Raw genomic sequence first — 72,089 nt, 5'->3', positions numbered from 1 at the left:
CACCAGCAGTTATTGACAAATAGACACACACACCAACACACCTCGTCTTACCAGACGTAGCTGCTCTATCCTGCCGATGCACGGAAAACCCAGCCAGCTCTATATTATCCATGTCGTTGTTCAGCCACGACTCGGTGAAACATAAGATATTACAGTTTCTAATGTCCCGTTTGTAGGATAGTCTCAACCGTAGAGCATGGAGTTTGTTGTCCAGTGATTGCACGTTGACCACTAAAACCGATGGTAATGTTGATTTACTCACTCGCCTATGAATCCTAACAAGACACTCCAACCTTCTCCCTCGGTATCTCTGTCTTTTCTTCACGCTAATGACGGACATTTGGGCCTGTTCTCCAGAAACCAGTATATCCTACGCGTCGGACTCATTAAAGAAAACTTATTCCCCCAGTTTGAGTTGAGTAATCGCTGTTCTGATGTCCAGAAGCTATTTTCAGTCATAAGAGACGGCAGCAGCAACTTTAGGTACAAAATAAGTTTCAAACAATGCAAAAAAAATAACAAAATAGCACAGTTGATTAGGAACCTGTAAAACGGCAGACATCCCCTCCGGCGCCATTATGAGTTAAGTACTTCTCTGATGAGGAGACAATACTTCTCAAGTACTGGGGGAAATGCTTTCTCGCCACACATTTTTTGGTGGCTGTTTAACATTCTAATGTTCAAAATTCTTATACACATTTCATCCGCCATGTGTTTTAATCTGTGGGGTGTCTGTGAATGGATTGGTGTTTTTAATTCACAGGATATCTTTTCATCTTTTGTTTAGTTTTTTTGTAATTCACAGTATCGCTTCCCTCTCTGTGTTTCTATCCAGTTTCCAGCACGTGACCCTCCCCCAAACACACCATGGATTACAATTTCCCCCTGCAGAACGACTCCCATTCATAAATCGACGTCTCTCACCTGCTGTATACATCAGCACTGGGATTTCTGACAACAGAGCTCTGCACTCTGACAAAAAAACGAAGCAAAAAAATGTCCGCCACGGCTGGTGTTTTCGCATACATTGTTATTTTTTCAAAGTGCTCCATTGAAAACCATTAATGTGTGAATGTTATCCTTTCATTCAAATGTGCTCGGTCAGCTGAAAATGACTGTATATGGCTGGCAGCTAAGAACCAGAACACCTGTGTTGTAAGGGCCTCTTGAACCATTCCAGTAGATATACAAATGACTATATGTCTGCAGAAAGTTTCTGTCTGGATTGTAACAAATCAATGACTCTAACGACTATTGCCTCTTAGGCCATCACCCATCAAAATAGTTAAATGGTGTTTTGATTGTGATGCACTTCTCCTTTCCTCCTTTTGGCTCAGCGGTACCTGTTACTCTCAGAGTAACATGTCACTTTGCTGAGGATAAAAAGACTGTGGTTCTCTTACTCTCCAGCTGATTGTGTGTATATTTGTTATTTGTGAAACAGGGGTGTAGCAAAGCAAAGCCCACTTACTTCCTACCATCCTGTATGGTCCAGTCCAGAGCAACACGTTCACGTGATTGGGTGATGAGACACACACACAGCCAGGTGAGTCATCATGGGAACGGTGGGATTAAGACGTGGGCCGATCAAAACAAACACAGGCTGGGCATGGAGCGTCGCCAGGGGAACTGAAACAGACCACATGTACCTAACACTTACAGTGCCTATAGAAAGTCCACACCTCTTGAACCCTTTTCACATTTTAATGGTCTAATACTAGAAGTTGAGTAATTGTTGAAACAATAAAGCAGAATCACATGAAAACCTTGGATTTGTCTGGCAAAGTGCCTGTGCGCTCCAAAAATAACAAGCTGGGTTTTCTACATGAGATGGAAAAAGAAATCTATTCAAATTAGATAATTCTACACTAGCGAGCAAAGGCTGAAGCCGCTGGTTGCAGGCTGCTTAGAGCCATACAGAGCTAGAGTGTTTTTAGTCAATGACAGTGTGTGAGAAAAAACATGGGGTAGTTTAGTGGTTGGGCTAGACTGTATTCACTCCCATGTACACACTAACACTTATCAATTGTTAAGACGTTGAATATCTTCCAGGTTGTTGTCAGTGTTACACTACCTCTACGTAAATTATTTCCCTAAGCCAAGGACACTAAATCCATTAAACTTTAGTGCAAACCACAGGCTCCCTCTACTGTCAGAATCATAGAATATGGAAAACCCACAGAATGAGCAGGATTTCTTCACATGACAAGAGTCAGTGCCAAACCAAAAACATCCTCTGGTTGTTGGATCACTAAGTGAGAGAAAAGTGAAATACATAATATACAGTGAGTTTGTCATTTTGACTGCTTGGTAGGTTTACAAGTTAATAATTGCGGGGGTTCTAAGCTGACGTATGGAATTGTTTTAAGATGGACATACCATGAATGATTTAGCTATTTGATCTAGAATTTTAGGACCCCTTTAGGTATAAAAGAAAAATACAATACAAATGTTTGATACAATATTGAGTTTGGCCTTTTGAATAACACACTCATAAATGGCAAAAAAAGACAGTAAAACAAAAATCATAAGGAATAAGGTTTTGAAGTGTCTGCCCTATTTCTAGAAGATACAAGAAAGCTCAGGAAATATATATATATATATATATATATATATATATATATATATATATATATATATATATATTTGTTACACATATTTAACCCCTTTTTTAGGTAGCACAAAACTGGTTACCTTCAGACGAGTCCCGTGACACTTGTGGGGGTCGCATTAATTTGTAGCCCAAACTGTTCGGACGCTACAAACACAAGTTGGCATATCAACGGTACCAACTTCAGATGAGTCCTGTGGGGCTTGTGGGGGTCGTAGAGCAAAACTAAGACCACCATCCTGTTCATGAGACTCTAATCTTTTTTTTGTAACACAGGCTTCTCTCTTTTCACTTTGTCATTACAGGCCAGTAATATGGAGTGAATGTAATGTTACCGGCAATGACAGGGGAGTTTGTTAGGATCTAAAGAAATATGAAAGGAGCAAAGACCCAGTAAAAAGTTAGAGGAAAACTCACCTCAGTCTTCAGAAACCTAACACTGGGATAGGGTTTTATACATTTGTTTATGCCAAAGACACACCAGAATGGCTTTTCAAGAGGTGTTGAATGTTCCTGGGGGGTCTAGTCTCAGTCCTGACTTAAATCTTGTTTGAATACTGCTGTCCATCAATGATTGCCAACCAAATGTTGACAAAAAAATGGATATATGTTGTGCAAAGTTGGTAGAATCTTATTCCAAATTATTCACAGCTGTAACGGCTGCCAAAGGTGCTTCCACCAAGTATTAACTCAGGGGGTGGAGGGTGGAGATGTTATTTCGCTACACCCGCAATAACATCTGCTAAATATGTGTATGTGACCAATTTCAATTATGATATTTCAGAATATTTCATTCTTGATTTGTAAAATGTTCTATAACTTTATTTTACTTTGAAAATGGAGAGTAGGTTGTGTAGGTAATAAATATAATTTAATACCTTTTTAGATTTTAAAGCAGCAAAATGTGAAAAAATAAAAGCTTATGGGGGTGTCGACTTTCTATAGGCCCTGTAAGTGTGAAGTACATGTGGTCTGTTTTAGTTCCCCTGGCGACGCTCCAGGCGGATTTACCAGCAAGTGTACTCGAAGCATGTGGGGACCAACTGGCAAGTGTCTTCACTGACATTTTCAACCTCTCCCTGACCGAGTCTGTAATACCACCATAGTCCCTGTGCCCAAGGAAGAGAAGGTAACCCGCCTTAATGATTACCTTTCCCACCTGGACAAAAGGAACACCTATGTGAGAATGTTGTTCATTGTCTACAGCTCAGCGTTCAACACCATAGTGCCCACAAAGCTCATCACTAAACTAAGTACCCTGGGACTAAACACCTCCCTCTGCAACTGGATCCTGGACTTCCTGACGGGCCACCCCCAGGTGGTAAAGGTAGGCAACAACACATCTACCATGCTGATCCTCAACACTGGGGCCTCTCAAGGGTGCGTGCTTAGTTACCTCCTGTACTCCCTGTTCACCCACGACTGTGTGGCCAAACACGATTCCAACACCATCATTAAGTTTGCTGACGACACAACAGTGGTAGGCCTGATTACAGACAACAATGAGACAGCCTATAGGGAGGAGGTTGGAGACCTGGCAGTGTGGGGCCAGAACAACAACCTCTCCCTCAATGTCAGCAAGACAAAGGAGCTGATCGTGGACTACAGGAAAAGGCGGGCCGAACAGGCCCCCATTAACATCGACGTGGCTGTAGTAGAGCGGGTCGAGAGTTTCAAGTTTCTTGATGTCCACATCAAAAAACGATCATGGTCCAAACACACTAAGACAGTCGTGAAGAGGACATGACAACACCTTTTCCCTCTCAGGAGACCGAAAAAATTTGGCATGGGTCCCCAGATCCTCAAAAAGTTATACAGCTGCACCATCGAGAGCATCCTGACCGGTTGCATCACCGCCTGGTATGGCAACTGTTCGGTATCTGACCATAACGTGTTACAGAAGGTAGTGCGTACGGCCCAGTACATCACTGGGGCCAAGCTTCCAGCCATCCATATACTAGACGGTGTCAGAGGAAAGCCCCAAAAATGGTCAAAGACTCCAGTCACCCAAGTCGTAGTCTGTTCTCTCTGCTACAGCACGGCAAGTGGTACCGGAGCACCAAGTCTAGGACCAAAAGGCTCCTTAACAGCTTCGGGGCGGCAGGTAGCCTAGTGGTTAAGAGCGTTTGGCCAGTAACCGAAAGGTTGCTGGATAGAATCCCCAAACCGACAAGGTAAAAATCTGTCATTCTGCCTCTGAGCAAGGCAGTTAATCCACTGTTCCCCGGGCGCCGAAGACATGGATGTCGATTATGGCAGTTTTTTTTTTACTTTAGTTTATTTGGTAAATATTTTCTTAACTCTTTAACTCTTTCTTGAACTGCATTGTTGGTTAAGGGCTTCTATTTCACTGTAAGGTCTACTACACCTGTTGTATTCGGTGCATGTGAGCTTTGCTTTGCTACACCAGTTTCACATGCAGAACATATGTCCACCTCAGGCAACAGAGGCGAGGTTACACAGTAGACCCAAATCAAGGAGCCTAATATGACAAGAAACTGAACTGCTTACATCTGTCATCCAATCACAGTGGAAGGAAAAACATTTGTTTGTAACCGAAACGGTAAGGATGATGCAAACAGACACATTGACGGTACCGGCTTCAGATGACTCCCGTGGGGCAAAACGGAGACAACCATCGCGTTTGTGATAATCTCATCCTCCCATAAGGTGGTCATATTAGTTTGTATGTCAAACAATGCGGACGCGGCTCGAGACATTTTCGCGAGAAGACCGATTTTCAGTATGTTTCATGGTCTGACAAACACTGCTGTAGCTCGGCTCCCTTCCACCGCAGATGCGGAGGGCAGTCATAGGCAGAGATATCTCTAGCTTAAACTGATGGATTGTGATGGTGTTTCTTTGTATTATGTTACTTAAATTGACGCACCGGTGCAACAATAAACTCTTAAGAGGTTTGTACAGGTGACGTTCAAATGACAGTCATGACAGATCCTGGAAACCATATTCCTTTCCTTTCATCATTCTAGTCTCTCATTATTCATAGGTAGACGTTTGACGTGGCAAGGAGGTGGCTTTCATTTCACTGAAACAGAAACTGAAACTTAGACACGGGACATATAAAGACCTGTGTTCTAGGAAGCCATCCCATTAAGGTTATTCCCTACTCTGGTTATTAAACGGCTCTGAACTTGTCAATCAAGTCAAACACAAGCAGTCAAAAATGTATGCTAATTATAGTCCAGGCGAAGAAGTTAAATGTAGGATGATGGCCAGGATGATGAACTCGAACGATTCAGGATTGGAACGAGGATATGGAAACGACTACCAGATCACAAAGCGTACATACTTCCAACAGCCAGATTCCTATACTCACTCAGTGAGCACAGAGAGAACCCCACATGTGAGAAACAGGTGAGTCCACAAGGACAATTATTGGGTTGTCATTCTGTTGTTGACCAAGATTATACTTTTGAATGTATAACTGAAGGGGAATACTGATCTGACTTTTATAATATTATTAAAAAATACTAAAACATAATTCCATTATCATGCTCCAACAGGAAGTGGAATGGGGGTTACAAGACGTTCCAGAAAAGACCATATTCTCGTAAGACAACATTTAAAATCTATTACCAAATCAATGAGAAAACATGTGCACTAACCAACCCCATGTACACTGTTTATTTGTTTTGTAAAGGATGCAACAGCAAATTCACTACAATCTAAAACATTTATCTGAAAACCGACCATGATATAGATTATGCAGTGCCTTCAGAAAGTGTTCACACCCATTGACTTTCTCAAACTTTTGTTGTGTTACAGCCTGGATTTAAAATGGATTCCATTCAGATTTCTTTTGTCACTGACAAACAGTACCTCATAATGTCAAATTGGTAGTGTGTTTTTAGAAAATGTTACACATGAATTAAAAATGAAAAGCTGAAATGTCTTTAGTCAATAGGTATTGTAAAAACTATTGGTTGCTAAATCCGGAGAAATGACGGACGGTAAAAATCTGACTAAAAGGACCACATAAAAACGGTTGGCTGGTGGTATGCTCTCACCAGTCTGAGTGGTCGGCTGTGAATACCCTCACCCGCTATATACAGTGCCTTGCGAAAGTATTCGGCCCCCTTGAACTTTGCGACCTTTTGCCACATTTAAGGCTTCAAACATAAAGATATAAAACTGTATTTTTTTGTTAAGAATCAACAACAAGTGGGACACAATCATGAAGTGAAACAACATTTATTGGATATTTCAAACTTTTTTAACAAATCAAAAACTGAAAAATTGGGCGTGCAAAATTATTCAGCCCCTTTACTTTCAGTGCAGCAAACTCTCTCCAGAAGTTCAGTGAGGATCTCTGAATGATCCAATGTTGTCCTAAATGACTAATGATGATAAATACAATCCACCTGTGTGTAATCAAGTCTCCGTATAAATGCACCTGCACTGTGATAGTCTCAGAGGTCCGTTAAAAGCGCAGAGAACATCATGAAGAACAAGGAACACACCAGGCAGGTCCGAGATACTGTTGTGAAGAAGTTTAAAGCCGGATTTGGATACAAAAAGATTTCCCAAGCTTTAAACATCCCAAGGAGCACTGTGCAAGCGATAATATTGAAATGGAAGGAGTATCAGACCACTGCAAATCTACCAAGACCTGGCCGTCCCTCTAAACTTTCAGCTCATACAAGGAGAAGACTGATCAGAGATGCAGCCAAGAGGCCCATGATCACTCTGGATGAACTGCAGAGATCTACAGCTGAGGTGGGAGACTCTGTCCATAGGACAACAATCAGTCGTATATTGCACAAATCTGGCCTTTATGGAAGAGTGGCAAGAAGAAAGCCATTTCTTAAAGATATCCATAAAAAGTGTCGTTTAAAGTTTGCCACAAGCCACCTGGGAGACACACCAAACATGTGGAAGAAGGTGCTCTGGTCAGATGAAACCAAAATTGAACTTTTTGGCAACAATGCAAAACGTTATGTTTGGCGTAAAAGCAACACAGCTGAACACACCATCCCCACTGTCAAACATGGTGGTGGCAGCATCATGGTTTGGGCCTGCTTTTCTTCAGCAGGGACAGGGAAGATGGTTAAAATTGATGGGAAGATGGATGGAGCCAAATACAGGACCATTCTGGAAGAAAACCTGATGGAGTCTGCAAAAGACCTGAGACTGGGACGGAGATTTGTCTTCCAACAAGACAATGATCCAAAACATAAAGCAAAATCTACAATGGAATGGTTCAAAAATAAACATATCCAGGTGTTAGAATGGCCAAGTCAAAGTCCAGACCTGAATCCAATCGAGAATCTGTGGAAAGAACTGAAAACTGCTGTTCACAAATGCTCTCCATCCAACCTCACTGAGCTCGAGCTGTTTTGCAAGGAGGAATGGGAAAAAATGTCAGTCTCTCGATGTGCAAAACTGATAGAGACATACCCCAAGCGACTTACAGCTGTAATCGCAGAAAAAGGTGGCGCTACAAAGTATTAACTTAAGGGGGCTGAATAATTTTGCACGCCCAATTTTTCAGTTTTTGATTTGTTAAAAAAGTTTGAAATATCCAATAAATGTCGTTCCACTTCATGATTGTGTCCCACTTGTTGTTGATTCTTCACAAAAAAATACAGTTTTATATCTTTATGTTTGAAACCTGAAATGTGGCAAAAGGTCGCAAAGTTCAAGGGGGCCGAATACTTTCGCAAGGCACTGTACTTATAACTGATTGGTTCTGATTGGTTCAGTCCTCACACACACACACACACACACACACACACACACACACACACACACACACACACACACACACACACACACACACACACACACACACACACACACACACACACACACACACACACACACACACACACACACACACACGTAGACACAGCTGTTTCCATTTGAAGATGTTTATAGGATTTTGGTCATCCGAACGACTTGGAATCTTATTGTTGTGGTTCTATAAAACAAAGATATGCACACACGTAAACAGTATTAGTTAAAAGTTATGACTATGCAATTTACATATCTGTACATGAATAAACGGCAAATGGCATAACACTTGTCTATAAAGGGCTATAAACACAGCATCCCTATAAACATCAATTTAAAACATTCACCTCTTGGAGAGAGAAACAAATTACGTGGATTGACAAAGGGTCAAGATTTATGACACCCTCTCTCTCCAGCCTTGTGTGAGAATTTTATCAGATCTGCCCTGGCGCAACAGGGTCATAAATTACTCTGCGCATGAGCAAGCTCCAAGAAGTGTCTGGGATGACTCTAGAAGCTCGCCCATGGCAGCACAATAAAACACCTTAATAAAGGCCACTATGGAAAACGCTGTGGTAGCGTGTGGATGCAAAAGACAATGTTAACTAATACAACAATTAAACCACTTCTGGAAATGTATTGCAACCAATAAAATAATAACACTTATGACAGTACAGAATTACATACAGTTGAAGTCGGAAGTTTACATACACCTTAGCCAAATACATTTAAACTCAGTTTTCACAATTCCTGACATTTAATCCTAGTAATAATTCCCTGTCTTAGGTCAGTTAGGATCATCACTTTATTTTAAGAATGTGAAATGTCAGAATAATAGTAGAGAGAATAATTTATTTAAACTTTTATTTATTTTATCACATTCCCAGTGGGTCAGAAGTTTACATACACTCAATTAGTATTTGGTAGCATTGCCTTTAAATTGTTTAACTTGGGTCAAAGTTTGTAGGCCTCCTTGCTTGCACACGCTTTTTCAAATCTGTCCACACATTTTCTATAGGATTGAGGTCAGGGCTTTGTGATGGCCAAGCTCGAATACCTTGACTTTGTTGTCCTTAAGCCATTTTGCCACAACTTTGGAAGATGCTTGGGGTCATTGTCCATTTGGAAGACCCATTTTGCAACCAAGCTTTTACTTCCTGACTGATGTCTTGAGATGTTGCTTCAATATATCCACATAATGTCCTCCCTCATGATGCCATCTATTTTGTGAAGTGCATCAGTCATTTTATCATCAGTTTCTCTCAGCCAATCATCAGTCGTTTGTGTAAGTGCTCTGCTTGTTGATTGTCCTTCCCCATAACCGTGCTAAAAGTCTGTGGTCAATTTGTTTACTGTGAAATAGCATTGTATCTGGTCAAACCAGATCCAGCAGGTTTGCAAGCAGAGTAAAACAAAATGAACAAAACTGATGTATCTTTCAGGACCTATTCAGGCCGTCGGTAGATCCACCCAATACAAACATTAAATTAAATTATTGTGTCCTCACTCCTGCCTGCTATTTGAACTATTTGCCGAAAACAATTAACCGATTCTCGGAAGACATTCGCTCTGCTAAACGTCAGCAGGAGGAGAACAATTAACGTTTTGTCCTGAATACAAAGTATTTTGTTTGGGGCAAATGCAATACAACACATTACTGAGTACCAATCCTCATATTTTCAACCGTAATGGTGGCTACATCATGTTATGGGTATGCTTGTAATCGTTAAGGACTGGTGAGTTTTTCAGGATAAAAAAAGAAACGTAATGGAGCTATGCACAGGCAAAAACCTATTGGAAAACCTGGTTCAGTCTGCTTTCCACAAGACACTGCGAGATTAATTCACCTTTCAGCAGGATAATAACCTAACATGAATGGCCAAATAAACACAAGTTCCTTACCAAGAAGACAGCAAATGTTCCTGAAGGGCCGAGTAACAGTTTTGACTGAAATTTGTTTAAGAATCTATGGCAAGACCTGGAAATGGGCCTCCCGAGCGGCGCAGCGGTCTAAGGCACTGCATCGCAATGTTGCAGCGTTACTACGGGGTTTGATCCCATGCTGTGTCATTACTGTTCGTGACTGCATAAGCGGCACACAATTGGCCCAATGTCTTCCGGGTTAGGGGAGGGTTTGGCCAGGCTTTACTTGGCTCATCGCGCTCTAGCAACTCCTTGTGGCAGACCGGGTGCCTGCAGGCTGACTTCGGTCAAGTTGAACGTTGTTTCCTACGACACATTGGTGCAGCTGGTTTTTGAGTTAAGAGAGCGGTTGTTAAGAAGCGGGGTTTGGCGGGTCATGTTTCGGGGGACGCATGACTCAAACTTTGCCTCTCCTGAGCCTGTTGGGGAGTTGCTGCGATGAGACAAGATCGTAATCACGAAATTGTGGGGTAAAAATTACAACAACAAAAAAAGACCTGAACAAGTTTGTCTAGCAATGATCAACAACCAACTTGACAGAGCTTGAAGAATTTTGAAAAGAATAATGCACAATCCAGGTGTGGAAAGCTCTTACAGACTTACCCAGAAAGACTCACAGATACAATCGCTGACAAAGGTGATTCTACCATGTATTGACTCAGAGGTTGAATATGTATCTAATCAAGATATGTTAGTGGTTTATTTTTCATGATTTATTTGACAAATGTTAGACTTTCTCTTCCACTTTGACATTACAGAGTTTTTTTTATTTAACCTTCATTTAACTAGGTAAGTCAGTTAGAACAAATTCTTAATTACAATGACAACCTAGGAACAGTGGGTTAACTGCCTTGTTCAGGGGCAGAACCAGATTTTTACCTTGTCAGCTCAGGGATTCAATCTAGCAACTTTTCGGTTACTGGCCCAACGCTCTAACCACTAAGGTACCTGACGCCCCAGGTAGCTTAGAATTGTTTTAGCTTAAATCTTATAATTATTTTTTATTTTTTTATAATTAAATCCATTTTAATCCCAATTTGTAACATCAAGAGGTGTAAATACTTTCTGAAGGCAATGTATTTCAAGAACTGCATCATAAGCAAGTTTGATATGGTAAAGTATACCTAAAAATGAAGGAAGTAATGGTACAAGAGTGGGGAACTATGGGAGTTATGCTAACCTGAGATTTTAATGTACCTGAAAAACACCTTTAATGCAGGGAGGAATGGTTCCAGGAGTGCTTCATTAGAAGACACCATACAAAGAGGAAAAGAAAGGAATGCATCTGCTCTGCATGACACAAGTTGCAGAACTACACAAGGTGAGAGAGTAAAGATTTGTCGCAAAATATACAGTACAGTTCAAACGTTTGGACACACCTACTCATTCAAGGGTTTTTATTTTTTTTTCTATTTTCTACATTGTAGAATTATAGTGAAGACATCAAAACTATGAAATAACACGTATGGAATCGTGTAGTAACCAAAAAAGTGTTAAACAAATCAAAATTGATTTAATATTTGAGATTCTTCAGAGTAGCCACCATTTGCCTTGATGACAGCTTTGCACACTCTTGGCATTCTCTCAACCAGCTTCATGAGTTAGTCACCTGGAATGCATTTCAATTAACAGTTGTGCCTTGTTAAAAGTTAATTTGTGGAACTAATTTCTTTCTTAATGCATTTGAGACAATCAATTGTGTTGGGACAAGGAAGGGGTGGTATACAGAATATAGCCCTATTTGGTAAAAGACCAAGTCCATATTATGGCAAGAACAGCTCAAATAACCAAAGAGAAACCACAGTCCATCATTATTTTAAGACATTAAGGTAAGTCAATGCAGAAAATCTCAAGAACATCAAGTGCAGTTGCAAAAACCATCAAGCGCTATGATGAAACTGGCTCTCATGAGGACCACCACAGGAAAGGAAGACCCAGAGTTACCTCTGCTGCAGAAGATAAGTTCATTAGAGTTAACTCAGATTGCAGCCCAAATAAATGTTTCAGAGTTCAAGTAACAGACACATCTCAACATCAACTGTTCAGAGGAGACAGCATGAATCGGGCCTTCATGGTCAAATTGCTGCAAAGAAACCACTACTAAAGGATGCCAATAAGAAGAAGAGACTTGCTTGTACCAAGAAACACAGGCAATGGACATTAGACCAGTGAAAATCTGTCCTTTAGTCTGATGAGTCCAAATTTGAGATTTTTGGTTCCAACCGTCGTGTCTTTGTGAGACATAGTAGGTGAACGGATGATCTCCGCATGTGTGGTTCCCACAGTGAAGCATGGAGGAGGAGGTGTGATGGTGTGGGGATGCTTTGCTGGTGATACTGTCAAGGATATATTGAAAATTCAAGGCACACTTAACCAGCATGGCTACCACAGCATTTTGCAGCGATACACCATCCCATCTGGTTTGCCCTTAGTGGGACTATCATTTGTTTTTCAACATGACAATGGCCCAACACACCTCCAGGTTGTTTAAGGGCTATTTGACCAAGATGGAGAGTGATGGAGTGCTGCATCAGATGACCTGGCCTCTACAATCACCCGAACTCAACCCAATTGAGATGGTTTGGGATGAGTTGGACCACAGAGGGAAGGAAAAACATCCAACAAGTGCTCAGCATATGTGGGAACTCCTTCAAGACTGTTGGAAAAGCATTCCGGGTGAAGCTGGTTGAGAGAATGCCAAGAGTGCAAAGCTGTCATCAAGGCAAAGGGTGGTTACTTTGAAGAATCTCAAATATAAAATATATTTTGATTTGTTTAACACTTTTTTGGTTGCTACATGATTCCATATTTGTTATTTCATAGTTTTGATGTCTTAACTATTATTTTTCAATGTAGAAAACAAGGGGGGAAAAAAAACTTGAATGAGTAGGTGTGTCCAAACTTTTGACTGGTACTGTACATTGTTGAAACACTTTATAATGTAGCTTCCACAATATCATACAAAATAATTATATTCATTTGACATAGGTGACACTTCAACAGCACACAAAATCCCAAGCTGTTTGTTAAAGATGATTGTGATTGACCTACAACCATTGTCCATTGTTGAAGACAAAGGTATCTGCGCTGTTATGAGGGCTATTGAGCCCACACAGGACATTTCACGAGTGACATCCAAAGACCTACGCTTACAACTTCTTCAAATGTATAAAGAGACTAAAGAGATGGTGAAAAAAGAGTTGGCTTCATCAGATGACATTTCGTTGACATCAGAATTGTGGGTTTCAAGAGCTGAAGTATCTTTTGTGACGGTGACCTGTCACTATCTAGGCAAAGACTGGCATCTGAAGTCCCATGTGTTAGAAACAGCCAATTTACCTGATGAACATACTCCAAAAAACATAGTGGACCAGATGCTGAAGACCGCAAAAGCATGGGGCATTAAAGACAAAATCCATACCGTTGTCATGGAAGGAGGAACAACCATGAAGGACGAAGTCTCAAAAGCTGGATGGACACACATCTCTTGTCTTGCTTATACTTTGGACTTGGTGTTCAAGGACGTCCTAGAAAAATATTCTGGACTTAAAACTCTGCTGAAAAAGTCCCAGAATGTTGTGAGGTTCTTCCACTGTGACATCAAGGCAGAACAAAAACTCAAGGAGTACCAACTGAAGCTAAAGTTGCCTGAAAGTGTACTGATCCAGTCTGTTGGTAACGGTTGGCTCTCTTCACTCAGCATGCTGGAGCGATTTGTAGAACAGCACCAGGCCATTACAGCTGTGCTCCTTCAGAGGCTTGAGTACAACCTATGGCTTGCAGACGAAGACATAAAGACAATCAACGATGTCATAGCCGCACTTCAGCCTTTCAAAAAGGCAACAAAAGAAATGCCAAGAGCGGGATATGAATCCATATTATTTATCATTCCACTTATGAACAGATGTCAGAGAGACATCGAAAAGTTGGCACAAAACGGTAACGAGGTAGCATTCGGTCTGGCCAAAATGTGTGAATGGCATTTTTGCAATGTCAAGCTCAACCGCTGGCTTACAGTTAGCACAGTCCTGGACCCAAGATTCAAGAAGCTCCTACTCTCTGATGATAACAAAGTCCAGTTATCCAGAAGACAAATCCTCAAAGCAATGGATGACATCAGCACAAGTGCAGTGTCTGCTCCAGTTGGTTCTGGCAAACAATCCCACTTTGATTGTGACTTTATGAGGTATGTCAAAGAGAGACCCATCACAATGTTTCAGAGCCCCCTGAAATGGTGGAGGGTCAACAAAGACTTAGTGGATCTAAAAAGGATTGCACATAAATACCTTGGCGTTGTTTGCACAGCAATACCTCTGGAGAGAGTTTTCGCCAAAGAAGAGAGCCATGTCTTCTGTAACAGGCGAAGCTGCTTAGAGACGGAAAATGTCAATATGGTGCTATTTCTAAACAGCAACTGTTCTACAACAATGTAGCAACCCACTGGGGGGAAAAACTAGTTGAATCAACGTTGTCTCCATGTCATTTCAACCCCAAAAATCTATGTGATGACGTTGAATCAAAGTGGAAAACTGATTGGATTTGCAAAAAGTAATAGACGTAACATTTTTTTTTTTCACCCAATTTTTAACCTTAGTCCAATAGCATGGTGAATGTGTTTGTTGATTTCACTTTAGTTGACAACTCAACCAAATGTAAATCAAAACAAGACTTTGAATTGACGTCTGTGCCCACTTGGAACACACCAATGACAAAAGTACTCTTTCAATTATAAAGCAACCTGAGATTATATATATATAAAATACTGTAACAATATGTGATGATCATGTGTTTATATAAACTACAAAGTAAACATAACTGTCAATTACCTAACACAGAATTATATTTAAAACATTACAACATAAACATTAGAACCTGATCAACCTTTAATCGAGAGAAAAAAACAATAACACTGAAAACACAGATTACGCGTTGCACCTGGTGGAAAAGATAACACTTTATGCCCCCTGGTGGAAAAGATAACACTTTATGCCACCTGGTGGAAAAGATAAGACTTTATGCCACCTGGTGGAAAAGATAACACTTTATGCCCCGTGGTGGAAAAGATAACACTTTATGCCCCCTGGTGGAAAAGATAACACTTTATGCCCCCTGGTGGAAAAGATAACACTTTATGCCCCCTGGTGGAAAAGATAACACTTTAGATAACACTTTATGCCCCCTGGTGGAAAAGATAAGACTTTATGCCCCCTGGTAGAAAAGATAACACTTTATGCCTCCTGGTGGAAAAGATAACACTTTATGCCCCCTGGTGGAAAAGATAACACTTTATGCCCCCTGGTGGAAAAGATAAGACTTTATGCCACCTGGTGGAAAAGATAACACTTTAGATAACACTTTATGCCCCCTGGTAGAAAAGATAACACTTTATGCCCCCTGGTGGAAAAGATAACACTTTATGCCCCCTGGTGGAAAAGATAACACTTTATGCCCCCTGGTGGAAAAGATAACACTTTATGCCCCCTGGTGGAAAAGATAACACTTTATGCCCCCTGGTGGAAAAGATAACACTTTATGCCACCTGGTGGAAAAGATAACACTTTCTGCCCCCTGGTGGAAAAGATAACACTTTTTCGTGTGCAACAGGCAAGATACATTCTCTTTCAGTATGATACTGGATGAGAACAAAATGACACACAAGATAACTTCACCAGATTTTTGGGAGGATAAGATGAGAGTCACAAGAGGTAGATGTTTAACGCAGCTCTTTTCAGTTTTACCTTGGGCTTCCTGCATTGAAAATCTGATTGTTACCTTTGGGTTGAGTAAATCTTGACTCAAAATAATGATATCACATAGTCATATTGTCTAGTCATATTGTTTGTACCAAGAATAAATATGAAGTGATGTTTGTTTACATTTATCAAATATTCTGTCTGCTAAGCTATATAAAAACGTGTACATTTTTACATTTTCATCAATAAATGTACGTTACATTTATCTCAATGCATTCCTCTATCTTTATTCCAGTATAGGACAGTTGAAAGGACTGTTTTAACGTATTTAACTAAATACCAACTATAGGCTGAATATCCACAATATGCAAGTCTTGTCAACCAGTAGAAGAAATACATTTTGAACATGACAAGAATCAAGACCAACACATATCTAATGGTGTCTAGATGAGCAAGTCTTACCTTGTAGCAGGTTACCATAGGGGGTCTGATTTGTGGTGGCTGAAGTAGGTTGGGCTAGAGTGGTGTTGCCTGGAGTAGGTTTCATGCTGGTGTCTAATCTGATGGTTGATGTTCTCTATGCTTTTGAGGGAAGTAAAGACAAACATCATAAAGAAATAGAGTTTGATAGATTTGTTTATAGATAGAGTAATTTGTTACATCTACTACAGTAAGCTAGTGTATGTCAGGCTTGACCTCAGTGGCACCAACCTTTGAGTGATCAGTGTTGTAGATCCTGGGTATCATCTGCCATTTTGGGCTGAAGATTGAAAAGAGAAAAACAGAGCAATCAAACAAGTAAGTAAACAGGAATAAAAGCAGTTTTGGGTTGTTAGGTTCTAAATAAACGGACGACTAGGAAAAGCTCAAACCAAGTTTATTCACCCAGTGAGTCAAACAGCTGCAAAGACAAAGACATGTTTCCACAAGAACATATATTTCTACCCTCTACTGAGCAGAGTCAAATCCTTGCACATCTAGACAGCCAATACATCTCTGTTGCTAGGCAGGAACTTAAGTGATGTGTGTAATAAACTGTTCCTTCTACCATCATGTGACCTGACCTCACCTCAGCCCACATTCCTCACTAATCCACAGCTAATCACCCTTCTCAGTGACCGCAGCATTGTAATTGCCTTTTCCCTTACTTAGTAACTATCCAGGCCCATGGCTCTATTCCAACCTCCATTGACCCCACCATATACATATCACTATTTCAAATTATAGCCCAACAGGGTCTTAAAGTTGACTAGTTAAAAATGCACATCATCTCATGAGAAGAAGTGGCATCTTACTGGCTGAAACTGCAGTCTGCTCCATATTGATAGAGGCCAATCAGGTGCTTGGGACACATCATCAACCCTGGGATATGGGGACGTCTACACTTAGGGCCTATATAGAGCATGAGCACGTCTCAGAGGAAGCATTTCACAAAACTAAAGCCATTGGACATGTACAGTAACTCTGTGCCAGCATCTACTTCACTACTGTGTTATGAAGAACAATTCAATGTTTCCCTTGTGCAACCATCCTATTCAACTTTAGTCCAGTCCCACTGAAAGGTACATCCTCCAGCAGGCAAAGTGATGCTTCCATTCTCACCACTGATGCAAAATCCACTCTTGTAGAATGGGCAGACTTGAAGTCTTCTGGGGGGTGATACAATGAACAGCGTACTCCAGGGGGTGCTCCCAGTCATTGTAGTCCACTGATTGATTGGACAAAGACAAAACAGGTGACTACTTTCACTAGTCAACGTCCATACTCTAATTGGCCTACACTGTAATGGAAAACTATAATTTATTTTGGTAATTTGGGGTATTATGTAAACACATTACCTAGCAGCCAACCTAAAAGCACCGATCCCTGGTAATTACTGTAAAATACTGTGAAATACAAACCCCATCTCCCCTCAATGAATTTCATTCATCTATTCATTCAATGCAAATACAGCAGCCGAAACTATTTTTTTTACAGTACAATACAGTTCATTTTACAGTATTGTATTATGTCATTACACAGTTACTTGCTTTGAGATTGTATTAGGATTACAGTAGCTGTACGGAAATATCAGATACAGTCAATTACTTGCCAATGAGCTGCCTGTAAATTACTGACAATTTCAGGGCAAACCCTTTACAGTGTATGATTCTATTCAATGTGACCCCTATCACGCCTCATAGTTATACCATACCGTGATATCTCATTCCAGAGGAGGGTAGAAACCTAGTGGAAAAAGGATCATAGTTGCACTTGTTGGACACCCTTGAATCTCTCCTGTGCCCATGGAGGAACCTGCATGTGTAGCCATTCCTGCACTGTCTGCGTATCCAGAACCTGCACACATGGTTGGGTAGGTTCCTTTCTAAATGTAATCCGTTACAGTTACAAGTTACCTGTCACAAATTGTAATCAGTAATGTAACTTTTGGATTACCCAAACTCAGTAACGGAATCTGATTACATTCCATTACTTTTAGATGGTGCAATATTCATATGTGTAAACATACTGAATTTTAATTGGATGCATTTTACCGCCATATCATACTGTGCTATGATTGGTTAAGACCACCCAAATGGTTAGGTCACAGGCAGTTTGATCCTGGTTGGCGATACGTGAACATGCCAGTTATAGCTAGCTAATAAAGAGCTACGTTAAGAAATATCCTGTAGTACTGCATTTTATTATTTTGTACAAAGTGTGCAAAACAAGACAGATGACTTCTCCCTTAAGAGGCATTAGAAGAAGACAAAAAACGTATGTTACCAATTGAAAGACATTTGCAGGATAAATCATTGTTAAAGTTTACATAGCTGGCCATATATGGATGTTAAAATGTACTTTATGGGTTGGTTATGTAGGCTTCTTCTAAACCATCGCTTTCTACTACATATAATTTGATTAAATGATATGTTTACATTAAAAGCCAAAGTCTATCAGAATTCCAGTCATTCCAATAAATGTTATACCCCTTGATCTTCAGGAATAGGACATGGAATATGGATTAGCCAAATTGTTTTACCTGGGCATAACCCCCAAAATAAGGACTTATTAGCCAGCCCTACTCTGTTGTTTATGATTTTGTTGTCAGAGGACTGAATGGCATGCTTTGCCAAGAGTGTGCAAAGCTTTCATTAAGGCAAAAGGTTGCTACTTTGAAGAATATCAAATATATTCAGCTAGCTGCATTAGGTATTGTATTTCTGATGGGAATGGCCCTAGCCCTCACCTTCTGAACCAACAGGTCCCAGACGTACTCAATGGGATTGAGATCCAGGCTCTTCGCTGGTCATGGCAGAACACTGACATTCCTGTCTTGCAGGAAATCAAGCACAGAACGAGCAGTATGGCTGGTGGCATTGTTATGCTGATGGGTCATGTCAGGATGAGCCTGCAGGAAGGGTACCACATGAGGGAGGAGGATGTCTTCCCTGTAACACACAGCGTTGAGATTGCCTGCAATGACAACAAGCTCAGTCCGATGATGCTGTGACACATCGCCCCAGACCGCCCCAGACCATGACAGACCCTCCACCACCAAATCGATTTAAAAGTAATCGTCGAAGTAGTCATCTAGTTTTTCAAAAGTATCGGTAATCTGATTACAGTATTTTTGCTGGTAATGTAACGGATTACAGTTACCGTTTTTTTGTAATCCTTTATAATATGTTACTCCCCAACCCTGCCTGTCCCTCCTATCTCTGTCACCGTGGCAGCTTGGAGAAGAGGAATATGAAATAAGGGAAATTAGGCATTTTACTAAATCAATTAATACAGTCATCATTTATATATGATTTAATAGGCTACCCTAATGCTTTTAGGCTTCAAGTGGTTCATCATTCCGAGTATTTCAAGTGTAGCTTTTTTCGATATCAGTTACGTAACGTTTGCCTAGGCTAGCCTACTCAACAAGCAGACATCACAAAGTGAGCCAGTTGAAACATCATTTAACTCTTCATTGTCTTTCAAGTTGTGCAGCCTAAGCCTGTTTCATTTCAATAACATCATTTATGGCGTTCTTACTTATCATTTCGAAGATTCAACACAACGACCAGTTTTAGCTTCTTCGTTCGAATACAACCTAGTGAAAGGTACATCGAATCGATGCACCGAATGTCTGACTGCCGTGAGTGTTGTATCAGTGTACTCAATGTCACACTCTACTTGTCGCTAGGGAGCAGTAGATACTAATACCAGCAGCGCCGACTCGGAAACTCATGCACGGATAACAGGGTTGGCGTCAGAACGATTTAGTTGGATGGCCCTTTGGGGTCACGTTTTTTTCACGGGACCTCCTATGTGTGCACGCGCTTGGGTGTTACGGTAAATATCGTAGGCAGCTTTTGGAGTTTCAAGTTTGGGGAAGTTTACAATTTATCCTACGATCTGGGTGAAAGTTATGGTTGTTGTTATAAGTGCATTTTCGTGGAACATTTTCATTTCAATAATAACATTTTCATATCTCAAAATCACTGTCACGTGGTTAATCATACAAATCTGAAGTAAAATGTGAAAAAATCAGCTACGGATAGAACACCAGCCTCTGTCATATGGACACTGATACACCGTGGTCCATTTAAGTGATAATGCCCGAGAAGCCGGTGTTTGGAAGATATTTTGGCAGGGTGTTGTTAGGCCTGAAACCAGCTTAGAGGGCATTATCACTTTTAGACAACGGGTTACAAACATATTCAAATAATGATTGATATGTTTTCATTAAAAACGTTATTTGGATTAATTTATTCATACCATTTATCCTTCCACAATATATAGTCCCGACACACATCTAGGGTTGCTAGAGACGCGACCCAGTCGTTCAGTCCTTTTGTTCTGTATCTAATGACGCGACCCAGTCGTTCAGTCTTTTTGTTCTGTATCTAATGACGCGACCCAGTCGTTCAGTCTTTTTGTTCTGTATCTATGGACGCGACCCAGTCATTCAGTCTTTTTGTTCTGTATCTATGGATGCGACCCAGTCGTTCAGTCTTTGTTCTGTATCTATGGATGCGACCCAGTCGTTCAGTCTTTGTTCTGTATCTAATGATGCGACCCAGTCGTTCAGTCTTTTTGTTCTGTATCTAATGACGCGACCCAGTCGTTCAGTCTTTTTGTTCTGTATCTATGGACGCGACCCAGTCGTTCAGTCTTTGTTCTGTATCTATGGATGCGACCCAGTCGTTCAGTCTTTGTTCTGTATCTATGGATGCGACCCAGTCGTTCAGTCTTTGTTCTGTATCTATGGATGCGACCCAGTCGTTCAGACTTTGTTCTGTATCTATGGACGCGACCCAGTCGTTCAGTCTTTGTTCTGTATCTATGGATGCAACCCAGTCGTTTGTTCTAAATGTACCGTTACCATACTGGCAACGTTCTTATCCCTTGCTTGCTAGCTCGCCAACTACAGCTAACTTACAGTCATGTCAAAAAGTGCAGCCAGAATAACAGCAAAGTAGCCGCATGTGCACTTGTTTAAGTTGTTTTCTAGTGACATTTATTTGGATACATCCATAACAATTAGCTAAATGCATTTTATTGATTGATTGATTGAGTGATAGAACCCATAGATAGCCCATAGGCCAATGCAGCAGTAGGCCTATAAGTTCCATCTTCAACTAAGTAAAATACATAGGCCTAAAGACAACAAAAAAAAAACATACAAAATATCCTGATCAAAATTCTGGTTCTTTCAAACACATTCAACTCTCAACTCCGCCTGTCTGCCTCCCTTTCTATCTGTCTTGACTTGAGCTATTGCAAGGGGCCCTCAGAGTTTCCCACGCCAGTGATCTCGGGACAGACAGATGTTTTTTTTTATGACGTCTCCACTGGATATATGGGATCATCATCTTTCACACCGAGGCTTGGTGATTATCGAGGCCGGGAGTGTTGGAAATATTTTTAAAGTACTGAGGAACTATCATTTGCAATGGATGTTTAAAAAACAGACTTCATTTACATTGTGTGAGGTAAAGAAAAAAATACTGATTACTGGTGGACGTGGTGAGTTAAGACAATAAGAAATCAGGCATCGCCAAATGGGCACTTTCCTACGTTTACATGCAGCAGGCCAGGTAGGGCTACTTCTAAGTGTGCTTAGGCACGCTCGCTCCCTCGGCGTTATCAGGTCAGAGAACCCAGACACATGATCATTGCTCACCGAGGACTCCAAACAAAAGACAATGAAAGATTGACAAAGCTCTTAACGGTTGTGAGCTCTGCAAACAACGTTTCCACTCCGAGAATGAGAACAGTAAATGACTGTAGCCTAATTAATATATGCATTAACAGAAATGTATGTAACCAAATAAAAAGTGATTAACGGTACATCTACATCAAATTGCAACAATTCACACAATGAAACTATGAATGGGAAAGAATTGTCAGGAGACAGCTGAGCGCATTCCGGACAGCAGAGTGCATGCATTCTGGAGAAGAAGCCCAGTGGCGAGCCTTCATTCAGGGTAGGTGGGGCTCTGTTTTTGAGCCCCTCCTGTGCCTGTTTTGTATGTTATTTTAGCATTAATACGTGTCACATATCAGTTTGCAAACACTGTTAAAAAAAAATGTGAGTTAATAAAGCCGCATACAAACATAGGTCTCTTTTTTGCTTTCTTGAGTAAGGCAGCTCCAAAATGCAGGAGTTTCCTGCCTAGCTCAATGCTTTCTGTGGTGGTGGGGCAGCCAGTAGAATTTGATTGGACTGATCATGTCAACATCATACTTTCAAAATCTTAGCTAGCAAGCTAGCAGTTATCATCATGAACCAAGTCGACAATCAACAGGCAAATCCGTTTCAATCCTTGTCATATGAAGAACAATTATGAAGAGAAGTTATAGATAAAAGGTATTGATGCTCATCGGCTATTGGACATAAACATTACACAACATGTTTGAAATTGCAATTTTAACAATTAATGGTTTGGAAGGAATCAGTGGCTAACTGCAAGCATTGCAAAGCAATCACTAGCCAGTGGAGTGGATGTGTGGTGCAAGTCTGGATTTAAGGGTCTCTTTTCCTAGCTTAAAAGGATAAACATTCAACATTGGCCATGCTGTCAATCAAGCATGAATTCTCCTGCTTTCAAAACAACTGGAAACTTGGAACTGGGAAATCTTAGACTCCAGTGAGTTAAAGACAACTGGGAACTCTGAAAGAAATGAGCTCCAACTGGCAAAATATGTTTTGAATGGTCATCCAGCTCAGAATTCCAAGTTGGGAACTCTGGCTTTTTCAAGAGCACCAACCTTAAGATCACTAACGTCAATATTCGATCTTGTTTTTTTCAGAGTTCCCAGTTGTCTTGAAAGCACAATAAATCCAGAGAATGCCAAACTTTGATGACAAAGTTTGATGACAAAATTTGCACAACAAGGAATGCCTCGCCACCTTCCTGTTCAAGTGAGCACAACACAGCAAGGTGAGTCCAAAAATGTCTTGTATGCTGCTGCATAAATTATGTAATATGCCAGGGAGATATGTATACTGTTGCTAAGAAAGTAACACTAAGTGTATGTTGTATAGTAAGCGGTTAATAGCCCATGTTCCACACCCTAATAATTTGGTCCCTCTTCCCCCGCATAATATTGCCTACGCATCTGACTTGGTGGTGCACGTGTAGCCTATAGCCTGTTTTAGAGAAATGTCATCATCGCATATTGTAAGAGCTTTCATTGTTTGCTTATATGCTCCCTTTATTTATCCTATGGTTCTGACTTGGTGTACAGGGAGAATACTGTAAGAACGGCACATATTCTGCCTTCTGTCTCTGTACATTTCAAAGCTGCTGAACAAATAGTTATATTGACTACGTCCGTCGTCGCTCGCTCATTAATGTCTTAATCAAAATTATGGATAGCCTCTTATCCGCTCGTCGTCCCCTTATGCCACATCTCAATTGTCAGTAGAAACCACATTTGTTTAAGCAATTCAGCCATATCAGCTATGTTTTTTTTAAAGGCAGTAAATGAGGCTGAATTAACTGTTTCGCTGCCATACAAGGCTCTGCTGATAGCCAGGTGTAACAGTGGTAATGTGTTGGGACTGCTGTTCGGACTCTGCTGTTGGGACAGCTTTATGTAGGCCCTAACAGTTTGTGGGCACCATTTGTCACTAGGCCCTAACAGTCCGTGGGCACCATTTGTCACCATTAGAGTCCAATTCATGTATTGTTTAGTGTTGTGTTGTGTAGTGGTTTTGCTGGCATGCATCTAAAACATTATTTTTGAGTTTGCCCCACCAAGATTTATATGCTAAAATCGCCACTGGACACGCCATATCTACGCCACACACCCCTCCCCTTCTTGTTGCCCTGTGGGATTCCCAAATAGGCATAGGCCTAAGGCACCTATGATTTTTAACAATCCACAGCTATCTTTAAAAAAAATGAGCTAATGATCCTCTGTGGCTAAGTCATGCTCTCTGGTGAAGTTTGGGTGGCGGGGTATCCTAGTGGTTAGAGCATTGGGCTAGTAACCAAAAGGTTGCAAGTTCAAATCCGTGAGCTGACAAGGTACAATTCTGTCGTTCTGCCCCTGAACAAGGCAGTTGACTCACTGTTCCTAGGCTGTCATTGAAAGTAAGAATTTGTTCTTAACTGACTTGCCTAGTTAAATAAAGGTTTAAAAAAGTATTGTGAATGTTTTTATTTAGACAGGAGTAATTCTATAATTTTGGCAAAACATCAATTTACTTTAGGGGAAGCATCCTAACAGTGCACTGTGCACCCGCCAACTTTCCTTACCCATTCGCAAGAGGCTGAAACCAGAGATCTGTATATAATGACGAGATGGTTGCCCTAACAATGGGGGTCGCCCCAAAGGCTGGAAGGCAGGCAACAAGCTTATTATGCCCATAGAAACGCATTGGGCTTATTCTGGACAGATTATGGCAAAAGTGAGCCCTCTTGCGTCACCTGTTTCTTTCTGCTGAAACTCATTTCAATTTCAATGTCAATTTAAGGGCTTTATTGGCATGGGAAACATATGTTTACATTGCCAAAGCAAGTGAAATAGATAATAAACAAAAGTAAAATAAACAATAACAAAAATGAACAGCAAATATTACAATCACAAAAGTTCCAAAATAATGAAGACATTTCAAATGTCATATTATGTGCAAATAGTTAAAGTAGAAAAGGGAAAATAAATAAACATAAATGTGGGTTGTATTTATAATGATGTTTGTTCTTCCCTGGCTGCCCTTTTCTTGTGGCAACAGGTCACACATCCTGCACAAAACACTCTCACCGGAGAAAGCATCTGAGTGAGCGAGATGTAACCCATGTGACTGATGGTGTCTGGCCAGGAATAGAACGACAGACCACACTCTTTTGGTCCAGACAGCATCAGATACATGGTCTACATGTACAAAGACAGAGGTGCGCTGTTTCGCTCGCTCAGATGCTTTATCTGCTTTGATTTCTATTTTATTGTGATCTCTTTTAGTCCTCATTTGGACTAATCTTCCAAGAGTCCTTAAACATAAAAATACAATTTATAACACGATCACATTACAAACAGACATAATACACTGACATATTGACCAGATAAACAATCTAACAGTCTAAACAGATAGATGAGTTCCTTCATCTACCATAGTCCTGCAAAACATTCCAATTTAAATGGTTTTAAAGTATTGTTTGAATTTATATATTGAAAGGTTTCTGATTTGCTCAGAGAAATTATTACATTTCTTTGTTGCTCTGAATCTAAATGTTATTTTGCCGATTTCTCTTTTCTGCTGGGATAACACATGAAAAAAACAACCTCTCACTGTCAACTGCGTTTATTTTCAGCAAACTTAACATGTGTAAATATTTGTATGATCATAACAAGATTCAACAACTGAGACATGAACTGAACAAGTTCCACAGACATGTGACTAACAGAAATGGAATAATGTGTCCCTGAACAAAGGGGGGGTTGTCAAAATCAAAAGTAACAGTACTGCAGTGCATCTCCTCCTCATGGACTGCACCAGATTTGCCAGTTCTTGCTGTGAGATGTTACCCCACTCTTCCACCAAGGCACCTGCAAGTTCCCAGACATTTCTGGGGGGAATGGCCCTAGCCCTCACCCTTCGATCCAACAGGTCCCAGACGTGCTCAATGGGATTAAGATCTGGGCTCTTCACTGGCCATGGCAGAACACTGACATTCCTGTCTCACAGGAAATCACGCACTGAACAAGCAGTATGGCTGGTGGCATTGTTATGCTGGAGGGTCATGTCAGGATGAGCCTGCAGGAAGAGTACCACATGAGGGAGGAGGATGTCTTCCCTGTAATACACAGCATTGAGATTGCCTGCAATGACAACAAGCTCAGTCTGATGATGCTGTGACACCATGATGGACCCTCCACCACCAAATCGATCCCGCTCCAGAGTACAGGCCTTGGGTTTGTGCCCATAGGCGACGTTGTTGCCGGTGATGTCTGGTGAGGACCTGCCTTACAACAGGCCTACAAGCCCTCAGTCCAGCCTCTCTCAGCCTATTGCGGACAGTCTGAGCACTGATGGAGGGATTGTGCATTCCTGATGTAACTCAGGCAGTTGTTGTTGCCATTCTGTACCTGTGCCGCAGGTGTGATGTTCGGATGTACAGATCCTGTGCAGGTGTTTTTACACTACGAGGATGATCAGCTCTCCGCCCTGTCTCCCTGTCTTAGGCATCTCACATTACGTTTATTGCAATTTATTGCCCTGGCCACATCTGCAGTCCTCTTGCCTCCTTGCAGCATGCCTAAGGCACGTTCACACAGATTAACAGGGACCCTGGGCATCTTTCTTTTGGTGTTTTTCAGAGTCCGTAGAAAGGCCTCTTTAGTGTCCTAAGTTTTCATAACTGGGAAACAGTATTTAAACCCTTTACCATGAAGATCTGTGAAGTTATTTGGATTTTTACGAATTATCTTTGAAAGACAGGGTCCTGAAAAAGGGATTGATTGTAGTTTATATGGTAGACAACCTATTCCTAGTATTGACTGAATGTCTGTCTCTTACCAACTGAATACGATTGATGCGATTGATGTGTCTTTCTGTTGACGTGCGCCTCTGTCAAAAACATAATCAATATTTCAATATTTTATTTGGACCGGCAAGGAGGTGCAAACAACACAGACAGGGATGCAGGAAGATTTTAATTCCCTATATAGCAAATAAGGCAGGTGAGTCTCATCATCAGTAGCCTATCTAACTCTTCCAGTTTGTGTGCATTCAATATTGACATTCAGCTTCCCTGAGTTTATGCCTTTCATTCAAAGAAATACAACTGTATTCACTTCTTATGTTGTGGAGAAAATATGTTTAATTTGGTTTGATACTGTATTTATTAACACAATCATGTTGTCATTGTCACCAAGACCCATGCAGCTTCAGTCTTGAACATCATTGTAATTATGCCATACTCTCTCTGTATAAACTCCTGGTACCTCCTCTTCCTAATAAGTACACTCATATTATGCCATACTCTCTCAGCAGGATAGTTCTGGGCACTCCACTGCCTCAAAGCAGCCATTGTGTGACTGGGGCTGGGCTGATTGGCGTTGCCACACTTGAACAACTCATGGGTTCAATCACGCCATGGGATCACACAGGGAATGAGATCACTTCTTAATAAACGTTCAGTCATTTCAATAGCAGCAGACTGCATCCAAATCTAACAGTAGCCTATGCACTTGAATTCAGCAATAGTCTTCTATTTAATACTTACTTACATTAAAAATTAATGTTATATTATCCAGTCCATTGCTATGATCCAAAAGTAGAAATTGTGATTTATGCAACAGGCTTCATGTAGGCATTTTGTCGCACTTATTCTGTGCCCTCCAATCAGCCTAATGGATGACATTTAGACCTAAATCAGAGTTGCTAAATATGGAGTACAATGCTTATGAACCCAATCCCAATCTGACTGTGTAGGTGCCTCGTATTTTTCCTTGTCAGCAAGGGAAAGTAAGCTTGACAATTCTCTGGAATTAATCATCTGTACCCTACTGTATCTGTCTGACAGAGCCAACACAATACATTTGACTTATTCTTTAAACTAACAACTAAACAGATCATTAATAATGACATCCTGTAAGCATAGACGAGCTAGAATAGCTGTATTGGTATGGAGTGCATTGTACAGTATGAGGTTGATTTGGTAAGAAAACAGAGCCATCTAACGAGCCAAGGAACAATATAGGATTAAGGTGGAATCATATTACGCAGGTTCCGACACCCACCGCATGTGGCAGGGGCTGCAGTCTATTATGGATTATAAAGGAATACCAGTCATGATCTTCTCAACGATATCTCTCTACCAGACGAACTTAATGCACGCTCTGACAATATCAACATCATGCCGGGTGTGAGGGCCGTCACGGACCCAGAGGACTGGATGATCTCGCTCTCCTAGGCCAACACGAGTAAGGTCTTTAATCAGGTAATCACCCGCAGGGCCTGATGGTATTCCATGGAGCATTCTCAGAGTATGTGCAAAACATCTAGCAGGCATATTCACGGTCATTTTCAACCTCTCCTTGTCCCAGTCTGTAATCCCCAGGTTTTAAAATGACTACCATCATTCCTTTACCCAATAACTCTTAAGGTATCATGCCACAATGACTACCGCCCTGTAGCACTCACATCTGTAATCATCAAGTGTTTTGAAAGGCTGGTTATGGCACACATCAACTCTATCATCCCAGACCCACTCCAGTTTGCACACAGATCCATTGACAACGCAATCTCAACTGTGCTCCACACTGCCCTCATCCACCAAGTCAAGAGGAATATCTATATGAGAATGCTTTTCATTGACTACAGCTCAGAGTTCAACACCATTGTATTCTCCAAACTCGCCACTAAGCTTAGGACCCTGGGACTGAACACATCCCTCTGCAACTGGATCCTTAACTTCCTGACGGGCCGACCCCAGGTGGTGAGGGTAGGCTATAGAGGGTGGTGCTGACAACCCAGTGCATCATGTATGCATGTCAATCTCTCCTGGCTCAAAGTAGAGGACAGATTGACTTCATCACTACAGTACTTGTACTTGTGAGAGGCATTGATATGTTGAATGCACCGAGCTGTCTGTTTTAACTACTGGCACACAGCCAAAACACCCATGCATACCCCACAAGATGTCACTTCACAGTCCCCAAGTCCAGAAAAGACTATGGGAGGCGCACAGTACTACATCGAGCCATGACTAGATGGAACTCTATTTCACATCAAGTAACTCATGGAAGCAGTACAATTAGATTTTAATAACAGATAAAAATGCACCTTATATTACAACGGGACTGTGAAGCAACACAAACACAGGAACAGACACATGCACACACACACGATAACATACACAGTATACACACACAGTAGTGGAGGGCACACACTTGGTGTGTTGTGAAATCTGTTTTGAATGTGTATATATGCCTTAATTTTGCTGGACCCCCAGGAAGAGTAGCTGCTACAAATACACAAACACTCACTTCATAATTTGCTCAAACACACATAATATGCATACACAGTTGAAGTCGGAAGTTTACATACACTGAGGTTGGAGTCATTAAAACTTGTTTTTCAACCACTCCACAAATTTCAAGTCGGTTAGGACATCTACTTTGTACATGACACAAGTAATTTTTCCAACAATTGTTTACAGACAGATTATTTCACTTATATTTCACTGTATCACAATTCCAGTGGGTCAGAAGTTCACATACACTAAGTTGACTGTGCCTTTAAACAGCTTGGAAAATTCTAGAAAATGATGTCATGGCTTTAGAAGCTTCTGCTAGGCTAATTGACATCATTTGAGTCAATTGGAGGTGTGCCTGTGGATGTATTTCAAGGCCTACCTTCAAACTCAGTGCCTCTTTGCTTTACATCATGGGAAAATCAAAAGAAATCAGCCAGGATCTCAGACAAAAAAATTGTAGACCTCCACAAGTCTGTTTCATCCTTGGCAGCAATTTCCAAACACCTGAAGGTACCATGTTCATCTGTACAAACAATAGTACGCAGGTATAAATACCATGGGACCATGCAGCCGTCATACCGCTCAGGAAGGAGACGCGTTCTGGTGCGAAAAGTGCAATCAATCCCAGAACAACAGCAAAGGACCTTGAGAAAATCCTGGAGGAAACAGGTACAAAGGTATCCATATCCACAGCAAAAATGAGTCCTATATCGACATAACCTGAAAGGCCACTCAGCAAGGAAGAAGCCACTGCTCCAAAACCTACGGTTTGCAACTGCACATGGGGACAAAGATTGTACTTTTTGGAGAAATGTCCTCTGGTCTGATGAAATAAAAAAATACCTGTTTGGCCATAATGACCATCATTATGTTTGGAGGAAAAAGGGGGGGCTTGCAAGCCGAAGAACGTCATCCCAACCATGAAGCACAGGGGTGGCAGCATCATGTTGTGGGGGTGCTTTGCTGCAGGAGGGACTGGTGCACTTCACAATATAGATGGCATCATGAGGTAGGAAAATTATGTGGATATATTGAAGCAACATCTCAAGTCATCAGTCAGCAAGTTAAAGCTTGATCGCAAATGGGTCTTCCAAATGGACAATGACCTCAAGCATACTTCCAAAGTTGTGGCAAAATGGCTTAAGGACAACAAAGTCAAGGTATTGGAGTGGCATCACAAAGCCCTGACCTCAATCCTATAGAACATTTGTGGGCAGTACTGAAAATGCGTGTGCGAGCAAGGAGGCCGACAAACCTGACTCAGTTACACCAGCTCTGTCAGGAGGAATGGGCCAAATTCCACCCAACTTATTGTGGAAGGCTACCTGAAACATTTGACCCAAGTTAAACAATTAAAGGCAATGCTACCAAATACTAATTGAGTGTATGTAAACTTCTGACCCACTGGGAATGTGATGAAAGAAATAAAAGCTGAAATAAATAATTCTCTCTACTATTATTCTGACATTTCACATTGTTAAAATAAATTGGTGATCCTAACTGAACAAAGACAGGGAATTGTTACTCATAATAAATGACAGGAATTATGAAAAACTGAGTTTACATGTATTTGGCTAAGGTGTATGTAACTGGCTCTGTATATAGTATGCTTACTTTCTCGTGTTCTTTTTCTACCTTACAGTGCATTTGGAAAGCATTCAGGCCCCTTCTCTTTTTCCACATTTTGTTACGTTACAGCCTTATTCTGAAAGGATTTTTGAAAATTTCAGCAATCTACACACAATACTGACAAAGTAAAAACAGGTTTTTAGAAAGACCCATTGCGATGAGACTCGAAATTGAGCTCAAGTGCATCCTGTTTTTATTGATCATTCTTGACATGTTTCTACAACTTGATTGGAGTCCACCTGTGGTAAATGCAATTGATTGGACATGATTTAGAAAGACACATACCTGTCTGTCTATATAAAGGTCCCACAGTTGACAGTGCATGTCAGAACAAAAACCAAGCCATGAAGTCGAAGGAATTGTCCATAGAGCTCCGAGACAGGACTGTGTCGAGGCACAGATCTGGGGAGGGGTACCAAAACATTTCGGCAGCATTGAAGGTCCCCAAGAACACACTGGCCTCCATCGTTCTTAAATGTTAACAAGGTTTGAACAACCAAGACTATTCCTAGAGCTGGCCGCCCGGCCAAACTGAGCAATCGGGGGAGATGGGCCTTGGTCAGGGAGGTGACCAAGAAGCTGATGGTCACTCTGACAGAGCTCCAGAGTTCCTCTGTGGAGATGAGCACCTTCCAGAAGGACAACCATCTCTGCAGCACTCTACCATTCAGGCCTTTATGGTAGAGTGGCCAGATGGAAGCCACTCCTCAGTGAAAGGCATGACAGCCCACTTGGAGTTTAACAAAAATAATCTAAAGGACTCTGACCATGGGAAACCAAGATTGGACTCTTTGGTCTGAATGCCAAGCGTCACATCTGGAGGAAACCTAGCACCATCCCTACGGTGAAGCATGGTGGTGGAAGCATTATGCCATGCTCTGGGGATATTTTTGAGAGGCACGGACTGGGAAACTAGTCAGGATTGAGGAAAAGATGAACGGAGCAAAGTACAGAGAGATCCTTGAAGAAAACCTGCTCCAGAGTGCTCAGGACCTCAGACTGGGGTGAAGGTTCACCTTCCAACAGGACAACAACCCTAAGCACACAGCCAAGACAGTGGTGGAGTGGTTTTGTGACAAGTCTCAATGTCCTTGAGTGACCCAGCAAGAGCCTGTACTTGAACACGATCGAAAACCTTGAGAGACCTGAAAATAGCTATGCAGCGACGCTCCCCATGCATTCTGAGAGCTTGAGAGGGTCTTCAGAGAAGAATGGGAGAAACTCTCCAAATACAGGTGCTCCAAATTTGTAGCTGGCAAAAAAAATAATCTAAAAAACTGTTTTTGCTTTGTCATTATGGGGTATTGTATGTAGATTGATGAGGGGAACAAAAGCTATTTAATCCATTTTAAAATAAGGCTATAACGTAACAAAATGTGGGAAAAGTCAAGGATACTGAATACTTTCCAAATGCACAGTTTTTTTAGTATTATGTTATTGATTACTGCATTGTTGGGTTCAGAGCTTGCAAAAAGGCATTTCATTGTACATGTGCACGTGACATTAACTTGGGGAAAAAAACAGATCGGCTGTCTTTCTATGCTTAACTGTGTGGGATTTTTGGAGAGGAGCATCTCTAACACTGCTTTGTGTGAATACCAGTGTCTAACAAGTCGCTTCAGGCTCCTTATGCGTGTAAATCTTAAATTGGGTAAATAAAACATGAACTGACTCATAAGTATTTTCCCACTGAAAAAGCTCCTGTAGTGACAGACAACATAGAATGTGAAATAAGCCACAACACTGCTCCTGGTAAAGATTACCAGCTTTCTCTTTTTATTGAAAAATATAGCTGTTATTTCAGAAGAGGAAGAGTGAGGGAGGTAAATATATATTAATATACAGTAGAACGAGAGAAAGAAGAAAAATAGCACATACTTGGCATAAAAACTGTAGCCACAGAAGGAAAATAAAATGTAACATTCTACAGCTGAGACTGAAAAAGAACAATCCTTTCCCCTTTTTACCACAGGCATCAGGCCAGGACACTGAAATCCGCTTGCAGTTGAAAGCCACATTACCTTCTGATGGCTCTTACATTAGCGTCACTATGCCATAATGCCTATAACGAAACATAGCAATAGTCACCATTTGTCATAGATGATACAATTAGTATTTAACTACTTCTCATCAGCAGCAAATAACATGGTGGTGAATAGGAAGGAGTGTTTTGACAGATGAAAATATCCCCATATTGGGTAAGAACAGATAAGAGATTACAGCAGCTCAACCCACTTTCCATGGACAAATTCTACAACAAATGGAACAAGCAACAGAGTTTCAAATAACAAAGCAATCCCAAATTTGACCCATTTACAAATTAACAGCGCGAGAGGCCTGAGAATTATCGTAAGTAGCCTATACTGCTGTAGCCTGTAAATGTGTCATTCAAAAATCAAAATGTCAAAAGGTTGACTATTACATAATTGGCACATTTACATCTGGTCATTTTAAATCAATGAACTCGACTGATCTCTTTAATACAGACATGTACACATGGAACTGACATGCATAGCATGAACGCATGGCTGAGTGATGTCACATCCTGGAATTGTCCCTACCCTCACTTCAACACCATAGGATAATGTGTGCCCCCCCTCCCTCGTCCAACCAACGCCATAACAGGAAACAAGAACAGTGCTCCCCCAGTGTCACAAATATAATTTCCTTTCACAGGCATAAAGGCAATAGATTACTCAGGGATCCAGGAAGGATTGAGCAGGTACTTCCTGTTTTACCATAACAGATGAGATCATAATCTGACCAAATTAATGAATGTGAGTGAGGGGTAGGGACCTAGTCACACTGCATGCATCTCAAAAGGAACCCTATTTGCTATATGGGCCTTGGTCAAAAGTAGTGCTCTATATAGGGAATAGGGTGCCATTTGGGATGCACAACTGTAGGAGAAACTAAACAGGTGCACCTGTCCTTTCCCAGACATGTGACTCATGAATGGATGAGTCGTTGGGTCAGTTACCGACCAATCAGCCAAATATGTTTATGAATGAGAGGGTGGAGCGAAGCCAGATGGTGTTGATTCAATCTTCTCCTACAGTAGCCCAGGCCTGCATGGCGCAATGGAGAGAGGTGGGTAACAGTCACTTGTCACTAGTGTTCTCTTATTACTTATATCCTCCTCCCTTCAGACGTCTCTCCTCTTGCTCCTAACCTGCTGATCCTACAAGCCTGTGGTATGTGTGGGGCAAGAGATGACCACATACAGATATAGTATCTTAATTAGATCACCCTGTTGCAGAACATGTAAAAGTTGTAGTGTATTCAAGGTTTAAAAAGGCTTTGAAGTTTAATTTCCACTTTGAAATGTCAGACTTGATTTACCCTTATGAAAAATGATTCAACCCTTACAAAAATGTAGATGAACTATAATCCACATTTCCTAATGTAATTCCCATTTCCTGTTGCTGCAGGATTATTTGTAGCAAACTGGCTCAAATTAAGATCCTACATCTGTAGACATGACAGTCTACTACTGCACGGTCACCACGCTTGTTCACAACCACTTTCTCTGCTCCTGTAAAATTGTCTTTTAAAAATCAGTTTCTAAAACATATGTACAATAAAAAGTGCTACTGGACATGATAGCGGCAACAAAAAGGGCAAATTTTCTTCGCAAAATGTACATTTGTCCTTAATAATAAGTCAAGCAAAACAAAAAAGAGAAAAAAAATGTACATGAAAATAAAATAAAAGTGATTCTTTATGTACAATAGTGTTTTAGGGAGTGAGCCATCTTGCTATACCTTGGCAGTGCTAGCAGGGGATATATGACAGATCAGTGTTGTGTGTGTTTCTATGTTTCTACTGAGTCCATTGATCTGAGCTAACAAAGTGTCATGGACTCATGGCCTAACAAAACAACTCCAAAGCTAAGGCCTAAATTGGCTCACTGGGTTGGATAGTACCTTAGGGAGGATTTGGGAGATCTTTAGTTCATCCAAGCCTAACTTTAACAAAGCTCCCTATAAATCAAAATGATGGTGACTTAAAACGGGGCACATCCAATAAGTAGTTTCTAACAAATGAAACTTTTGCCTCATTTATGACATCAGAGTGTGCTGGGTATGTATAGAGTGTGTTTAGAAAACTGGTCCATTGTAAGTGAACAGTTGACACTAAAGCTGACTAATGGTTAGAATAATGAACCACCAAGTTGTGACATTGATTTAGAACCTGCTAGAAGACCAACTTATCAATTATGTATGTGCATACAATGTATAAACGTGGAGGGAAAAAAAAAACGGGAAAAAAAACTGAACATTAACAAACCAATATTTTAACTGCATCTCACGATTCTCACTTCACTCAACACACACAAGTAATTCAAGGCCCCAAGGCTATGCGGCTACGCTAGCTAAACCCTGGGATACTTTTCTGTTCTTCATTTTATTTCCCCCCTCCAAAGCTGTGTGAGAAACATACCGTTCATCCCATTACATCATATGACCCGGCCTCCACCTAACGCATCACACCTCCCTCGAGGAGGACTGCCGTTTGATCAAAAGTGACCTCGGTCAACCTCCATACTTCCGCTGTTAAAGAATGTGACGATCAGTGTGACAATCAGTGACCGCTGGTTGGGTGGTTGGCTTTCCCTTCCTTATTAATGCACTATAAGGAATGTTAGGGAAGGGAAATCCTCTGGATGAAAAGACAATGGGGGCGTGGGTGGGATATGTTCATGTTGGATATAAGTGGATATGAGGGTTGAGATCCTTGAGATGTGCCCCCTTAAAGCATTAACACACTGATGACATATTGGAACTGTGGGATTAGATCATCATAATGACAGATCATATTTCTACAAAAGGAAACCCTCAAACCAATACCCGGTGTGTGTGTGTGTGTGTGTGTGTGTGTGTGTGTGTGTGTGTGTGTGTGTGTGTGTGTGTGTGTGTGTGTGTGTGTGTGGAATTCCGTAATGGCTAGAGTAAAAGGACTCATAGGACAGGCATTTTGTTTCCATGAACTGTAGAACACACACACACACACACACTGGAGTGAATAAGGCTCAGTAACAGATGGTGAGTGATTGAATCTTAATACAGGAAGTAAAGCAGAATAAGGTGTGCAATTAGAGATTCTCTGGATAGATCCATATGTAAAAATGTAGGTGCACCAACCCTTCCCTCCCAGGCTTGTACTAGCTTCAAAACTCATGAAGAATACTAGTCTCCATCCGTGTCCTCGTAAACCATGTTCTGGTGTCTTTATAAATCACGTTCTGTGTCGGTGGTGTTACAGCCCTGTTCTGTTTCACACCCTGATTTCATCTTCGTCCTCGTCCATAAAGGAGAAATCTTTGTCATCCTCCCCCCCAACACCTGGAGAGCTGTACTTGGCGCTGTCCGTGTCCCCCTCCTGCAGGTGGTGGAGTGGTTTCTCCTCAAGAGCGGCGGAGCCGGAAGAGGAAAAAGAGCAGCTGTCCAGGTGGCTGTGGTAGTTCCTGGGAGGAGTGTAGGGGGGGTCTGCCATGATTTTCTGCTGTGGATAGGTGCTGCGTGGGGGCCTGACTGGCGGCTGTAGATCCACCTGGTCCTCAACATTGTCCTCCGTGGTGGGAGGACTGAGGGGGGGTGACCCACGGCCCTCGCTGCCCTTCCCCTCCTCGTATCCTAGGTCGTCTTCCTCCCAGCCCTTCTTCTCCATGACGCTGAGGATGTCCCCCAGCATAGAGGGACCCAGGTCGATGTGGAACGACATGATGGATTCCGCATGCTTCATCCCACCACCTCGAAGATGGGACGGTGGCAGGTCAGTCAGTTCGCCGAAGTTCCGCTCATCGAACTCCAGGTCCATGGCCGCGGCACCGTTGACCGGTTTTCTGATTCCTTCGACCTCGGGCAGCTTCTTCAGAGGGCTGGAGGAGACGCTCTTGGGCATCGGGGGACCACCGCCCGTCCTGCCCGCGTCCTCGTCGTTGAGGTAGGGCAGGGAGATGGCATTTTTCACAAAGTTTGGCGAGCCACCAGGGGGAGCCAACGCGTTCTCGCCACGGTTCACCGACTGGGAGCGCTTACTGCTCCTGAAGGTTCGTGACAGCAGGCCTGGTTTGGGGACAGGTCCAGGGGAGCTCTGCTGCACCTCTGGAGCTGGTTCTTTAGGGGGCTCCCCAGACCGGGTACTGAGGAATGAGGTGTCCCCAAAGGCATCTCCGCCACGACCCACATGCATGGTGTGTCTGAAGTCCCCGAGAGGGGCGCTGATCATCTCTGCAGTCAGGTCGACTCGGGAGCGACGCTTGGACTGGTTCGAGGTTAGCTGCTTGAGGATAGGCATGGTGATGTCTGATGAAGTCACTCAGTGATATAATACTCAACAGGAACAGAAACAGTTCAACTAAGAAACTCCTGGTTGATGCTAAGTATTATGAGATGTTTGTGTCTTTCTCACGTTTAATTGTAAACTGTATTGTCAAGGCAAGGAGAAATCCAGGTGTCTGGAGTACACAGCCATTGTGGTCTGGCAAACAGCTATGTTGAGGTCTGGTGCAGATAATCCACAAAATCAACCTAAGGGAATAACAGAAGAGAGGACACATTAAAACCACATTACAAGACCTATGCAAACCAACTCAGATCCTCAAAGTTGGCAGGGAACATGGAAACTAACTTAACACAGAGTGGCTTTGTCATTTTATTCCTTTGGACTGGAAGCAAACTGGAAATGACAGTAAACAGCAACTATTTCCAATCGCTGCTGATTGCATCTGAGGAATTCACAGAACATCACAGAATCAAGACAACTTTCTTAATCTATGCCGCTGTGCCTCAAATGTGGAAACTTTTGTTGCCAGGCCGGGGCTTTTAAATAAAACCTCCAGTTGAGTGGTTCATTTCTTTCTCACTTAACTGAAACTCGTTAACCTTCCAAGTTTAAAAAACGGGGAAACACACAAGTCCTTGATTGTAATACATTGGTATTCATGACCATACTTGATCTCTTAAAAATGGCACTTCCAAGTTCCCAAAAATGTTGAAATATTGTTTAAAAGCGGCAGCCGGAATATTAATCAGTTTGGCTTTTCAATTTTTAGGAGGCGGCTGTCTGTCGTCTGAAGTCCGCGCTGCCAATACAGTACTCTGCTCCACTGCTGCAGTTCCCATTTGGGCCCCTGCATGCCTCCCTTTGTTACATGACCCTATGATCCCAGGATACTGAGAGCCCAGTGGCTCCAGCTGCCAGGGATAAAGACAGGATGGAAAAAGGAATGGAGAGGAACATCATTTCTTCAGCAGCTTGGATTAATTTAGAGCAACAGATCAGACTGTCACCGACTGACTATTGTTCTGCTCGCACCCTTCTGTCACTGGCAGATGAACTCGGTCTTGGCTTTTTCTCTCCCTCCGTGTGTGGCTCTCAGTTCAGACACCTTTAAGAGGTTGTTTAAAGCTTACTCCCACCGCCACATCGTCCATATGGTCAAAGGTGACCTGCATTACTGAAAGCCTGGTGTGACTGATCACTGTGTTCAGAACTTAAATTGTGATTAGAGTCAGGGACCCTGATAAGCCTACAGCACTGCCATTGGGAGATGTACTGCTTAAGTGCTCTGGATTTCACAGCAGATACTTTGATCTGCAACCCGGCCTATTACTCAATAAGCCAGACAATATGGGCCGTTTCAGAACCTGGTGGGGAGTATCTGCTTACCCTGGCCAATCGGTCTTAGTGTTTCATTGCTGGCTCAATGGTGACACGATCCCAAAACATAATGGTGTGAGTGGACAGATCAGCAAAGTTGGTGGCTTTTCGTCTTTTCCCTCAAGTAGGGTAGCAGCCTGCAATAGGGCCGACTAGGCAAATGAGTAGGCCTAGGTGATGTCAGCGGTCTCAAGTGTGGCTGCTAGGCGCCATCCAAGCATTCTCTTGTGTTTTCAAACCAGAGCGCATGCATGCGCACACACACTTCACAGGCCTCCTCTCTGGTCTCGTGTGTTCATACCTCTGGATGAATGGGGCCTCTGGTAACAATATTCCAAAAACAGTGTCTCCTTCAAACATTTACATCTAAGACAACAAGGGCCGATTCGACTGAAAAGGCAACTGTAGCAGCAGAGAGAACAGACAGCTTTTTGATAGCCGTGTTAACCCAGTTCTTCGCCTTTCAAAAGGACAGAACATCCCTAAGGACAACTCAATTATCTTCTTGTCTGCCTACCATGGATGAACCTTTTTATTCAATAATCGTTCCTCAGTCATTAGGACTCAGGGTGTAGAGGTTTAGCCCCCTCAAGAAAGAATTCCCATTTAGACAAACACAATGAAAACTATATGAGCAAGGAGACAAAAACTGAGCATGAATGACTGCACAAGAGGTTTGCAAAAGTAGAAACTTAATACAAACTATTAAGTCTTCACCAACAACTGAAACACTTTAGCCATTATGAAAGCGCAAATTGTTTCAAAAACAACCAAACGAATTAGCTTGGTCATGACAGCTTTCAAGGGACACAATTGTGAAACCTCACAGTGTGCTATTGTGGCTAAGAGTCTCTTAAGTAGGCCTAGCTTACATTACTGCAGGGTGATCCATCATTACCCATTATTATCCAGACACATTATTACACAACTCACTATGCATGAGAACGCAATCCTCCAGCCGGCCTGCTTCTCCTCCACATGTCAGCGTCTCGGTCTCATTTAATGTGCAGGCCTATGACCTTAGCTGTGTAGTGTACCACTGCAGGCAAAGGACAACCCACTTATATAATCATAACACTTTAATACAACAACACGTTGCTTGCCAATTGTAGTGTAAGATTTAATAGGTTGACATTTTCAATAAGGCTGAAAAAGAAAAAGCAAGAAATGACTCCCAATAGACAATATGTCACTGTCAGCAACAGCAGTTAAGTTTACTACCTGGTAATAGCCTACACAGAGTGCCCATGCCCATGTTTGCCAGGCCAGGAGGAAGCAGCCAACTAGAGAGACTTGGCAACATGGATTGACAACAGAGAGTGCCCTGTCCTGGATTTCAGTCAAGACTCCTCATGTGTCTCTCCCTGCCCTTAACTAGTTCTCTGCCCATGTCTCCATGGCGACCTTAGGCCAAGTACTGCTTGGCTGCCCAGCTAGCTAACTTCCTGCCCGTAAGCCTCATATAGTGGCCCTTATCCCCTCCAGGGTGACATCAACTTTTACTCATGGCTGCCTGCCATAGAACCATCTCAGTCCCAAATGGAATCCTATCCCTTATGGGTTCTGGTCAAAAGCAGAGTACTATAGAGGGAATAGGGTGTCATATGGGATGCATGCCATGTCTCAGTCCCTACCAGTTGGGCTCAGAGTGGAATAAGAGGTAGAATACCACAATAGGACTGCTAAACTAGAGGCAATGGAATGCGTTTGATGTGATTCATCATTAGAAGATATTCATACTCTGGATAAAAGATCCGTCGGTTCTCCTCAAATATCAAAAGGGCCGAACCTCACACCTTGGGTCCTTCTAAGAAATGGCCCATAATCCCCCCCCGTGTGTGTTCGGGAGCAGTGTCTTATCGCAACAGTTTTACCACTTGGTCCCATTATCACATGCATGACAAAAGGAGAGGAGAAGACTCCAGGCAGCACTGTCATCTTCAATTACATCCTTTCAATATGAGTTTACATAAATCATGCAAGCTAGACGAAGCCACAGACATTCCACATCAAGCTCAAAACATTCCAAATGGATTGCCTATTTGTAGCCCCTTCGTTGCAGGCCAGGGGCAACAAAGCTGGGCAGTTAACTTTGAGCACCATTTCAACGCAGTGAAAAGTCCAGACAACTATAAAAATACTACTAAAAAGCAAAAGCCAGGCAATTTGATTCTTTGCCTAGTACATCATGCATGGATGGGTAAGAGTAGTCACTTGGGAATCGACAACCAAGCTGTATGTCCCAAAATATGCTGCTCCCCACACCCACACGTTCTAAAAACACAGCCGGGGTCTGGATTCCATCTCAGTACTCTTTCAAATGCTGCCCAGAGCTGGACTAGTGGAGCAGGCCCTGCTAGCTACACTCCAGACTTAGAGAAACACATATGACATCACAAATCTTTGTTCAACTTCCAATATGGTGTCCAGATTCATTTCAGTAACTAGATAAACTGGGTGGAGACGAGAATGAGTGGAATGTGTGCTCTTTTTCAATCTGCGTTTTGAATCTGAGCGTCATGCCAAAGCATTAGCCAGCGATGGTGACTTTATGTAACACACTTTGGAGCCACCCGACCAAATTCACATAGAAATGGGAGTTATAGATCGATCATTCTACTTGAAAGCAAAGTCTAAAAAGCATTTCAATGCTTCCCGTTCTTAAGTGTAATTTTTTCGTCTTTTAGTTTAGGTTTTGTACACCAGCTTCAAAACAGCTGAAACAAAATGTTTGGCTATGGAAAATATTTCACTGCATTTTAGATGGTACAATGATTCTCTACACTAGGCTATCTGATTTTGTCACAAACTGAAATTATGCGAACTATTCGAGTTTTAGCAACCAGGAAATGGCAGAGTGACTTCTGCATAGTGCATCTTTAAGCACTCAAAGCATCACATGATAGCAGATCCAACTGACAGAAAGGTCTATGAATGATTAACAGATCGTTATGGTCGCCCTCGCGCCAGGGCACCAACACAGAGGATGACGTCATCAAATGCCCCATTCATACTAAAAGGCTAACCCGACCCACACTGTGTTAACTTGGATATTTTTCTCTCCATATTTTCCTTGGTTCCTAGAACTACGGTGGACGTGTAAAGCGGCCAGCCCAGTACAGCTTAGCTTGTGCTGTTAATCAGGAACGTCCCCATTAACTTCTATATCACACACAATCAACCTCTTACTCTGATAATCCTCCTGGTTTACCAGCTAGGCCACAATCCTACAACCATGTTCCAATCATGTTCCGCACCGATTACTATCCCTCTTTAGAAGAAATGTCATCAAGTCAATCTTCCGTCTCTCCTTTCACAGCTGGACCACCTTGGAGAGAAACAAGCACACCTAGCATAGTTGTGGGCTGCGACTTCTATTTTTGGGCCCTTTACATTTTTCAACAGAAAGAGAGAGAACATGACTTTTTCACGAGGCGGAAGGGAAGGCGCTGCTGGTGTATTGTGAACAGTTAGTGGAACTTACGCAACTGCAGAGTCACTGTAACATACTTTATTTCCTGTTAAATATTGAATTCTGACGGGGCATAGTCACATTTTAGTTAACATTGTTATAGGCTGTTAGCTGTTAATAAGAAAAAGATGACATTCTTGCTCAATCAACAACAACAAAAATGTTGTTTCCTTTTAGGGTTCCACAACCATTGCTCATACTACATGCTCCCAACATGTGTCAGCCATGTTCAGGTAAACTATTTCATGGCCTAACACAGTAATTATGTTAGACATGGTATATTACATTACCCATGTTTAGTTAATATCACATCTGGACGATGCCTTGTACACGCAAGCCCATGAGATCATTACTGTCGGTTTGGCAAAAACATTTAAGGCTACTTACTTAAAATTGTGGTAATTTGGAATACTGAGGCCACATTCTTACTCCTAGGGGCCTAATCCATTTAACCAATGAGAGTATTCCTGTTTTGTTTACCTTGAACTGGTAAATCCCTCATCTCCCCTACCCCCATCCCTCCCCATCACTGACCTGCCTTGAGAAACAACCCATATTGAGGGGATAATGTCATTAGGAGGATGGGGCTGCTGCAAGCTGTTACGGCCCATCAATAAAATGACAAATTAATTAAAACAAAGGTAACAAGTTCACAACTCCGGTGCCATCAGGGACCTTAATGGGCCCTGCAGGTCCACACATATCACAACATGCTGCTCTGTACACCCTTATGTTAAACTAAGGAAATTGTGTGTCTATAGCTAGGGCTGACAGTGTGAGAACTTGTGAAGAGCAGAATCAACAACATCTGCATAATTGGGTTAAATGCGGAAAACACATTTCAGTTGAATTACATTCAGCTGGGCAACTGACTAGGTACCCCCCTTTCCACTTAAAAATCACAGTGTGGCTCAGTTGGTAGAGCATGGCGCTGGCAACGTCAGGGTTGTGGGTTCGATTCCCACGGGGGTCCAGTACTGGAGAATAAAAAATAAATAAAAGTATCCACTAAGTTGCTCTGGATAAGAGTGTCTGCTAAATGACTAAAATGTAAATCATCAAAACAGTTGCTTTGTGAGAAGGTGTTTAGTTGTTAAGCCATTGTTCAGTAAATGAAAGCTGAAAAGTATCCGCGGCCTGGCTTTGGCCCAAGTGAGACACTGGGTGTCGGCCCGCTTAGATGGAAACAGAAAAGTCTGGGCCTTTTGGATAAAACACTGGCGTAACTCCTAAATGGAACTGCATCATTAAGGACATTACTGTAGGTCAGCAGTGAAGCAGACATGTAACCCAACCTAGATGGGTAATAACAGGTAGACCTGATATTGCTTGTTTTTCATGTTTTGATGGATAGACCTGTACCTTCCTGTAACTTAAATACAAACCATTGAATCTAAGCCAAACAATTTTGGACCAATATTGCGACCTGGATACGTTTCCAGGAAATATCTAACAGTATTCTTACATGGTGAATTCAGGGCGATGAACGTAGGCATGATGTCAATATCATATCAAGTATAATCTGACAGTGGCCATGTAAACAATAGTTATTCTGGGCACAGTGTCACATGTACACAGAGTGTTCTGTCTACGTAATGTCCCATTGTTCTCAGAGTAGTTACTTGCCATTGTCACCATAACCTGTTCTAGTTTATCTTCACAACCAAATGTGTTGGTATGTTATCTGAGGCTAGCCTTCATATGACTAATGAGAGAGAAAGAACTATGGAAATAAAGAGCGAGAGAACTATCCCTCCCTATATGGCGAAATGGTGTCGTCAGCTCCTGGTCCGTACTGACTCAGGCATCACTAACTATCAGCAAACAGAATGTGTAAATAATTACTAGGGTCAATCCCTGTAGGGCTTGTCCATAGCTAAGCCACAGCTAAGCTTGTTTACAACAACGCTCACTCAATGCGTTTAAAGTCGAAGCGAGTGAGAAAAGTCTGAACTAGAGCAATGTTTACACTAGTTTTTTTTTCTTCAGAATTGACAACTTTAACAGCGGCTATTCTGACCCTGATGACCTGTAGAATAAAACACTTGAAAAGGTCAATAGCCTGTGGCAAATACAAAACACTCAACAACTTTAGCCTATAGCATGGGGGTCAGGCTGACGGCATGAGAGCGGTATAGTAACATTATCCCTGTCTGTGTGGGCTACCTGATTAACACAGGAGGTTGGTGGACAGCATGGTGAAGTGATGTAGAGAGTTCTGCAAGGCAAGCCTGGACAGCTGACTGGGTAAATAGACACACCTCAGCAGGAACACTATAGGAAGTGTGTGTCTAAACCCACCTAACGGGCCGCATGCACACAGAAACAACCCACAGGAGCATGTTCAACAAGGGAACATAACTTCAGCGTGCCTCAACCAGCAACTAGCCAGCAGTGTGTTACTCTACTCTGTGTGGCCCCCTCTCCAGCACACACACCCTACCCACTATCCATTTCCCCCAGTGTCATAGTTCAAATCCATCTCATGTAACTTGCGGTTAGCTTATTGTTGTTCATCCCTTGTTATATCCTCACCACTGCACTGCTAGCTAACCGTTAACTGTTGATCTCATGTAACACATTTCAGCCACGTGTTCCTGTGGCGGACTGCAGGAGAGAGATGTTTTTAATCTTTCCATATCCTGCCATCAGTCAGCAGCTAGGGGTTTCCAAAAAAAACAGACTCACTACTAGTCCGCCTGCCTCCCCCCGCTGCGCTAGTTGACTGCTTTTAGAAACCTGCTACTCTTGCATGGTTGGACAAACAGTGTGTGGTTCAAACCTGGGTGGGCAGTGTGTGAAGTGATCTCAGCCATAACCAGCAATCAAATGGATGATGAACATGATGATGCAGTCTTGTCAAAATCTCCCTCTGTAGAAGATGATCCCCTGAGGCGTTCCCTCTGGATTCCCCTCCGTTGTACCTCTATGAATAGCATCCTGTGTGAGAAACGCCGCCACCGCTCATTCCCTCCTAAAGGAGTCGCACGCTTCCCATCCAGAACATATATTATGACCACATTTTGGTACGTTTTGGTCTTGAACAACGGTTTTATTGGCTGTTCGTGCGCAAATTATTTCTCAAGGCAAGTCGAAGACTTCGGAGTCGAAGTCCACGCCCGTTCATCGGCCAAATTCATTCTTCAATGAAGCGTTTGTCATTCAACACTTTTTCCAAGTGAAGGTATTTCGAGGGAGTATGCGAGCACACTCGTTCGCGGCTAGGCGCCAGCCGAACCAAAGCATGCGGAAGCCTTAAGGGCCAAGCCAACAGAGGGCCGGAGGCCAGCCAGGATAGGAGGCATACCACCCTGTCCTTGTGGAGTAACAGGGACTTTTCTAAAGGAAAGACAGACGGGGAACCAAAGACAAACACAATAGGGGTGTGGTATGTTACCACTTTACCCCCCCCTGCCCAGGAGGAATGCATGCCAACAGTTAATGAACACATGCTTTTACACTGTCCTCCAAGTCTTGCATGCAGCGCTTGCTGTCATTATCCCCATAGAGGGGCACAGAAGGGGATTGAGTGTGTGAGAGATTAATAAGTGTATCTATTAGTACGCGTTTCACTTTTCTATTATTTCTCCATTTTTCTTTCTCTCTGCATTGTTGGGAAGGGCCCGTAAGCATTTCACTGTTAGTCCACACCTGGTGTTTACGAAGCATGAGACGTATAAAATGTAGATTTGATCTGAACCCCTCCCTCTGTCAGAGAGGCCTAAGCAGCAGCTAAGAGGATACAGACCAGGGGGATGGACTCACTCAACAAGGTAACAGCTGCTTCATTATGGACGAACATTAGTCCTTAAATAGAACCTTTTTTGCATAAAAGGAGAGACTGGAACCCAAACTTTATTAGATTGGAAAAGATGCCCATACTACTGAGAGAATTGGGCTACAGTTTCCCTTGTAGTAGGAAAAAGACCATGACAATGTGCCATTTCATCAAAACTCAGGTGAAGTTATTACTACAACGTTACTGGACAATGGAACACTGATTGGCTCTCCATCCAAATGGGAGAGCCACGCACAGAGTGCTCACCCATGCCAGCTCGATTGCTCTGCCTGTGCCCCAGAATGAGCGGAGCAGCAGCTGATTTTTTTTGTTGCCAAATCACCAGAAAGATAAGCAGATACCAGCGTTGTACAGTGCATAATCCAGTCAACGCAGCAGCTACTGCTGATTAACACACGGTTACAGTGAAACTCATGGAGTTCCAACTGAGTAGCTCGCTCTCTCACTTACAAGAATGAGATAATTTTAAAAAAGCAAGGTGCGCTCTTTCAAAACCCCAGCAGATGTCAACAAAAACTGGCCCCAAAGACAACAGACAGCCTCACAGATATCTCTTTACTACAGCCATAATACAGATTCACAGCAGTTTGATAAGCTGAAAAATCAGTAAATAGGCTGGTCTGAGTGAGAGTCTGCCACAAACACTACAAAGCACCATAACACACATCATTGGGTTGATTTAATTGAACCTGACTAAATTGACTGGCATACTGTGTGCACACACACACACACACACACGTTTTATTCCATGCAACTTTGCAGGAATGCCCAGTTCAGGCCCAGAAGATGGGGATGGGTTACTCCGCTCACCCACACACGCCAGACAGCCTTCTCCCTGGAAAGTGACAGCTGGATGATAGGGATGTGACATTTGCCAGGGGAGGATGGAGGAATAGGACACATTTGCCAGGGGAGGATGGAGGAATAGGACACATTTGCCAGGGGAGGATGGAGGAATAGGACACATTTGCCAGGGGAGGATGGAGGAATAGGACACATTTGCCAGGGGAGGATGGAGGAATAAGACACGTTTGCCAGGGGAGGATGGAGGAATAGGACACGTTTGCCAGGGGAGGATGGAGGAATAGGACACGTTTGCCAGGGGAGGATGGAGGAATAGGACACATTTGCCAGGGGAGGATGGAGGAATAGGACACGTTTGCCAGGGGAGGATGGAGGAATAGGACACGTTTGCCAGGGGAGGATGGAGGAATAGGACACATTTGCCAGGGGAGGATGGAGGAATAGGACACGTTTGCCAGGGGAGGATGGAGGAATAGGACACGTTTGCCAGGGGAGGATGGAGGAATAGGACACGTTTGCCAGGGGAGGATGGAGGAATAGGACACGTTTGCCAGGGGAGGATGGAGGAATAGGACACGTTTGCCAGGGGAGGATGGAGGAATAGGACACGTTTGCCAGGGGAGGATGGAGGAATAGGACACGTTTGCCAGGGGAGGATGGAGGAATAGGACACGTTTGCCAGGGGAGGATGGAGGAATAGGACACGTTTGCCAGGGGAGGATGGAGGAATAGGACACGTTTGCCAGGGGAGGATGGAGGAATAGGACACGTTTGCCAGGGGAGGATGGAGGAATAGGACACGTTTGCCAGGGGAGGATGGAGGAATAGGACACATTTGCCAGGGGAGGATGGAGGAATAGGACACGTTTGCCAGGGGAGGATGGAGGAATAGGACACGTTTGCCAGGGGAGGATGGAGGAATAGGACACGTTTGCCAGGGGAGGATGGAGGAATATGATCAATGTGATGCAAACCAGTGGCATTGGTCCAGCCAGGTCCTGCTGAACAGATACTCGGACAGATGGTGTTTTCCATTAAGACTTACCCCACAGTGGGTCGCCAGTGTTTTACCTTAATGTTAATGTACACTCTAGTGTTATTGTGTTTCCATCAGGAGTGAGAAACTAAAAACTTGTGGGGTCCGTTTGTTCTGACCTCTGCCTCTAAAAATTAAATTAAATTAAAAAAAACATTAAAACTTAAATAATATTGCAGTGTGTGAGTGTTTTTTCTAACTACTTAACAATGGCTGAGAGCTAAAAAGTACCAGTGGCCTTACTTCTGCCCCAAGTTAGAGCAGGTCTGCCGGAGCCATGGCCCAGTGAGACATGGATAAAACACTGGGGTAAATACTCATAGGAAATACGCCACGAGTGTCACATCTAATGGATAGAGACAAATACTTTGAGACACTGTGGCACTTAATCACAAAATCAGTGGGCAGCACATGATCAGCCAGACGAGTCACTCTTCTACCCACATACCACTCCTATCACACAGTCTCATTCGGTTACCTTGTACTGTAACTATCCTCACCATCTTTCTCTGTGTGGATTTGGCATTCAACTAACAAGCAGGTCTGATTTCCTAGAAAACTATAAATGATTTATGTTTGACGACAGTGAGACCACATGCAGTAGAGCCCTGGGAGAATGTCTTCATGTATGTTCACTAGTCCGCAGGCTATAAGAGTGTGTGTGTGTGTGTGTGTGGGCGCATTAAACTCAGTCCATCAACAGCTCCTTACTCACACAGCCCCATATGGAGGTCAATGGTCATAAAGGCTTTGCACAGTGCGCACGCATACACACACAGCACTGAGTGTTACTGTGTTTGAGCAAAGCGAGAGGTAGAATCGCTAATCTTGATCACATAATGAGTAGCTAGTTGGGCTTTCCCGAGTGGTGCAGCGGTCTAATGCAGTGCTTGAGGCGTCACTACAGACCCAGGTTTGATCCCAGGGTTAAGCGTGCGGGTGTTAAGGAGTGCAGTTTGGCGGGTCATGTTTCGGAGGAGGCAAGACTCGACCTTCACCTCTCCCGAGCCCGTTGGGGAGGTGCAGCGATGACACAAGATCCTAACTGGATCGCAATTGGATATCACGAAATTGGGGATACATTTAAAAAAATAAAAAATAAAAATAGTTATTTGGGGTGCATTGCAAGGTGATTTGAAGTGATTCTTCACAGTCAGACTAAGATGTAAACACGCGCTCTCTCACGGCTAACAAGCACACGCAAACACTGCCCCAGTCTGTCCCTATAGGCTACCACAAAGCCAGTGGAACTGACGAACCGACAAAGCAGTGCTTCCAGTGTAAAGGGAGACGGGAGCCAAACCTTAACAGGGTTCCACATACAGGACACACACACACGGCCATCTCCTGAGAACCAACCCAGTGGACATACCCGGCCAATCCAGCCCAGAACACCCTCTATTCATATTCACACAGAGTAAAAAGGAAATGCATGACAAGGATACTGCTGACAGACAAAGGACTATTAGAGATATTAATTCATCAGGGTAGTGTTACTCCTGCCTATATAGACAGGCCTAGGGGCTCAGTGGTCTAGGAGTCATGGGATGGATAAGCCCTCTAATGGAGTGTCCAAGGCTAGCACAGAGGAGACCACTGGGGAGAGATGACGGCATTCCTTTGTCTTTTCAGCAGCTGAAGCCTACGCTTGAGAGACACCTCCGGTTTCTAAGCCCATACGGAGGGAGAGAACGATGAGAGGGAACAATGGAGAACCACTGAACTGTGAACAGACCATAGCATTGCACTGATGGACAGACCAGATGCACACTACTCAGCACAATGTGTGTTTTGAATACATAGGACTCCTCTAGCGTCTAGCCTACACTTTATTGCTCAGCTGCCCGGCTACTAGGCCAGTCAAAGCAGTGGCGGTGTGTCAGAGTTGAAGGGAGTTAACCCGGTCAGGGTTAATGGTTAACCTGGTCTCCATAGAGACCTTTTATCAAATCAGGACACAGACAACCGAGTCCCACCATAAGGAGGGACAATTCAACTTGGAATCTACAAAAAGTGTAAACACTGCTGCATCAATGACATATTGTAATGACCGTGAGAACACAAACACAACTCTAAAACACTGTTCAATTTGGTTGACGAGACACTGATGTCCCCCCCACCAAAGTCAACCATTTTTGGACTATAGAGCCAATTTATGGAGACAAAAATGAGATGGCATAAAGACTCAGGGTTCTCTTTCCCAAGAGTGTGTTGGTGAGGTACGGTCGAGGTTGGGTTTCATGACTCCAGCTGCAGGTATGCATCTCCTTTCAGGTGGAGTCTTCGCTGGAATGCTCAAATCACTGGGTGGCTGTGACAAATGTTTCAAAACATGTTGGGAGGGTCGGGTGTTCGGTGACAGATTCCAGTGAATGGGTAGAGCAGAGTAGGACAGGTGTGTCGAGTTGTGTCATTTCATGGTGAAGCAAGGAATGTATTGTACTGTGACAAGTGACAGTCCCACAAACTACTAATGATGCCTCAGGACGTGACTCACCCTGGGAAAATTATAACTTTTTGTCTTTTCTTTTGAGCTCAGGACATGCTAATAAGGTAGTATTATCAGAAATTTCACAGCTTCATTCAAACCTAGACTTCAGGCTAAAAACTGTACTGTAGAAGCTGTGTGTAAAATAGCTGATGGTCAAGTGCTACAGTATAACCAGTAGTCCAACAACCATTAGATCACAATCAATCTTCAAGCAGAAACTGAATACAGCAGCCCGGAGTAGTGTTGAACCACAGATTCATACATAGCCGGTTTGGCTGGAAATGTATCTAAATGCTTGTCAAATTACATTGACCGTAACCAAACGCAGGTAGGGTTTTTGGAATGCACTGTATAGAAATCAGGTGCATCTCGACACAGCATTAAGAGCCAGCTAGCTTCTGAGTATCATCCTACCTATCCCTGGCTAAACTCTGTCCTTTACGGCAAGGCCCAGAGCATTTGATGGGGTTGTAACCAGTGTTCATTTTGTTTAGTCATAGTAGGGCTGTGGAAGCCATGAAAATTGTCAGTCGGTGATTGTCAAGCAAATAACTGCCTGTCTCACGGTAATTGACCGTTAATTAACAAACACATTTTGCATCTCATGGCTTCCACACACAGCCTACAAGCCACTGATGCAGACCTTTGGAACATCTACATAAAAAAAATCTAAATCAATCCATTTAATATAGCCTACACCATCACATTAAATCCATTATTCGTTTAAGGAGAGGTCTATAGAAGCATGATATGAAGAAATGTTTTATTTCAGAAGAACATAATGCCATAAGGCTGTGGGCTACACTAGTTCATTTAGCAGACAAGATTTGCTTAGAATTATGTGGCATTATCTTATACACTGCTCAAAAAAATAAAGGGAACACTTAAACAACACAATGTAACTCCAAGTCAATCACACCTCTGTGAATTCAAACTGTCCACTTAGGAAGCAACACTGATTGACAATACATTTCACATGCTGTTGTGCAAATGGAATAGACAACAGGTGGAAATTATAGGCAATTAGCAAGACACCCCCAATAAAGGAGTGGTTCTGCAGGTGGTGACCACAGACCACTTCTCCTTTCCTATGCTTCCTGGCTGATGTTTTGGTCACTTTTGAATGCTGGCGGTGCTTTCACTCTAGTGGTAGCATAAGATGGAGTCTACAACCCACACAAGTGGCTCAGGTAGTGCAGCTCATCCAGGATGGAACATCAATGCGAGCTGTGGCAAGAAGGTTTGCTGTGTCTGTCAGCGTAGTGTCCAGAGCATGGAGGCGCCACCAGGAGACAGGCCAGTACAGGAGACGTGGAGGAGGCCAACAACCCAGCAGCAGGACCGCTACCTCCGCCTTTGTGCAAGGAGGAGTAGGAGGAGCACTGCCAGAGCCCTGCAAAATGAACTCCAACAGGTCACAAATGTGCATGCGTCTGCTCAAACGGTCAGAACCAGACTCCATGAGGGTGGTACGAGGGCCCGATGTCCACAGGTGGGGGTTGTGCTTACAGCCCAACACCGTGCAGGACGTTTGGCATTTGCCAGAGAACACCAAGATTGGCAAATTCGCCACTGGCGCCCTGTGCTCTTCACAGATGAAAGCAGGTTCACACTGAGCACATGTGACAGACGTGACAGAGTCTGGAGAAGCCGTGGAGAACGTTCTGCTGCCTGCAACATCCTCCAGCATGACCGGTTTGGCGGTGGGTCAGTCATGGTGTGGGGTGGCATTTCTTTGGGGGGCCGCACAGCCCTCCATGTGCTCGCCAGAGGTAGCCTGACTGCCATTAGGTACTGAGATGAGATCCTCAGACCCCTTGAGATGAGATCCTCAGACCCCCCAGGCCAACTGCTGGTGCAGTTGGCCTGGGTTCCTCCTAATGCAAGACAATGCTAGACCTCATGTGGCTGGAGTGTGTCAGCAGTTCCTGCAAGAGCAAGGCATTGATGCTATGGACGGGCCTGCCCGTTCTCCAGACCTGAATCCAATTGAGCACATCTGGGGCATCATGTCTCGCTCCATCCACCAATGCCACGTTGCACCAGACTGTCCAGGAGTTGGCGGATGCTTTAGTCCAGGTCTGGGAGGAGATCCCTCAGGAGACCATCCGCCACCTCATCAGGAGCATGCCCAGGCGTTGTAGGGAGGTCATACAGGCACGTGGAGGCAACACACACTACTGAGCCTCATTTTGACTTGTTTTAAGGACATTACATCAAAGTTGGATCAGCCTGTAGTGTGGTTTTCCACTTTAATTTTGGGTTGATACATTTCATTTCCATTGATAATTTGTGTGATTTTGGTGTCAGCACATTCAACTGTGTAAAGAAAAAAGTATTTAATAAGAATATTTCATTCATTCAGATCTAGGATGTATTCTTTTAGTGTTCCCTTTATTTTTTTGAGCAGTTTAGTATGAAGAATACAACAGAACAACAGAACCTAGCTGAACAAAATAGAAAGGATATTTTCTCCAGTCGATTTGAGGGAGTGTGTCGAGCGGTTAACAAAAGAAACAGGTTATTATTATTATGCTTCATTTAGAGTTATTTATGACACTTTAGTTCTGATTTTTAATACATTCTAAGGCTGCATAATATGATCAATAACTTGAAATAAGTTGCATGAAAGACATGAGCTCTGCTTTGTTGTTTTTTTGCACAGTTTGCACACACTTCATCAGTCTCTCATTTACAATTTGACAAGTACTTGATAATGCCTCGAATTTCCCGGAGGCATCCCCTTTATGTGGCCTTAATGCCCCCTAAAAAACAGTTAGGCTCTACACCCCTTGTAAAGCAGATTGTGCTTGTTTTTATTTGGTCATTTGGCCACTTTAGTTGTGATACAAACCGTATTAAAACATATAGGCCTATGGGGATAGTTACATGAGTTGTGTGACTATGATTAGAAAAAGTCTCCAAAAAAGGCATACGCTGTTTTTTGCCTTACTACACAAGCTGGGAATCATTCACAAGTGATAATGTATCATTCACAAGTGATAATGTATCATTCACAAGTGATAATGTATCATTCACAGGTGATAATGTATCATTCACAAGTGATAATGTATCATTCACAAGTGATAATGTATCATTCACAAGTGATAATGTATCATTCACAAGTGATAGGCTAATATTGTCACTCATGAGACTATTCTTGATTTAATCTTGTCTTTTCATATACACGTGTGAAATTAGTTTTGATTTACAATGGACCACATCCTGCACCGGTCTCAAGAAAGGAGCAGGGGGGATACATGTCATCTATGCATTTATATAGCGAATGGAGGATGCTTTTCCCATGGTTCATTTTAATGCCAGCCAAGTAGGCTATACTCCTGTTGTAAATATAAGCAATGTGCTTAATATTAAGAAAGTTGAGAAATAATTATAGTAGGCCTAGCCAATAGAAAGCAGATGGGGATCTTCCGCTTTCTAATAGATTCCATCAAAACCTTGCACGCAATTTCACAGTCTACAGAAATGTGGCGCAACATGACCTCATGGGCTTCCATGAAGTGTTTGATTCAATTTTTGAATACATTTGCATTGATGTCAGAGTGATTAGAGGGACAATAGTGTGGAGTACCAGGCAGTTAGCAAGTTTGGTAGGCTAGTAAAAGACCATCAGCAGCATCAGAGCTTGAAGGAGCCCAATTACAGTGACTAAAACGGTCACGTGGAATTTGACTGCCGCCATGATTCGTGGCGGTAATACGGTCACCGTAACAGTCAACGTCGTTTTGACTAAAATATCATTAGGTCACATTTGAATAATGATTTTAGTGCGGTTGTCAAAATGACAAACAGTGGGCCATTTTAGTCATCACATTTGTATTGCATCATGAACCTATAGTCAACATAACATCACTGACTTCCATACATAGCCTTGTTCTACCAACATCTTTCTGCATGACATCCTATTCTCTTCCCAACCGCAGAAATATGACAAACATAAGAATTATCTTGCCATGTAAATTCAGCCTACATAGACATTGTACATTAAATACAGAACAGACACAAGTATTGGCAAAGTAGAATGGTTTGCACTTCAGTCACACAATTGTTAACAATGTTGACAGACGCCTCAGCCACATTGCTGTCCAAAAGTAGAACGGGAGCTAATGACTGTTTCGCCCAGTGATGTAGTCAAGTCACTAAACCTAGAGTCCGAATCAAGTCCCAAGTCCCCTGTGCACGAGTCCACGTCCGAGTCATGAGTCCATGGTTGAAGTCAGAGTCCTTGAATTCTGTGGTCCAGGTGCTCAAGTCGGAGTCACTGGGTCCCCATGAACTAATAACTAAGTTATTTACCCAGTAAGATAATGTTTATTGTAGTGGCAAGATGCATTTTTCAATAAATTGTTTGCTATCCCTTTTCCTTTCTGTGCCACCAAATGTTTGCATATAAGCTACTGGTAATGTTACCAGGGCCACGTTCAGTTGCAAGACAGTCTCAAACGTTGCAGATAGAAATCTATGAATAGCGCCAACATTATTCCTTAACATATTTTGTTCTACTTGAAAGTTTAAAAAAAGTTGCGTCCTGCTGAACTTGCCCAAGGTTGTTAGCCATAGCTAGCTAATGAAGTAAGATAACTGAACATGGTGTAGCCTGAACAAATGGTTTACGGTCCGGTCCGCGAGTAGCCTCACCTTAAAATGGCCCATGATATGCTTTATCAATGTAAAATCCTGCCAACAAAATGCTCAATAGAAAGAACAAAAATGCTGAACGGTAAGGGCTAGAATCAAGCCGTTTCTCTGACGAAAAGGATAGACTTGGCTACAGAACCTGGCTATGCAATGCAGTGGAGAAAGTGGGAGAGTTGAGCAAGACTACATATTCAAAGACAGCCTATTTTTCTATACTCAAGGGAAAGAAAAAAAAACATAGCTAAACTGTGGTTTTATCTTTAAAAACTCAATGCTGTTATTGTTTTTATTTCGTAAAGCAGCTTCTGTTTCTTAACCAAGGGTAGTTAACTAGAGAATGTTTTGCAACTAAATGTGGCTCCTAAACTAGAAGGCTGGTGACTGGTTAGCTACGGGAAAGCAAGAGTTGCCTGCGCGATGTGCCTCATTGCTTGCTCCCCCGCAGCTCACCAGCTGATGTAGGATGTACAAGTTCAGCGCATCCTTCCCACTGCTGTACAGAACTGTACTTCGCATCTGTACTGCTCATTTTAAATTGTGCTGCTAATATTAAAATTGTGCTGATCACTGAATCTTTTAAAAAATAAAATAAAAATGTCGAGTCCACTTTGAAGTGGTTCGAACCAGGGTATCTGTAGTGACGCCTCTAGCACTGAGATGCAGTGCCTTAGACCTCTGCGTCACTCGGGAGCCCCGAGATTGTTTTAGTTTGTAAACTAAAACAATCCATGTTCAAGTAAAAAGATTAACATGGCAATGAATAACGCAGCTGCAGCCCCAGTCCCGTCACATTCAGAAATAAAAACAAATGGTTTAGTATTTACTTTAAAAGCGCTGACGAAGGCCAAGAGAACAAGAAACACTTTTCAGTGAGAAAACAGAAATGCCCCCCCTCCAAAAAAATACTTCCGTTTTCAAAGATGTAACCTACGATGCAATACGAAGTCATTTTATTAAGGAGAACAAAAACTAGTTAAAAAATCAACTATATACTTTAAAATGTCTAAATATCGCATTTATTACACTTTCCTTTTCTGCATAATCAAATGGCCTATTTTAGAACGGCAGTATGGGTATTCGGACATGACCAATATTTTTGTTGACTAAATTGCCACCTGTAGTAACCCACTGCACTAGAGCTACAGAGCCACAGGAGAACCCTGTAAGTAGCTCAGAGGAGGGTCATAGGATTACAGCCTAGTGACGACAAGAGCTGGAATGTGGTTGCCTTTTTCCCAAGGGTTAGCTAGCTAACTACAATCTCAGTTGACAGGGTCCATTACAGTAAATACATTTGTAAAAGACTCACGCCATAAATACGCATGTTTCCCGTTATACATCAGACCTGCCGTAAAACTGCATGAGTGAACGAGCATTAAAACTCTGCCCGGGAAACTCAGTCACCTTATGGTGACAATAATGCCCTTTATTTGCTGTATAATTTGGAACTATTGGCACTAGGCCACAGCATGCAAAAGAAGGATCGTTGTTCAATATTTAGTTTATCAACAGATTGTGTTTATATGTCCTGCTTTTGTTTAGGCTCTAAGATTAAATAGGCAACGACGTCGCGCTCCTATCTCACAGCAATACTGTGACCTACCCATACTGTTAAATAGTTTGTAGCTACGGGTCTATTTACTGTACTAGCAGAATGTTTTCATCTTTAGCTGCACCTGGAAAAGGATGGTCAATTTCTGAAAGAGAAAACAATGGCAAATTGTTGTGGACTTGTCCATGACAAAAAAAAAAATTGAATTCAAACATTCAGCGGACTTTTCTCCCCAAACCGAAATATGATGGACTGAGCGCGAATTCTGAAACATTGTAGGGCAGGCAAATAAAATACAAAATGCAATTACACTAGAAAATTATTTGTATGTCTAATTATAAGATTCCTATGTGTAATTGTTTGTTCTCTTCTCAGTAAACAGCAAATTGTTGCATTCTTGTTAATACCTTTCCCTGTTAATTATTATGGATGCTTTTCATAATTTCCCCCATTTGCACAAGATACTTACTTGCAATATTGCAGCAACTCGCAGATGTGCGTACGCATGGTCTAAAGTCTGCAGGGAGGTGAGCACATTCTCAAGTTGAGTTACATTTTTATAAATGCCAACTTGTGTTAAAACTGGCACATGGTTTAGAAATGAGGCACCTTGCAATTTCAGAAACATTTCATACTCATTCAAGTAGCAGCAGGTGAAGATGGCTAAGGCCCATAAAAATTCAGTTCAAACAGGTAAAGTTCAAACACCCCAAAAGTACAAAGACGTCCATTTTCAAGTTAAACGGTTTCTTACTTCAATGTGGAAAAGGGTTCAACGGTTATGTGCCCTCGACAAGACATCGAAGTTCAAAGGCATCTGCTTCCCTTTCAGGAGAAAGGTAGTTCCTGTAACTGTGCAAGACACAATATCCCTGGTCTGGGACTCCAGTAATGTCCAAGATCAACAGGAGGGAATATAACCAAGACGAGTAACCTGTTATCAACCACAAGAACTTGTGCACACACTAGCAGGGCCTATAGCAGGGGTATTCCCATCTTACCCTAGGACAGGGATCATCAACTAGATTCAGCCCCGTGCCGGAACATAATTACAAATTATTTGTAGACTGCAAATTGACCACAAGAAGCCCAAACAGATATGTTTGACCAAAACATGAATCAATAAAACACAAGTAGGCTACACAAACAAGTGCACACAAAAAAAAATAATTACTCAAATTGGTCTTATGGGCCATGAGTATCGGTCTACAGCCCTAAGAATCACTTTGAGGACAATGCAACTTCCACTGAACTCGTTGACTCACAGTGAGATCACTGGGGAATTTGTTTGGCAACTCAAGAAAATGTACACAATTTGACTGAAAGACGCCTGAAGTCAGCGGTTTTATGAAAAGCAGCCGTGGTCAATGCGTCTGAATCCTCCCTCCCTCATTCTCCAGTGGTGCAGACTGTAGGGAAAGCATGACCTCAGAGAAGTGCAGAGCAGAACTGGGCAGGTAGCCAGCTGAGCCCCTTTACTGTGCAGGAGCCTCAGCCTTCACAACACAGACCAGCGGGCAGCAGGTCCCATGCAGCTATAAAGCAGCTAGACTCCGGGAGAGATGACACACACTAATAGACACACAATAGATTGGGATGGAACGATCACTGGGAGACCCAGAGAGACTTTTGAGGCAGAGTTGAGGAGGGGTCTGCAGTGTGTGCCAACTGTCAAAACAGCACACCAAATTGTAAGAGGAGAGCAGGGGAGGAAGAGATCGATAGTAGGTTAGGGTTGGTTAGTAGAGAGTGATATAAAGAGAACGGGAGAGAGAAGTGTGAACATCGATGCAGTGTCACTCTCCCTAAAGCTCAGCTAGAAAGCCTGCGAGGACAGGACAGGCACACAGCTCCTCTAGTTCAGCGTCGGTCTGTCTGTCCATGAGCTAGAACACCCACACTGCATCACTTTCAGTTCCCCATTCTTGCACATCTCCTCTCCAGGTGTCATGGGGTGAGGTTGTCTGCTAAATGCCAAACACTGACCTTAGAATCCAGTACAGCTGAGTAGAGAGGGGTTACCAAGAGACCCAGACACCATCAATCACACAGCTTCAAATAAAGCAGTGCAACCCAACACCAAAACCCAGCTCATTTGTCAACACGTCTCAATACTTTTGTTTAGAATAACAGTTGCTACGAGAAGGGAGGCGTAGATGCATACTTATTGAACTTGTATTGAGAAAATACGTGGTCAAGTGGGGGCTATGTTATGGCTGATACTGTTTACAGCTGATAATTCCCCTAAATACTTACAGTGCATGATGACTCAAACACAACGCAATACCAGTTACTGTAATTATCCATCAGGGCTAATCGAAATCACTCAGCTGATGTGATACCCATCCACTGAGGAACAAGAGGGGGGCCAAGTTGCCTCAGGGCACATATAATGAACTGGAAAAACATGCATTATGGCTGTGGAAGAGGAGAGAGACACTCAGGGAAAACTTTGAATAATAAACACAAGCATCAACTCTGTTGCGAAACAGAAGCATCTGTTTCGCTTTTTGTACATTTCTAATCGTGTTCAAAATGGCATGCGATGATGATGCTCATCGTTTCCCCACGTAGAGTAATTTTTGTGTAACCGGTCATACTAATGGATCAGTGATGCACTATACCACATCGTCCATTTTCAGATTAAGCCAAGCATATAGCCAAGTCCTACAGGACATTCCGTCTACAATATTAACAAACTAGTCATTTGGAGTGTTAATGTTTTTTTTCACTCAAAATAAACTACTTCATCATCTCAAATAAACATTTAAGCCTCTCCATATCCTCTTATGCTCAAATAAAGTTCATACAATAAAAAGGAGGAATCAAGTACCTCACATTACTTTGATCTTCTCACAGATCTGTCCATCCAAGACTTCAAAACGCCTTGTAAACAACATGCTGAGCAATGTTGCACCTGGGCCTACTAGTCACATATCTCCCGCTTCAATGAATGCAGCCAGCACACGCTACTGTACTATAGAAGTAACAAAGCTGGGCCTACGCAACACATACATTAATCCTGTAGGTCATTCATTTAAAGTGGCAGAAAACAACTTTCAGACAACCAGATCACCCAAGGTGAGGTTCAATTGTTGTACTGATGGGGGTCTTATCAAAACTAACCGAGATGATAATATATTTTGAACATACTCTGCGGTGGGTGGAGTTACAGACATTGATAAAGAGAAAAGGGGGAATCCTAGCCTGTGTGGTTGGTTCATAGTTAACGCACAATGGACTACCGTCTCCCATAAACGAACCAGCCAGTCAAACTGAACAAGCTGCAAGTCGCTGGGATTTCCCGCAAACATATTTGACGTTCAAATGAAATGTAAAAGGAAAAAGTATAATCTACCAACGTTGTCCTCCGATTCAACAGTGAAGCTATTTGAAAGTAAAATGAAAGATGTTATGATCCTCAATAATAAAATATGAAAAGTGTAAAAAATAAACAGAAAAATCAGTATTCAAGCTGTTCAGCAGTTCAAACCATACAAATAGATCCACAATTATAATGCTACTTTCACTTCCTGACAGGGAGGTTAACAAAATTCCAATTAGATAAGAGAAAGTTGAATTTCACAATTGTGCTCTTGAACAGAGAAGGATTACATGTCACGTTAGTAGAGAGGACACAACCGCTGTTAAAGGACAATGGATCTCATCCTTTCACAGAATCAAATATCCTTAAAAATAGTTTTTAAATCTGAGTACTTCACCTCCAAAGTGTTATGAATTTCCCACCAGCCCAGCAACAAGATAAGTTATCGGTGCGCTGTCCTCATGTACGTCCGTCAAGTTTGTAGTGCAGTGGCGCACAAAACAGTCCTTCCCACTCCTTTCTCTGAGCACCACCTCTCCCACCTCCTGCCGCGGTTTATTAAAGGGCCAGTAACAATTTATATGCTGAGTCAAAAAGGAATAGCTGTGTACACGTTTTGACTAATTACATCTTACTTGATAGATTAAGTTGGCTTCTTTTTCATTTGTGAAGTTTCACATTCAGTTTCTACAAGTCATCATCTTCATAATCACCATCATCATCATTATCACCATCATAATGATCATATGAAAGGTGCAATAAGCAGAAATCGATCTGCTATTTCCTGGTCACAAAAATTCTAAAAGTTCCCCTAATTTCAGTTTATGTGACAAAACAAGAAGTCATTGTGTACCTCCTAAACCATAACTAAAAATATTGTCTTTTCAGCTGTTTGAAGCTGGTGTACAAAATACAAAAATTATACTTAAGCACGGGGAGCATAGAAATAGTGCAAATAGAACAGATCTACCACTTCTTAGACTTGCTTTCAATGAGAATGACAGATATATAACTCACATTTCTATGTGAATTTGGTGGGTTTGCCTAAAAAGGTGCATATTGCAGCTTTAACACAGTATAAAACAGTAACTTAGAGAAAGCAGGCGACAACAACACTTTGTAGTTTTTTAAATATTTTTTTTATTTCGGCAATAATGTATTTTTGTCATCATCAGATTCAGATCAGGTCACCTCAATGTCATGCCCAGAGCCAGCAAAGCATTAGGGTGCCTTCAAATTATTTTATTTTTCTCATCATAGTATCATAAAGAATATATTTCATCACACAGAATACATACTGAGTATATTACAATAAATCCTGGTAGATACTAAAGGTTTCCCATTTGGAATGCACACTGTCATTCTGAAGGTCCCACAGTCAGCTCCACCACTGTGTCTAGTAACTGGTTGAAATGGCTTTTCCAGTGGCACGGTATGAGATCATGATAACATAAAGATATTCTGAGAGAATATTGATCATCTCTGGGAAGGCTTGATATCACCAAAGCTATTACTGTTCTATTGTTCCATAACCTTCTGTCAAATCAATCAGCATCATTCGTTTAAATCAATCGTACGTGAATGATAAAAAATAAAAAATAAAAAACATTTGGTGGACATAAGAGGAAAACACTAAAGCAAAAACAAAATGTGGCACTGTTGGTTTAATCAATTTTATATTGAAATAATTACTTTTTCATGTTGGACACTGAAAAACATATATCATCTTAATAAGCCACACCCATAGTGATGGAATGTTTTAGCTGTTCTCTATCAATTTTTTTTATAGAAATCGTTCGAGCCCTGGATGCTGATTGGCTGAAAGCCGTGGTATATGAGACAATATAACATTGGCAGGATGCATGATGCAAATCTACTTGTTTACAGTTTTAACCATATGTATGTGACAAATAAAATTTGATTTGATTTGATTTGATTTAATTATGTTGGTAACCAGTTTATAATAGCTATAAGGCACCTCGTGGGTTAATGGTGTATTGCCAATATATCACGGCTATGGGCTGTATCCAGGCACTCCGTGTTGCGTTGTGCGCAAGAACAGCCCTTAGCCATGGTATATTGACCATATATCACACCCCCTCATGCTTTATTGCTTAAATATCCCACCTCTCCTTTTGGTCCCTCGCCCAGTCGATAACATCATCAGGGATCATTAGATATCATAATAGGCCAATTAGGGGTCCAGGATTTTATGGCTGGCTCTTGAAGTCGGGGTCCGTCAGAACTTCAATGGGACGGTGCCTAAATACAATGCTTTGATAGTGGTACCAATACCCCTCTACCCAGGGGGCCCACGGATTTATGATTACTTCCTTGTGTGCCCCCTTGTGTTATCTAATCAAACATGGACTGTGTGTGTGTGTGTGCATGCGTAGGGGGTACAGGGACTTTAATGACCCAGAGGGAGGGGACCTGTAATTTCTTAAGTAGAACACATCTCACCCAGATTGTTCCACATGCTGTCAATTACCCCAAAAGGGTCTGGAAAAGCAATAACCTGGCTAATTAATTTATAATGGGCAGATTTAGCCAAAAAAGGAAACACTTGTGGACAGCTGTTTCACAGGACACGTGCAACTACAGCATGTTGTGAAAAATACATACAATTCAGAGAGAAGCAGCAAAATAGTAAATATATTTCAATTTCTGTGATTTGTAAAAGCAACTTTTTCCCTCTTATGGGGAGTCTCTTAGTTCCCACAGTAGTTCTGTCAGAAGCCACAGCCTACAATCTGGTCCATGTGTCCCAACTCCCCCAGCCAGGCATTAGGAGAAGGAGAGCCCTATTCAATCATGGAGGATCGCTTTATGAAAAGTCACCAAGCCACAGATGGAAATGAGTGAAGTAGTCCCAAACTGGTTACCCATGATTAAACAGGCCCTGCTTTTCATCTTCCAAAGTCCTTTGAACTTTGCTTCTGTCAATATCTTTTAATGTCCTTTCCAGGCTGTATGTCTGTCTCTGAGGCTCAGAGAGGCTCTGTGAAGCTTTTCAGTACCTCTGAGGAGTCCCCTAACCCCAGTTAATGGGTATAGCCTCCTGCCTCTATCCCCCGTCTCTACCGTCAAGAGATATGTTTTCAACAAAAGGATTAACCAAGGGTGTAGGCCAGCCCATTCCAATCCCTGTACTCTATCTTCTCTATCCTCTGTCCTAACCAATCATATCCCTGGCTTGGACATTTTAGTAGGTTAGTGCTGGATCAGGTTGACTGGGATCACATTAGCTTCAACACCATCTGACACACATCCTCTACAAACAACATTATGGCACAGTCTGAGTCTGCCTGTGTCTACGACTCGGACAGAGGGATGGGGTTTGGACAGTCTGCTTAAAATAGTGATGAGCTGATGAATGATTTACTGTCATTGATGTTTTTCAACTCCCTCCTCTCATTGAGATCATTGAGTTATGTAATTTCCCCTCATTACTCTCTCGCGCTCTCTCTCTCTCTCTCTCTCTCTCGTTTCACTGTAGCCTCTGTGTTACTCTGTTTGGCTTGGCTAGCTGGTTACAGTGGGATAGGGGTGAGAAAACAGGGAGGGAGAGAGAGCAGGAAAAAACAAGAGAAAGTGAAAGTATTTCTTTGAGCACTAAGGCTTGCTGACAGACCATACCAAGCCAGGCCATAAATAAGGTACTGTAATAAGGCTCTGTGTTCCTTCACCTTGATAAAGCGGTCCGAGTGGAGCAGAGTGGACTGGGCAAGGTCAGGAGGGGACAGCTGTAGCCACGTAAAATCATTTCACAGGCCTATTGATACGATGTATCACTACCCGTTAACCATACACACAGACAGCACCTACACACTGATGAAAGGCAGGTGGGTCACACAAACACTGACTTCATCCTCCTCAGTGTTCCTCTGAAGTGTTGGATATTCCTATGTGAAAGACTTGTGGGCCGTTATAGGGAAACAATCTTAGATAATCATTGTAGCAAATGAGCTATTATTAGTTATAATTTCATGTGATGTTCCTACTCAACACATTCACTGTTTACTAAAAACATTGTCTCAGAGTATGTTACCATGGTTACAGTCATACAATTTAATTTCACTCTGCATTCACATCAACACCATTCCTCCATACCCTTTAAAGTATCCATACCATTATTGAACATTTATTTATTTAGAGAAAAAAACAGTGATCATAGACTACATGACCAAAAGTATATGGACACCTCCTCATCGAACAGCTCATTCCAAAATCATGGGCATTAATACGAGTTGCCCCCCCCCCCCCCCTTGCTATAACAGCCTCCCCTCCTCTGGGAAGGCTTTCCACTAGATGTTGGAACATTGCTGCGGGGGCTTCCATTCAGCCACAAGAGCATTAATGAGGTAAAACACTGATGTTGGGCGATTAGGCCGGGCTCGCAGTCGGCATTCCAATTCACCCCAACAGTGTTTGATGGGGTTGAGGTCAGGGCTCTGTGCTGGCCAGTCAAGTTCTTCCACACCAATCTCAACAAACCATTTCTGTATGGATATCGCTTTGTGCACGGGCACATTGTCATGCTGAAACAGGAAAGGGCCTTCCCCAAACTGTTGTCACAAAGTTGGAAGCACAGAATCATCTAGAATGTTATTGTATGCTGTAGCTTTAAGATTTTCCTTCACTGGATGGGGGCCTAGCCCGAACCATGAAAAACAGCCCAAGACCATTATTCCTCCTCCACCAAACTTTACAGTTGGCACTATGCATTGGGGAAGGTAGTGTTCTCCTGGCAGCCACCAAACCCAGATTAGTCCGTCAGACTGCCAGATGGTGAAGCGTGATTCATCCGTCCAGAGAACGCGTTTTCACTGCCCCAGACTCCAATGGCGACGAGCTTTACACCACTCAAGTCAACGCTTGGCATTGCGTATGGTGATCTTAGGCTTGTGTGCGGCTGCTCAGCCATGGAAATCCATTTCATGAAGCTCCCGACGAACAGTTTTTGTGCTGACGTTGTTTCCAGAGGCAGTTTGACACTCGGATGTAAGTGTTGCAATTGAGAATAGACAATTTTTACACGCTACGCACGTCATCACTCAGTGGTCCCATTCTGTGAGCTTGTATTGCCTACCACTTCACGGCTGAGCCGTTGTTGCTCCTAGATGTTTCCATTTCACAATAAAAGCACTTTCAGTTGACCGGGGCAGCTCTAGCAGGGCAGACATTTTAGGAATTGGCTTGTTGGAAAGGTGGCCTCCTATGACGGTGTCACTTTGAACGTCACTGAGCTCTTCAGTAAGGCCATTCTACTGCCAATGTTTGTCTATGGAGATTGCATGGCCATGTGCCTCATTTTATAAACTGGTCAGCAACGGGTGTGGCTGATATAGCTGAATCCACTAATTTGAAGACGGTCCACATACTTTTGTATATATAATGTATATCCATTCAGATTCTGTATAATGATAGGCTTATTTTGCGTACAGTGAAAACACCCCACAGAGAAAAAAGCAGATGAGAATTTTGGAATTATGATAAAACTTTGACTTTACCAACACTGAGTCTGTACTTGTATGTCTATGTGCCCTGAGTCTGTGCTTGTAAGTGTATATACATTACAGGTCAAAGGTTTGGACACATCTACTCATTCAAGTTTTTTTTTTATTTGTACTATTTTCTACATTGTAGAATAATAGTGAAGACATCAAAACTATGAAATAACACATATGGAATCATGTACTAACCAAAAAGTGTTAAAAACATTTAAATATATTTTATATTTGAGATTCTTCAAAGTAGCCACCCTTTGCCTTGATGACAGCTTTGCACTCTCTTGGCATTCTCTCAACCAGCTTCACCACGAATGCATTTCATTGAACAGGTGTGCCTTGATAGTGGAATTTCTTTCCTTCTTAATGCATTTGAGCCAATCAGTTGTGTTGTGACAAGGTAGGGTTGGTATACAGAATATAGCCCCATTGGATAAAAGACCAAGTTTCTATAATGGCAAGAACAGCTTAAGTAAGCAAAAGAGAAACAACAGTCCATCATTACTATAAGACATGAAGGTCAGTATATCCAGAAAATCTGAAAAACTTTTAAAGTTTCTTCAAGTGCAGTCGCAAAAACCATCAAGCGCTACGATAAAACTGGCTCTCATGAGGTCCGCCACGGGAAAGGAAGACCCAGAGTTACCTCTACTGCAGAGGATAATTTCATTAGAGTTAATTGCACCTCAGATTGCAGACCAAATAAATGCTTCACATAGTTCAAGTAACAGACACATCTCAACATTAACTGTTCAGAGGAGACTGTGTGAATCAGGCCTTCATGGTCGAATTGGAGGAAAGAAACCACTACTAAAGGACACCAATAAAAAGAAGCGACTTGCTTGGGTCAAGAACCATGAGCAATGGACATTAGACCGATGGAAATCTGTCCTTTGGTCTGATGAGTCCAAATTCTAGATTTTTGGTTCCAACTGCCGTTTCTTTGTGAAACGCAGAGTAGGTGAATGGATGATCTCTGCATGTGTGGTTCCTACCGTGAAGCATGGAGGAGGAGGTGTGAGGGTGCTTTACTGGTGACACTGTCAGTGATTTATGTAGAATTCAAGGCACACTTAACCAGCATGGCTACCACAGCATTCTGCAACAATACGCCATCCAATCTGGTTTGGGCTTAGTGGAACTATCATTTGTTTTTCAACAGGACAATGACTCAACACACCTCCAGGCTGTGTAAGGACTATTTGACCAAGGAGAGTGATGGAGTGCTGCATCAGATGACCTGGCCTCCACAATCAACCAACCTCAACCCAATTGAGATGGTTTGGGATGAGTTGGACCACAGAATGACGGAAAAGCAGCCAACAAGTGCTCAGCATATGTGGGAACTCCTTCAAAACTGTTGGAAAAGCATTCCTCAGGAAGCTGGTTGAGAGAATGCAAAGAGTGTGCAAAGCTGTCATCAAGGCAAAGGTTGGCTACTTTGAAGAATCTTAAATATAAAACTATTTTGATTTGTTTGGTTACTACATGATTCCATATGTGTTATTTCATCGTTTTGATGTCTTCACTATTATTCTGTAATGTAGAAAATGTAAAATAAAGAAAACCCTTGAATGAGTAGGTGTGTCCAAATTTTTTACCTGTACTGTATATATACAGGTAAATGCCAAAATAAAGGTAACACCAGCATAAAGTGTCTTAAGGGTGTTGGGCCACCACGATCCACAAGAACAGCTTCAATGTGCCTTGGCATAGATTCTACTATCGGAGGGATTCGACACCATTCTTTCATGAGAAATTCCATAATTTGGTGTTTTGTTGATGGTGGTGAAAAACGCTGTCTCATGCGCCACTCCAGAATCTCCCATAAGTGACTGAGATGGCCATGGCATATGGTTTGCACTGTTTTCACGCTCATCAAACCATTCAGTGACCACTCATGCCCTGTGGATGGGGGCATTGTCATCCTATAGGGGCATAACCATGGTAGCCAAAATAATGGCTGCCCAGCATTTTTATACATGACCCTAAGCATGATGGGATGTTAATTGTTTAATTAACACAAGAACCACACCTGTGTGGAAGCATGCTGCTTTCAATATACTTTGTATCCCTCGTTCACTTGTGTTTCCATGATTTTGGCAGTTACCTATATGTGAAGTGCCCTTTCAGCTTGGCATGGAGGGCAGGCACCAGTGCCTACCTACCCTCCCTCTTCTTCTCCTGGGCATCCTGTACAGTCTCTTGTATCCATACACACAGTGGATGCTTTGTATAAAGCTTATGTTGAAGAACTGTTATCATGAATTATCACATGTTAGCACAGACAATAGTCCCCTATTCAGATAGGACTCACAGTCAGTCACACCTGCATTGTGCATTTCATTATCATCATCATCATCATCATCACCATCATCGTCGTTACACAACGTGAGAGAAAGAGGTGAATCCATTCCATGACATCATCTCTTGGCGCCGACTCAAAGGCTTCCTGCCCGCAATTATGATGTCACTAACAGAGAGTAGCACCTGATCCAAGTGAGAGACCTGCAAATGTGCCTATTCTCTGTCTGTTTTTCAAAATGGCCCCCGTGTCTGAGCCTGCTCCTGTCTGTGTGACCCCGCATGTAGGAACCATTGAACTCAAAGAACACTCTAGGGTGTGTTTTTATCATGACACATTATATTATACATCATTACACATTCACTGTTAACGCTTAACGCTGTCTCAGTGTATTTTACCAGGGTTACACTCATACAATTTCAAGGCCCCTCTCCATTCATATCAATCCCTCCCCTATTTGTCTACCCCCCCCCCCCCCCCCCCCCCCCACTACTTACATCCCTTCCCCTCCTTTACAGTATCCATACAGTACCAGGAAACCCATTGAAAAATAATTTATTTTGGAAATGTACCGTGATCATATATCCATTCAGATTCTGTATAATGATAGGCTTATTTTGCGTACAGTGAAAACACCCCACAGAGAAAAAAGCAGATGAGAATTTTGGAATTATGATAAAACTGTGACTTTACCAACACTGAGTCTGTACTTGTATGTATGTGACTTTTCAGCTGGCCATGGAGGGCAGGCACCAGGTGGGCAGTGCCTACCTGCCCTCCCTCTTCTTCTCCTGGGAATCCTGTACAGTCTCTTGTATCCATACACACAGTGGATAATGCTAATGTTGAAGAAGTGTTATCATCAATAATCACACATCAGCACAGACAATAGTCTCATATTCAAATAGGACTTACAGTCAGTCACACCTGCATTGTGCCTTTCGCTCATCATCATCTTCATCCTCATCATCATCATTGTTACACAACGTGAGAGAGAGAGAGGAGAATCCATTCCATGACATCTCTTTGCGCGAGCTCAAAGACTTCCCATGATGATGTCACTGACAGAGAGCAGCACCTGAGCCAGATGAGAGAGATCCCAAAGGGCCTGGAGATGAAGAGCTCCAGAAACTGCTTCTCCAATAGAAATCCCCGATCACGTTTGTCGGCGATGTCATGGCGACGTTAGCTAGCTATGCTCACGTGCGGGCCGTCAAATCAGAAACACTCCTTCGATATAAAGTCGTTTTTTGACTAAAATAAAAAAAGTGTCAGTATCACTTTCACAGGGTGGGAGTAATGACATGTTAAGACCTTGCCTTGAATCTACTCTTGGTTTGAAAACTCTGTGGAGACCAGCGGAACTGTCTATTTTCTGTCTGTTTTTAAAAATGGCCCCAGTGTCTGAGCCTGCTACTCTCTGTGAGCCCGCATGTAGGAACCATTGAACTCCAAGAACACTTAAGATGCTGGCTGTGTTTTTATAACTTCCACTCTTTATAGTTTGATGTGGAAGCGGGACAATGTCACTGTCTGATGTTGTTGTTGTGGGCCACTGGGCATGTGCGGTGGCGGTGTGTTGATGAGGGTTGTGAGTGAGTCGTGACTCCACAGGGTAGGTTAGATCATCAGGGTAGGTAGAGCTTTTAGATGTCTTCCCACCCACCACCTGTCAGATCAAGGGAAGGCTCATAGTGGCTGATGAGCCCCTGTAGTAGTAATAACATTTGGGATGTGCACTATTTATTTATGTAGGGAATTGGTTGTCATTTGTGCCGCAGACCCTGGTAAGGTCCCATTCAGCAGTCTGTATTCTTAAGTGGTGTCAGATCTCACAATAACTATGTTATAATTAGGGATTAACACAGGAATCCAGGATCCCAGGATTTCCTGACCAAGCTCTTTCCCGATTCTCGAGAAGGAAAATTACGATCACTGGAACAATAATATATAATTTCTTTGGAAGAATACAAAATACTCATGTGCGAATATCTGCATGAAATGGATTTTAACTATCTAACTTCATTCACACATTAGTCTAGGGATCACAACACAAGCAGCCTACCAATTTAGTCTACTCAACACAAGTCCCCAATAAATGCCTTTTCATTTTTAACGGGCATTGTTGACTATCATGAAACTGTAGCAGGCTACACGCGACCTCTCAATGTAGTTATGGTAGGCAGTCTCCATCTCACATTCACAAATCTCCTAACTTTAGCTGTGTGGCACTGGCAGAAGCTCCAAAATATAAACTGCTTCTCACTGTTAACAAAACGACTGATACATTGTGTCTGCAATAGCGCTCAAGAGGAAATAGACACTTGCAACGTTATCCCATGATGTTACACTAACAAAAGCGAGGTCACGGGCTTTAGAGTCAGATTTGCGGGCAATTTATAAACTGCGGGTCCGTCTATGGTGCTGAATCTCCGCCGCTATTGCGGCCATTTGCTTATCTGTTTGTTTAGTGCAGCATCAGATATGTTCCCTGAGACCAAGTCACCACAATAAGCAGATTACCATGAAGTAAAAACAGCCACAACCTTCCTGCAATCCACTGATAGCCAGGTGCAAGGGGAGAGGGAAGGAACAACAAGCTGGCTGAAATATTTCAGTAAATGGTAGGCTAAAATGAATATAATTTTCACTAGGCTGTATAAGCTCATAACATTTTTACCAGTAGGCCAACAGTGCTGCATTGGCCTATATTACAACTAAAATACAGTGTCAAACAGTATGTGGAACCTTTAGAATTACCTGGATAAATTGGTCATTCATCTAAGTCACGGCAATAGACAAACACTGTGTGCTTAATCTAATAGCATACCAATTATTGTACTTTTCTTGTCGATATTGAGTACATCATGTAAACTTTCACAGTGTAGGTTGGAAAAAAGTATGTGAACCCCTAGGCTAATGACTTCTCCAAAAGCTAATTGGATTCAGGAGTCAGCTAACCTGGAGTCCAATCAATGAGACGAGATTGGAGATGTTGGTTAGAGCTGCCCTGCCCTATAAAAAACACTCTCAAAATGTGAGTTTGCTATTCACAAGAAGCATTGCCTGATGTGAACCATGCCTTGAACAAAAGAGATCTCAGAAGACATAAGATTAAGAATTGTTGACTTACATAAAGCTGGAAAGGGTTGCAAAAGTATCTCTAAAAGCCTTGACGTTCATCAGTTCACGGTAAGACAAATTGTCTATAAATGGAGAAAGTTCCGCATTGTTGCTACTCTCCCTATGAGTAGCCGTCCTGCAAATATGACTGCAAGAGCACAGCGCAGAATGCTCAATGAGGTTAAGAATAATTCTAGTGTCAGCTAAAGACTTACAGAAGTCTCTGGAACATGCTAACATCTCTGTTGACGAGTCTACAATACATATAACACCAAACAAGAATGTGTTCATGGGAGGACACCACGAAACAAGCCACTGCTGTCCAAAAAAAAACATTGCTGAACGTCTGAAGTTCGCAAAAGAGCACCTAGATGTTCCACAGCGCTACTGGCAAAATATTCTGTGGACATAAGAAACTAAAGTTGAGTTGTTTGGAAGGAACACACAAAACTATGTGTGGAGAAAAAAAGGCACAGCACACCAACATCAAAACCTCATCCCAACTGTAAAGTATGGTGGAGGGAGCATCAGGGTTTGGGGCTGCTTTGCTGCCTCAGAGCCTGGACAACTTGCTATCATCAACAGAAAAATGAATTCCCAAGTTTATCAAGACATTTTGCAGGAGATTGTAAGGCTATTTGTCCGCCAATTGAAGCTCAACATAAGTTGGGTGATGCAACAGGACAACGACCCAAAACACAGAAGTAAATCAACAACAGAATGGCTTCAACAGAGGAAAATAAGCCTTCTGGAGTGGCACAGTCAGAGTCCTGACCTCAACCTGATTGAGATGATGTGGCATGACCTCAAGAGAGCGGTTCACACCAGACATCCCAAGAATATTGCTGAACTGAAACAGTTTTGTGAAGAGGAATGGTCCAAGATGTCTTCTGACCGTTGTGCAGGTCTGATCCGCAACTACAGAAAACGTTTGGTTGGGTTTATTGTTGCCAAAGGATTTGAATGTTTACACGGTGTGTTCAATAAAGGCATGAACACAAGTAATTGTTTGTGTGTTATTAGTTTAAGCAGGCTGTGTTTGTCTATTGTTGTGATTTAGATGAAGATCAGATCAAATGTTAAGACCAATTTATGCAGAAATCCAGGTCATTCCAAAGGGTTCACATACATAGTGTATTGACTGAGAACTTGTTTAATTGCGACAAATACAACAAGTAACTGTTAGATTCCTGTGTATATTTATCCATTTACAGTGGTATAACTCCGTCAGATTTTTTTTGCTGGTAATATATGCTTTAAAATAGCATTTCTGGT

The 72,089-nt window shown here is 42.3% G+C and overlaps 3 protein-coding genes across 5 annotated transcripts in view; 1 reads left to right on the top strand and 2 right to left on the bottom strand.

Moving 5' to 3' along the window:
- The first annotated feature begins 5,011 nt into the window (after positions 1 to 5,011).
- On the top strand, positions 5,012 to 16,246 carry LOC149974556 (zinc finger BED domain-containing protein 4-like). Its single transcript, XM_090212866.1, has 4 exons — positions 5,012 to 5,986; positions 6,136 to 6,182; positions 11,508 to 11,609; positions 13,277 to 16,246. The coding sequence occupies exons 1-4, from the start codon at positions 5,796 to 5,798 to the stop codon at positions 14,719 to 14,721; spliced, it is 1,785 nt and encodes a 594-aa protein (XP_090068992.1). The 5' UTR covers positions 5,012 to 5,795; the 3' UTR covers positions 14,722 to 16,246.
- A 16,574-nt stretch (positions 16,247 to 32,820) lies between these two features.
- cdc42ep4b (CDC42 effector protein 4b) lies at positions 32,821 to 60,403 on the bottom strand. Its single transcript, XM_021576247.3, has 2 exons — positions 60,274 to 60,403; positions 32,821 to 37,606 (listed from the first exon to the last, which is right to left on the bottom strand). Exon 2 carries the CDS (start codon positions 37,371 to 37,373, stop codon positions 36,351 to 36,353), a length of 1,023 nt encoding a protein of 340 aa, XP_021431922.1. The 5' UTR covers positions 37,374 to 37,606; positions 60,274 to 60,403; the 3' UTR covers positions 32,821 to 36,350.
- Positions 60,404 to 68,230: 7,827 nt separating this feature from the next.
- LOC149974555 (protein sidekick-2-like) overlaps positions 68,231 to 72,089 on the bottom strand; it is a 461,666-nt gene continuing 457,807 nt past the window's right edge. For all 3 annotated transcript variants that reach the window (XM_090212862.1, XM_090212863.1, XM_090212865.1), the window contains exon 46: positions 68,231 to 72,089. This exon is cut by the window's right edge and continues 1,625 nt beyond it. The gene's annotated coding sequence lies outside the window, so the exon portion shown is untranslated.

Source organism: Oncorhynchus mykiss, chromosome 20 (genome assembly GCF_057628025.1).
Source record: "Oncorhynchus mykiss isolate SJ-2025 chromosome 20, ASM5762802v1, whole genome shotgun sequence".
In the NCBI taxonomy this organism is placed as follows: domain Eukaryota; kingdom Metazoa; phylum Chordata; class Actinopteri; order Salmoniformes; family Salmonidae; genus Oncorhynchus; species Oncorhynchus mykiss.
The sequence above is the reverse complement of the archived record's forward strand: the minus strand, read 5'-3'. Positions and strand labels throughout refer to the sequence as shown.

What these genes read in the sequence shown, in the direction of transcription:
- LOC149974556 (XM_090212866.1), top strand. Translation starts at nt 5,796, where the DNA reads ATGTATGCTAATTATAGTCCAGGCGAAGAAGTTAAATGTAGGATGATG. An exon ending in ACCCCACATGTGAGAAACAG is followed by an intron (nt 5,987 to 6,135) that starts GTGAGTCCACAA and finishes ATGCTCCAACAG; the next exon opens with GAAGTGGAATGGGGGTTACA. An exon ending in CCAGAAAAGACCATATTCTC is followed by an intron (nt 6,183 to 11,507) that starts GTAAGACAACAT and finishes CCTTTAATGCAG; the next exon opens with GGAGGAATGGTTCCAGGAGT.
- cdc42ep4b (XM_021576247.3), bottom strand. Translation starts at nt 37,373, where the DNA reads ATGCCTATCCTCAAGCAGCTAACCTCGAACCAGTCCAAGCGTCGCTCC.